Raw genomic sequence first — 70,089 nt, forward strand, 5'->3', positions numbered from 1 at the left:
GCGCGCGCGCATGCGCTCAATGTATGTGTTTCCATGTGTGTTTAGGGATGGCAGACCTGCCCCTCCTTTCGAGGCAGCTTAGCCAGAAACGCCAGCGGCAGAGACAATTGTGCGGGTGGGGATGCTGAGCACAGAGCCTGTGGAGCCCGTGGGCAGGCAGAGAAGCACCACACAAGAAATTGATTCCATTAAAAAGTAATCTTAAATTTAATAAAAGTTATGATTTGATTATAGCCACAGAACCTACAGGCAAGAGGGAAGGGGGGGATGGATTCCAGTGATGGATAAACAGAAAGAAAAAAAAAAAACAAGAAGGCAGGGAGGAGAGGAGGAGAGAGAGATGCTTAGGTTTGGATGGATGAGAGGATGGAAAGACCTGGGGGTGGGGAATGAGACCATTTTCTCTCCCTCAGATGGAAGAAAAAAGCCTGTGGCTGGTTTCCAAAGAGGAAGCAGAGTGAGGAGTAAGTGAAGAGATTCAAAGAGCTCTTGGGAATAGGGCAGTTGGAGGAGGCTGGTGCTTGGAGGCAAGGCCAGGAGATGGGGTTATGCAGGAGGGATGTCTCCAAGACCTGGGGATGTAGGCAAGGAACACAAAGCACCAATTTAGCAGTCAGACAGTCAGTACTGGGTTTAAATTCCAGGTCAGCCTCCTCCTAGCAGCACTACTTAACTTTTCAGACCCTCAGTTTCTTCATCTGCTAAATGGACCTATGGAGATAGTGTCTACCTACACACCTTACAAGGTGGTCGTAAAGATGACTGAAACCGTGCAGACGCGGTATCGGGCATCTCCTCAGTGCCCAGTAACGTATCCTTTGCTTCCTGTCCCTCCCTCTTCAGGGTCATCACCCCCACACTGCCCCCTCCCATTTATTTGCAGGCATTCGTCAAGCCTACTCCTTTAAAAAGAAAAAGTTTATTTATTTATTTATTTAGTAATCTCTACACTCATTGTAGGGCTCGAACTCATGACCCCCAGATCAAGAATTGCATACCGTTTTGACTGAGCCAGCCAGGCACCCTAATCCTATTCCTTTTTAAAAATTCTTTTTGCAGTGGTAGGGCATAAATGGCCCCCATCTCCTATCTCATCATAGGGAGTTTATTCTTTTTTTTTTTATTTTTTTTTAATGTTTATTTATTTTTGAGACAGAGAGAGACAGAGCATGAACAGGGGAGGGTCAGAGAGAGGGAGACACAGAATCTGAAACAGGCCAGGCTCTGAGCTGTCAGCACAGAGCCCGACGCGGGGCTCGAACTCACGGACTGCGAGATCATGACCTGAGCCGAAGTCGGCTGCTTAACCGACTGAGCCACCCAGGCGCCCCATAGGGAGTTTATTCTTATACTTTGTCCTTTGCCCATCTCTCTAGAACATGAATAAGGGCATGGACAAAGCAGGGAAGCCTCATGTTCTAGAACTTACTTCCATTATGGGCTAAGGGATCACCTGGAGGACACATCTCCCTGCCAAATCCCTGATACCCGACCCACTCAGCCCAGAATCATGCTTAGGCATAGCGCTGAAACCCTCTGGGCGCTTGGGTGAAGTGTTCCTTGGGTGAGCCTGTGCAAGCCCAGCCCTCAGCTGCCATAATCAGCTCCTGTTATGCACAACATTCAGCTTTTCATGCAAGCTTCCTGTTAGTTCTTCCAAAGAGCCTGGGCCCTGTCTTCAAGCCAGGCAGAGGGAGCCAGGGGCCTGCAGGGTCAGCATCAGCACCCATGAGTGGGGCCTGGGCAACAAGCCAGGACTTCACTGTGAAATGCTAAGTGAGGAGAGAGCCAGAGATCCCAGGTACCCCAGAATCCAGGAATTGGGAACCAGGAAATACAGTCGTGGTAACAAGAGCCTCCAGGGGACACAAGAAATCATTCTTGGGATAATGTGACCAGTTCTGTTAAGTCATCTTCTCCCCTCCCAAGCTGTTTTTAGCATAGTAGTACCATCTGAATTCTCTCTCACCCTTTGGCATGTTAAAGACACCTGCTGGTTCAAGAGATTGAGGAAGATAGGACTGGTAGTATTAGCTTCTCCATTTTCTGATGAAGAAATTGAGGTCAGAAAGGGCAAGCCATTTCCCCTAAACCACACAGCTTGCAATAGATGGATCTGGAACTGAAACCCAAGGGTTCAGACTCAGATCACAGAGCTTATTCTTACCAGGCCCCCACAGCCTCCCCAACCAAGCCATCACTCATCATGACTACATCTACTGGAGCCCTTGTCACCATTGCTGTCACCAGGCTGCTCAGCTCCACCTCTTTTGCCAAACTCACCCCTTTGGTCCCTATTGTAGGAGTCTCTGGGCTTACACACTCATCTTCTTCCAGGAAGAGCAGCTCAGTCTTGGATTCCATGGCCCATGTAGTCTCCAGAAGGAAGGGTCAATGGCCCTGAAGCTTGGGAGAGGGGGCCTCAAGAGAGCAGAGCACAGCAACCTGTAGCTAAGGGGCCCTAAGATTACTGGCATCTTTCTGGGACAATGGACACAATCTGGCCATTACCCCCAAAGGATGGCCACCCCCACCTGCTTTCCAGACCCTTCACGGAACTACCTTCTCTTAAACAGAGATGGATGGGCCATGTCCTGGGCAAGGGTCTCCAGCAGGGCAGCCCTGCAGGTTTCCTCGAGCATGCACCTTGGCTCCCCAAGACAGAGATCTCACTCTGCTGCCCGACCTCAATCCTGTCTGCTGTATGTATCCTTGGTCTGTTCTCTGTGCACATAGCATTCCATACTCCCTATGATCAAATCCAGGCAGCCCACTTTTTTTCTTGAGGAAGGTTTTCTTCCTACTCCTCTGCAGAGACAGAACTTGGAGGGCAGTGACCAGGGTAAAAGGATCATTTAGTGAAAGTTTCTCCAGCAGATGGCCCCCAGCCTGTGTTCTCAAAAACATATCTTCATGCTTTACTTGGAATGGTTCCTAGCTCCAAGTATTGTCTAGGTGACCTTTAGAAGGAGCCACCATGGAGTCCTGACTTCTGCATGACATTCACTAATCACCTTCCCCAGCCTTTCCCCAGAGCTGGCCACCCAGGATGAATAAAGTTGGGGGTCTATGCAGGGAAAGGGTGCTAACATTACCCAAGAGCTTACTGTGTGCCAGGCCCATACTAGAGGCTTTACCTAGAGATGCCATCTGATCCTTGCAACAGCTTTGTGAAGCAGCTCTTATGGTCCGCCACTTTGCAGTTAAGGAAACAACAACTCAGATAGGTTAAGTGACTTATCCAAGGTCACACAGGAAGAAGATGACAGGGCCAAGATCTGAACCTGAACATGTCTGATTTGGAAGCCCATGCTCTTTCCACCCCAGGTGGCTTGATCCCTGGATCATCCCCAGGGAGGGCTCCTTCACAGGCAAAAGGTCTCCAGTCCTACTTGGCAGTGTCTTTCACAGTGAAAAACTCATACACACTTTGAGCCAACAATCTCTCTCCTAGGAATGAATCCTTAAGAAACGCTCATATATGTGCACAAGATGTGCATAAGATGTCTTAGGTGTCCACTGCACAAAATGTATTAGATATTTAGATTATATGTGCAACAGACAAAAATTAAAACTAGGGGTACCTGGCTGGCTCTGTCTGAGGAGGGCACAGCTCTTGATCTTGGGGTCATGAGTTTAAGCCCTATGTTGGGTGTAGAGATTAAATAAACTTAAAAATAATTTAAAAAATAAAATATTTTTTAAAATATCCAAAACAACCTAAATGTCCATCAGTAAGGGATTAGATAAATAAGCAGAATTACCATGAAGCTGGAAGAAAGGATGAGGCAGACCTTAACTGGACAGGATGGAAATCTCTCTAAAATAGCAAGTTAGGGGAAGGGAAAGACTGCATTTGAATACCGTGTATGTTCATACACATTGTATTTTATGTATGCATATATATTACATACATGTATTTTGTTTGTGTAGATTTTTTTCTTAAGGCATCAATTGTTTCCCAGTAAGGGGAAGTGGGAAATGGTGGGGAAGTATAAAGAGTTGAATAACTTCTGGGGTGCCTGGGTGGCTCAGTTGGTTAAACATCTGACTCTTGGTTTTCACTCAGGTCTTGATCTCACAGCTCGTGGGATCAAGTCCTGCATCAGGCTCTGTGCTGACAGTGCAGAGGCTGCTTGGGTTTCTCTCTGTCTCTCTCTCTCTCTCTCTCAAAATAAATAAACATTAAAAACAAAGAGAGAGTTAAATAACTCCCAGGCACCAGGAATCAACCCTCCACCCTCTCTGTCTTTTTTAAGGCTATGTCCATCCTTTGACCCCAGAGGGTTCCAAGCACAGACATCCGTGTGCCTGTGACAAGGGAAGAGAGTTTCTTATCTTTGCTGGACATGACTTCCTCCTGCCATCCCCATCCCCACCTGGCATCTCCTACTAGCAGTGCAGACAAGGCTCCAGGAGATCCTCTCCTTAGGTTATAATCAATAGGTTTTCCATACATCTTGCCACTCCAGGGTAAGGGGGGAAAGTTGGAGTCATCTGGTGATGTGCTGGAGTTGTGCAACTCCATATCCTGCCCCATGTATGAGCCAAGCTTGTGACTTTGTTCCTCTTGTCTCTTGTTCATCACTAAGTTTAATGTTCTGTAAATGAGGTGAAATCTGGGGACATCTGATAAGGAAGGGGTTGGGAAGATGCTGAGTGCATGTGATCAGCAGGGATTGGTTGAATGTTTTCATTTGTCTTTAAATATCTGTCTTGGAATGAAGTTTACATCATAAGAGCTGTTAGCAGGGACATCCGTTGCACCTGGGTGCTGACCGTCAAGATAAACTCCAACCGACCATGACTTCCTCCCCACACCGTGCAGATCCACACCGCATACACACTGGGGGTCAGATGGACTTCTGTCATTACACAGACAGATACGATAGCTTGTGTACCAGTACAAAAGTTTCCACCCCACCTCAGATTGGCCCACGTGGAGAATCAACTTTGGCTGTGTGTTCTTTCCAATAAATTCTGGTATCCTGCTTCACTGTTGAATGTAGTTTCAGTGATCCTCATGCACTCCCCACCCTCCACACATACACCCCTGCTTTCCCAACAGACTCTGTCCTCATTCCTGCAGGTACTTGTCTCTCCCCCTCTCTCCTTTGTTTCTCTAAGCTGACTTAGAGTCTCTTGGATAAAAATCCAACTCAAACTGGCTTAAGGTTTTTTATGCACATAACTGAAAAGCCCAGCGGTAGACTTCAGGCATAGCTGGATCCAGGCACTTGATCATTTGGCATCTGTCTCTCTCCAATTCTCAGGTCTACTCTCCTTTGTGTTAGATTTACTTTCTGGTAGCTCTTCCCCAAGTGTTTTAAATAGCATCAGGCTTAAACCTACCAGGGTGGCAAACCCCATAGAAAGCACACCTTTTCCAATGGTTCAGTGCTGATCATACTGGATCACCTTTTATTGAATCATGTAGCCCAGGGATGAAAGGCACAGATGGGCCAGCTCCAGTCCTGAGCTGCACCCTGAGATCTCGGCTAGTCGGGGATAAAGTCAGCCCTTCCTAAACCACATGGACAGAGGTGAGGAAGGGATGGTTGCCTAGGGAAAATATGGGTGTGCTTAGCAGCAGAAGGAAGATGGGAAAGTGGGATGGCAAACCAACATGGTGTTGACTTGGAGGAAGGCTTCACTTCACCAGTTCTTAGTTGTCTCTCTTGAAAAACTGGGTGTGGCATCCAGATGGATTCTCTGCTCTTGGACGTCTCACAGCCTGGCTTCCTCTCACAGCCTTGGGCAGGCGACCTGAGTTAGAGCAGCTCCCACATCTTTCAATGTCATTGCCATTCTTACCACTCCTTTCCCCTGTTTCTGCTCCCATTGGAGACTCTGTGGTATAGAGCCAGGCAGGGAGGGAGGTAAGAGAAAGGAAGAGATAGGATGGAAAGGAAGAGAAGGGAAGAGAGGCAGAAGCCCAAGAGCAAACTTACAAAGCTGTGCCAGTGCTGGGCGCCTCGGCCCCCCCTCCTCCTCCCTCCCACATCCCCCAGCCTATGAGTGGTATGTCACAGCTTAGCTGTGCCAGCACCCTGGGTGGGCTGGGCTCCAAGCCCCCACTGCTTTGTCAGGGTATCATTATCCCTATTCTGCAGCTCTTGTCACCTGGAGGTTCTTTCTTCTCCTCTGGCCCACACACGGAACCTGCACACAGGTGCCTCTGTGTTTGTCTCCTGTCTGACACCTCTTAATTGCCACCACCTTTGGGGCCCTCTCCATGGCTGCACAGCCAGTGCCTTTGCCCCGATGTGTGCAATCCCTGTCCCAAACCCTTTTCCCCTCCTCTTGCCTCTTTCTGACTGGCTTCTCTAGGACTAGAGAGACAGCCAAGACCTCTGCTCCAGGGAGCCTCCTTGTCCTCCCTGGGAGGGCATTGGTGGAGAAGCCAGAGCTCAGGGGAGGCACAACCAGGCTCCTGGGCACATCCACTCAACTGACCACCCGGTAAGAACTGAGCAAGCACCCAGTGTCTCATCTGTGATATCCACAGTCTTCTCCACAGCTTCAGATTAGCTGCTCCTTTACTTGTTATCCTATGCAGAAGACCCACTTTCCCTGGGTCCTCTGTCTTTGTCTAGCTGTGCAACTTTTCCTGGGGTTTTGGAGACAGCAAGGGCCCTGAGTGAGATCTGCCTCCAGTTCACTGTGGAAACCTTGGACAAGTCTCTTGCCCTCTGGGCTCCTCAGTTGCTCCACAATGAAGAGGTTGAAACTAGATCAGGGAAGTAAATTCTGGCACACATGCCACCATTTCTAATCCAGTGCCCATGGCAGACATTGCTAATCAATAGTAGCACTCTGTTCTCAGGACACACTCCAGGCAGCTGCTACTCATCATTCAGCATTAACTCGTGACTTGAAACTTCTGTGCCACTCTGGGCTGGTTGATCTCTAAGGGCCCTTCCAACATTGACAGTCAAGGATGCTTTTGGCCTGGTTGAATCAATATCACTCCCCTCACTTCCCATTTCTCCCTCCAGCTCATTCTTTTGATCATCCCCATTCCTCTCCCTCTCTCTTCTTGCCTTATTTCTAAGCTCCTGCTGCTGAGTCCATGTAAACCCTAGATGATGTCTGGGTCTCCAAGGTTCTGTTTACTGTCACTCAACTGCAAGCTTCTTGAAAGTTACATTTTCCAGGCAGTCACACTTACATATGTTGGGTGGTTCCATGGCATTGGCTCTGGGGAGGGAGGCAGTGACAGAGACACCAGAGATAGTCAGAGGAGGAGCAGGAGTGATGTGACCAGAGAGATATTAAGAAAGAGATAAAGGGTGGGCAGACAGAGGGGCTAGAGTTAAATTTATGTATTAAGACCATACTGGTAGAAATCCGGAGGGGCAGTTTGAATGGAATTTATCCTGGACCCCCAAGGTCACAGTGGGAGGGAGGACCAGGTAGGATCTAAAAGAGAAGGTCAAAGGGGGCATGTAAATTAGTTGACAAACATTAAGTGGGCAAAAGGATTCTTTGATTCGAAGGTGCTATTAAGAATTGTGATAGGGGCGACTGGGTTGCTCAGTTGGTTAAGCATGGGTCTTCGGCTCAGGTCATGATCTCATGGTTTGTAAGTCTGAGCCCCGCATTGGGCTCTGTGCTGACAGGGCAGGCAAAGCTTGCTTGGGATTCTGTCTCTCCCCTTCTCTCTCTCTCTCTCTCTCTCTCTCTCTCTCTCTCTCTCTCTCTTTCTCTGCCCCTCCTCCACATGCTCTGTCTTTCTTTCTCTCAAAATAAATAAATAAACTTAAAAAAAAAGAGTTGTGATAATGATAGGGACTTTTGGTGGGAGCTTCCTGCATATAAAAGCATCCAGTAGTTATTGATCAGAAGAGTTTGGTACAAGAAGGTGAGTGCTGGCCAGCAGCCAATTAGAGGCTAAAAGCAAAGCCTCACTGAAATGTCAGGACATGTCTCTTCCATCAGAACTGCTTAGAGTGGTTTCAGAATTTCAGGAAGTCCTGCTCACTTTATCTGAGGAGCATATGAACACGCACAAGGGCCAACCAGCTGGGAGAAGAGTGACCACGAGAAAACCACGTATCTGCGGGCCTGGGTTCAAATCCCATTTCATTTACTTACTAACTGTGAGATTATGACCTCAGATTTCTCATCGTTAAAATAAGGATAAGCAACATCTAACTCATAGGGTTATCATAAATGTTAAATAAGAATGTGTGTTGGGATTGGCCAGCTGGCTCAGTCAGAGTGAGCAACTCTTGATCTCAGGGTCATGAGTTCGAGTCTGTAGAGATTACTTAAATAAAGAAATAAATTTTTAAAAAAAAGAATGTGTGTGAAGTACTCAGCACAGTGTCAGGCTTGTGACTGATAATAAACAGTAGCTGGTAAGTTGGTGATGCTAGCCAGCATTATTGTGGTGGGTGATGACCCATCTAAGGGGTCCCAGGAGTGACCGCCTAATCCACTGACTTTATATATACCAGGTGCTGGCCTGTTTACCTGTGTTACCAACTTTACTGGTGTGATTCTCCCGGGCACACCATCTAATTCCCCTATGACAGATATATCTTGTCTAAACCGAAAAGGTTGCAATTCAAAATGCCTGCTCTTGGGTGGGGATTACAAATGGTGTAGGACGAGCTGGACAGCTCCCCTCGGGCCTGAGAGGAAGGGCTGGTTGTTGCCTACCACGCAAAAGCCAGGTGTGGAGAATAGCACCAGGGTTGGGTGACCGGGCCTGGGAAGGGGCTCCAAGATACTGGCAAGAGGGACTGCTTCTCAAGTTAGCCTTTGTCTCCTTCACAGTTGTGCTGTGGGCTTCCCCGTCCAGGCTGCCAGCCTGCTCAGCAGCCCCTCCTTCGCGAAAGGAAATGGGAAGGCAAACAGAGTTTGTGCTGCTGCCTGTGAGGTTGCCGCAGGAGTCTGCCTGGCTGGGGTTAGCAAGGGCCAGCCAGGCTGTGGGCCAGCGGTGGGGGTGCTGGGGACCGGGATCCCAGGATGAGGCTGATGGGGCAGCTCCCCAGATCCCCCCAAGCTGACCTCTGCCATTTTGCTGAGGCTTGAACTGAGGTGGTACGAATGGAATGAGCCAGGGCCCGTTGAACCCCGTGTGTTCTGTGCATGTGTCTGCCAACATGCAGAAAGGAGGCCCAGGCCAGGTGGGAAGAAAGCCCAGCCTCCCGGCAGGCTTCTACCCGCAGGACGTGAGTGGTGCCCACTTGAGCCTTGACACCACAGTTATTTTGAAGATGCCCCATCAGCAGGGCACTGTGCCCTCAGGCCACGACACAGAGCCAAAGAGGAAAAGCTAGGGAGTCACACAGCCATGGGTTCGGGTCCCAGCTTTGCCATTTACTAGTGTGACCTAAGGCTAGCGCCGGCTCTATGAGCAACCTGTGCCTCAGTTTCCTCGCCTATAAGTCAAGGGTAATAAAAATGGGCTCCTGACAGGATTAAGTGAGAATGATGCATATGTAGTATTTGGCCCAGGTCTGGCACAGAGCAAGTGCTTGAAAAATATTACTATTATTCTTCTAATTATGACCATTGTTCATGAGGTCCCAAGATGTGTTGCTGAGCAGTTACACACATTCCAGCCCAGGAAGTTCATAAGGCCCAGTGTGGGAGTGGATCTTATCAAATCCAGTGTGATTTGGTCCTCGTCCTTCTGCCACTCTGAGGAAGTGGCCGGGACCAGTCATAGAGGAGCTGAAGTATCCCTGCAGGACACTGCAAAACCCTTTCTCCCCGGGCCACCTGATCATACAGCTGGGAAACAAAGAGATCTCAGACGATGCCCCTCCTTGACCCCTTCAGCCTTTGTCCTGGCCAGGGTCCACGGGGAGGCAGAGGGATAAAGAATACATGTCTCTGACCAGTGCTGCCCACGGTGGCTGTCTGCCTACTCCTGGGAAACTGAGCAGGGACTAGGCCCAAACCTGCTGGAATTTCCCTGGGTTTCAGTCCTGACAGGATGTCAGAGCTGGCCATGGCAAGAGACAGCCCGCTAGTTCTCCAAGCAGTGAGAAAGCAGGAGGGGAGCCATCACTTACGATTTCAGACAGAGGAGCCCATGAGGGGCCCCCACACCCTCTCTTTTGGGGCCCATCCTCCTCCTCTTGCCTTCTTTCTCTTTAGGAACAGACTGAGTTCCTGTGTTTACCTGAGAGGCAGGGGGTGGGGGCGTTGCTGCGTCTGGGTATTTCTCCATATGTGGGTCCTTTCTCCACCCCGGCGGATGCCTGGGCTGGACTGTATATTTCCGGAGTTGCCTACTTGAATCCCAAGCTTTTATTTTTAGAAGATTACAAATGCGGGGGCTGGGAGGAGGGGCCTGGGGGCCCAGCGCCAGGGTGGGGGAAGAAGTTCAGGGGTCTGAATATAGTGACTGTGGGACAGAAGTGAAGTTAGGCACTAAGGGGAATAAGTGAGATGGTGGGGAAAATGAGGTGAGGAAGTAGGGAGATCCCACTCTACTAGTGCCCTGGAGTGATGATCAGAGTCTTTTCTGGCTGGGCTGGGTGGGGGGGAGAGGGGAGGGGAGGCTTGTGGAGGGGGATGGGTCAAGGGTCACCTCTTAGGCATGTAGCTGGATCCCCAGGGAGGCTGAGAAGCCTGGGAAAGAGACTGAGAAAGTCTCCCTTCCCCCTCCCTGGGCCTTGGGGACTGGGAGAGCAGCTTCCTGCACTGACTACTCCTACTCCTCAGGCCCCCCAGGCTGGGGACTGGCCGGGGACAGCTTAACCCTTCTGGTGCTGGTATCAGGGAAAGCAGAGAGCGACACAGAGGTGCACACATCATCTCACACGGGTGGCCCACACAGGTGCAAGCTTCCTCTTGCTGTCCTGCTCAATACACTCATCCCTGGGTCCTGACCCCACAGCCCCAGATGGCCTGAAGCGGCCAGGGTTCAGGAGATTCTCTTCTCCCAGAGCACAGATGGAGATGGGGGTGCCAACCCCAGGGATGGTTGGCACAGCATCTGCTCCTTCCCCAGTGGGTGAACCCAAAGCTTACAGGGTTAGTAAGTCCCCATCCTACAATGAAGGGGAGGCCCTGGGCTGAGAGGAAACTTCAGGTCAAGCCAGGAGACCTGGTGTGCCTGCCTGTTTCTGTATAACCTTGGGTAGTCACTTAACCCTCTGGGGTTCAGATGCAGCCTCTGAAAAACATGAGGAAATTAGACCAGAATGGTCTTTCATTCCCTGGAGTTCCAAGACCAAGGCAGCCCTAAGTTCCCAGACACGGAAGTTCAGGTCCTTCCTCTCCACCTGTTCCATGAAGACAGGAAGCCATTTGCTTTCTTCAGCCCTGAGTAAGCGTGCCCAGCGTGGTGCCTTGCACATACTCCTCCAACTAGCCGTGATAAACAAGTAAATAGATGAATGACCCACCCTTGACTTACAGACTTTTTCCACTGTCTCCTCAAGAGCATTAGACTAAGAGTCAGCAAGACCTGGCCTGGGTTCAAATTCTGACTGTTACTCACCAGCTGTGAGGCTTGGGGGCACAAGCCCTTCCAAGCCTCAAGTGTATTTATCTGGAAAATAGGGGCTAGAAGTAAAACACTTACTTTACAGACTTGTCAGGATTAAATCCAAAGAGCTTTTGTAAACTCTAAAGTGATTATACAAAAGCAAGAAGCACACTGTTATCGGTAATATTGTTGTTAATCCTAGACCTGGTTCAGAGGGATGGTTCAAAGGGATGGTGGTTTTAAGCCTGAAGGATCTTGATAGTCAGGTAGGTGTCTAACCTCTCCAGGTCTCACTTTTCCCATCTGCAAAATGGGGATTATGATCGTGCCTACAGCAGAGGGTTGTTGTGAGTGTCAATGAGAGAGTACATATACATGGTTTGCAGAATCTCTGGCACGTGGCAATCTCCACAAATAGTGGCTGCTATTATTTTCACCTCCCCTGTCCATTAATTCTTCCAGCTTCCTCACCCCCAGCCTCCCACCTGGAGGAAGTGGATCTTTCACCCTTACCTTCTGTTCATGACTGCAGATAGTGGATGAAAACATCTAGCAGAAGAAGCTGCCTTCCTCACAGTCCTTAGAGGGGGCAGAGCAGGAGTGAGTGTTGCTGAGGAGAGGCCAGAAGATGAGGGCAGTGTATGTGTGGAAGGGAGGAATGGGGGTCGGAGACCGTCCCAGCACCCTCCCCAGCAACCCAGGATTGAGGCCGCTCCGCCTGCCAGGCTGGGCGGCAGTGATGTTGGGAGCTGCTTATCAGGTTAGAGCGGAGCCGCTGTCTCTGGCTGTCTCTGCACATTACCCAACCCATCCGTCCCACTCTCCTGCGCGCCCTGCCTGCCCCCAGCTCTGCCTGCGCTAACTAGTTAATTGGATCTTAGCTAACCTGGTTATGGGCCAAGTCAGCCCAGCTCCTCTGCCTCCAGAAGCACAGGTGGGGGCAGGGCAGAGCGCTGTGCATGTGTGTATGCAAGCATGTGTGCCTTTGGGTAGCAGCCTGTCTTGGAGCCCTTGTTCTAAGCCTCCCAGGATCCCCTGAGTCCATGGAGACTGGATTTGGGTGCCTGAAGTGAGCCCCGAGCACCCCAATCTGCTGTGAGTGGTTGAGTGGTTGAGGGCACGGGCACTGAATCATACCACCCTATTCCAAAGCCCAGCTCTGTCGCTGCTAACATAATCTGTTTGACTTCGAGGTGGCTGAGCCCCAGCTTCCTCCTTTGTAAGCTGTATTATAAAATAATAAAATGTACCACCGAGGGTGGTTGCGAAGATGAAGAGAAACAGAACATCCACCTCGGTGCCTGGCACTGAGTAGGCACTCCGTGAATGATAACTGCGATCGCCGTCATCCTCACTGCGAGGCACATGAGTGGGCTCCAGCCACGTCCCCCATCCTGGGGTGGGGTGGGAGGCATCTAAGGGTGGAGGCGGGAGAAGTTTTCATTCACTGTAGCTTGCAGGTGTTTCCTCTGAGGCGAGACTCCAATCTCCTCAATTGTTCCTTATGCAAATGTTATGCTAATGACACATCAGCACACCCCTGGGCCCAGTTTGGGGAAGGTGAAGGGTGGGTTGATTCCCCTCGTTTCACTTCTGCCCAGTTTGTCCCCTTCCAGCCCCCAAGGAGGAGCAACTCTTGGTCCTCTGACAAGCCCAGTCCTCAGGGCAGAGAGAGAGAGAGAGAGAGAGAGAGAGAGAAAGGGAGAGAGAAAGACCCCGATGGTGAGAGAAACAAAGAAAGGCCCCAGTCTTGGTAGGAGACGGACAGCATCATCATCGCCATAATCATCAACATCAAAAAGGCCTTTGGAAACGTCAGATTCTTCCCCGCCCTGTGCGGGCTACTCTACAATTACTGAGGCCCAGTTTAGGGCCCTGGGGAGCTGGGAGGAGGGGGGTGGTGAGGAGGAGTTTGGAGGAGGGAGGGGGAGAGCTAGGGTTTGCTAAGAGACAAGTGGCCATTCTCTTATTGTCCTTGAGGGCAGGGGCCGCACTTGGCCCCCCCCACCAACCCAGCGCCCCAGCTTCTGACAGAGGGTAGGCTCACAAATAAAACAGAAAGACGCAAATAAGGAAGTGATCCTGAGTTGGCCACAGCGGGTTCTTGTCCTGCTCTGCTTTCACTTTCTTACCAGCTGCGTAGATTCACCTCTTTGTCTGGTTTCCCAGGCTATAAAATGGGCATCGACATTCCTGCTTCTCCAGGTTCTTGCAAAAATTAAATGAGATCCCATAGGCCTCAATGAAGATGATCCACTCCGGCAAACAGAGTGATAGCCAAGGCAAAGCCAGTGCCCATCCCCGCTCCGTGGCCCCACATGAGGGTGGTCGAACAAAACTGGTCCCACCTTGCACCTGGCAATGTGACGTGTGATCAGTTTTCTGAACCAAGGTAGATAGTAAAATCAAATGGTGTGTGCCCTCCCCAGCTAGGTGGGTTTGAGATTGGAGTCTCCACTGAACATTTAACCTGCCCTCTGAGTTAATGTTGGACAAGATTTACAGTTGAACTGTAGTCTTCTGATGCTGTCCTCTGGATGGTCTAAAAACAGAGATGGGAGGGGATGTACAAGGATGACACTGTAGGCAGCTGCTGCAGCAGCCAGGGGTGCTGACGAAGCCAATGTGGAACCAGCCTCTTCCCTGTGGGGAAGTCCGGCAGACACTGCTGTCGTTGTGCTGACATGTCCAGGCCTGTAGGCACCTCCACCATGACCCCTCCAGTCCCTGTAGAGAGGAACTTCAGCACTTGGAGTCTACTTGAGGGCAGACCCTGCCCTCAAGACATAATAGGTGCTCAATAAATACAAATTGGATGGACGGGGAAGACGGCCACGAGGACACTGCCAAATAAATCCCAAACTGTGCAAGCAGCAGGCCACTGTAATTAGACCAAGGAGGATAGTCAGTTATTAATATCAGACACGAGGCAGGGTTAACAGCCACTGAGGGTGGCTGTAATGAACAGAGAATCACCTCCTGTGCCCTCAGGGCCTTCCCTCCATGATGGCCTCCTGAAGAGGGCCGAAAAGGGCTGGTCGGCACCAAGTGCCCTTGCTGCCTCAAGATCTTCTGCTTTCCTGGTCCCCCAGATGGTGTTTGTCTTGGTGACCCACAATTAGAGTCCCTGCCTCTCCCATTTCTGCCTCCTTCCTGGAGCCCCCACAGCCTTTTATCTCTCCTCTATTATGATGCCTATCAGTACAGAGCCCAGTTAGAGTTCTTTATTCCCAAGACTTATCTCCTCCATGGGATTCTAAACTCCCTGGGGACAGGATTTATCCTGTGCCCATTTCTGTGTCCCAGTGGTGGAAGCCAGCACACTGCTCCTGACCACCACCCTTCTATAAGAAGGAGAAGGAGAGGGGGAGTTACAGAGAGAAGGTAGAGAAGACATGAGGGAGAGGGAGGGCAGGCTAGCTCAATGAGGGAGGGAAAGAGAGGAGAAGCAGGGAGAAGGAAGGAAGAGGGAAATAGCAAGGCAATCATGTCTGTTCTCTGGGTCAGGGGACACAAGCCTAGCCCTGCCTTTGGTGTCCATAGTCTTCTTGGAAAGGTAAGGAGACCCCCTGTCCTCCTGCCCTGTCGCTGGCACTGGTTCACATGTCCCTGGCTTGGACCTGTTCTCTTGGCCCTGCCAGTCCCCGTCCCCTCACTCCCTGGCTCCCCTTGGCAACCTGCCCCTGAGGAGGTGCTCCTGGGTGCCATCCAGCGGGTGGGGGCCGGGCAGGAACCACGCCAAGCCAGGGAGCACGGCCAGGAAGGAGTCGGCAAGGCAGATGCCACCCCTCTCCTGCTGCCTTGATTAGAGAAATTGAGATGTTAATAATATTCCGAGATGCAAGGTGCTAATTAAAGTTAATTACTGTTTCCTTGTGAAGTAACCTCTCCTCGTGTTTACCAGGAGCAAGGCTGCCAGCCGCTCCCCTGGCTCGTGCCAATCACGATGCCCGCTGTTCGGTGTCCCCACACCCTCACAGGTGCCCTCAGCTGCCCCAACCCAGGCCAGGCGGACACCACAACCCGAGGTTGCCAGGTCCTGCCTCTTGGCATAGCACTGAGCAGCCTTGCCGAGGAGCATGGGAGCACGTGAGCATGAGTGTCCTGTGGAGCCCAGGGATGGGACTTGTGGCCTCAGTGGCTGCTACCCTGATCCTCTGTTCCTCCTGCAGACTCCTGCAGAGTCTCTCCCTGTCTCTCTTCCAGCTCCTGGACCAGGCGCAATTTACTTAACCTCTTAGAATCTCAGTTTTCCTATCTGTAAATGGGGCTAATAATTCCTACCTTGTACAGTTGCTGTGAGGATCACATGAGACACTGCCTATAAAATGCTCACCACAGTCACATAGCTGGAATTTAATAAGCTCTCAATTAAGGTTAACTGTGATTATTGTTGTCTTTGTTAATAATCCTCTCCCTCCCAAATCCCTCTTCTGTGTGGTCTGGCTTTGGGACTGGGGATGGGTCAGTTGAGTATACACAAGTCCTCCACACAACTGGGACAGCCCCCCCACCCCCACCCCCAGGCACACTGCACGCAGGATCCTACACCAACACACCTGGGAAGCACACACACCCCTTGTAGGGTGCCTCCCTCTCCCTGGCCCCAGCACATCCTCTTATGGCGCCATCCCTGGTTTCAGCCTCACCCAGGGAAGTAGAGAGAAGAGGGAGGAACCTGACAGGGTTCTCTAAGAAGTAGAGTTCTGCAAAGCCCAAAATGTGTGTGTGTGTGTGTGTGTGTGTGTGTGTGTGTGTGTGTGTACACACGTGCACGTGGACCTCCCTGCCCCCCCCCCAACCCCCCATGTGTCTCTGCTCTTGTGTTCCAGGCTGCACAGGGCTTTGGGGGAGAGTCCACCCTCTTGGGACCCAAGTCAGGTTGCCATGACAACCACTGCGGGTGTACACCTATGATCTCCTCCGCTCCCCCATGACACATAGCCATTCTGGCCAATTCGGTGGTGGGGGGGGGGGGTGGTGGAGACACTAGCTCTCTGATGGGAGTCTCTCCGTCCTCACCCAGGCTATCACCACTGTCCCTTGCCTGCCTTCTAGGCTGGAGAGTGGGCCAAGGGACAAGGCAGAGTCCCGTGAAAGAATTCGTTCTTCATCCCCAGCTTCCTGTGGGGCTTAGAGCTAATGAGTGAATATTGCTGTCACCTTTGGTTCGGCAGGATGGAGGCTTCTGAAGGGGCCTCTCTGGGTATACCATAGGTAATCAAGGGGTTAAGACCTCTCTTCTGTTTGCATGCACCGCCCCTACTCAGGAGTATCTCAGGCTTTTGCTCTGAGGGAAGCACTGGCCAGCCCCTGCTGGGCCATTTCCTGTTTATGGGCCTGGAAGGGTAAGGGAAGGATAACTGAGGCTGGGTATCTGGGCCAGATTTGGGAGTGAGGGTGGGTCAGTGTCTGAGACACACTGATGGCACCTGAAGGCCCTGGGAAACTGCCATGGCTCAGCCCTTCCTACACTCCACCCACTGTAGCCCCAGACCCAAATTCCAAGCCTAGCCTTGGTGAGAGCAGACCCTATCCTTGGCCCCTATCCAAGCTTAACTTCCTCCTGCCCAAAGCCCCTGCCCCTAGCCCCTCTGGGAGCCTGGATGCCTTCCCCTAGATCTCTTGCCCCCAGGCTCTAGCTCCTCCACCTCCACCGCTGCTCTCTCCTCACACCCACTTCTCCAGTCCACCTCTCATCCCCAGGCCACCTCCTCCTCCCACCTTCCACACCTCCTTCCTGCTCTGTGCTCAATCCTTCTGGCCTTTATCCCTACTCAGCTGTGGCCCACCAGCCCTCTCTCTTGCTCCCTTTTCTTGCTGTTCCTACAGAATCCCCAAATAGATTTCCTCTTCATTTATTCATTCCTTCATTCAGTAAACATTTTGAGTGGTGATAAAGAAGTTAAACAAGATTCTTGCCCCCTGCAAGCTTTTATTCTAGTGGGAAGAGACAGAAATTGAACACATAAACAAATAAATGAAATGACGATAGACTGGGATAAGGTCAAGGAAAAGGACAAAGGGGAGCTATGACAGAGACCACAAGGGCACCTTCTAATCCCCTACTTAGTTATGGAGTCAGAAGGGTCACAGAGAGTGGGGAACAGGGGCCACCTGGAGGCAGAGGTTTGGCAAAGGCGGTCCTCCCAGCTCATCTGTAAGCCGTGCACTCTGAGGCCAGAAGACCTTGTTGCTCTCCACCCACTCCCACCTGCTGTAAAGGATACCTTCCTCTTCAGTCAACCTCCTCAGACCTCCCCCCTGCCATCCCCACCCCAGCCCCGCCCCTGCTCCCACCCCACCGGCTCTTTCCAACTACTGGGCTCCCCTGATAAGGCCGAGGAGGTGAGGGGCAAGAGCATCTGTCCTTGGGGATCGAAAGGGGAAATTGAATGAGCAAGAAAAGCGTGCCCATGTCAAAATACAGCTTCAAACCTGAACAAACTACTACAGCTGTAAGAAATAAAATATGCATGTGATGAGGGGTTTTGGAGGGATCGTGGCCAGGAAAGGGTTCATCGGGGCAATTTTCTGTAGGCGCAGCACTTTGAGGGTTGGAGCACGTGCAGAGGGCACTGGGCATGTGGAAGAGCTCCAAGCCACATGGAATTGCAAGCATATTCACAAACACAGCTCGGGGACTTTGCCCTTCCCAGTGCTGCAGCCCCATGAAATATTTAGGTTTCTGGACATTGCTCATCCCTTATTGTCCCCCTCAGCAAGTACACTTCCCCTACATCATTTATGGCTGTCCCCTTTCCTCCCTCGGAGTACTGCAGAAAAGGGAAGATCAGATCCCAAACTGGAGGAGGGTCTGTCCTAACCCTGTGACAAGGGGGCAGGATCCATGCCTAACTTCTCACATAGCCCTCCTGGCACTGCATAGGCAAGGAGGGTGAGTCTAAGAGCTAAGAGGTCATTTTCAGCCTGAAAGACTGAGGAAGCAGAATAAGGAGAGTTTGGAAGATGCAGATGTCCTGGTTCCAGAAAGGAAAGGAAAGGAGTCTGGGAGTGATGAGAAAAGTTGCATTTATTGAGCGCTTACAATTTATTGGACTAAGCTGGTTACATGCACCATCGCCTTAAATCCACACAAAAAATTTAGGATTTATTATCCCCATTTCATAGCTAAGAAACTGATGCTCAGAGAGGTTAAGTGACTTGTTCAAGGCAGTCCAGACAGTCCAGCTCCAGAAGCCAAGCTCCACAGACTCCAGCGAGGTCTCTCCTTAGTTGGGGTTGGGAAGGGGGAGGGGGTCAGGGGAGTCATGCCAGGCAGTGTCTGTCCCCTTCCCTCTTACTCCCAGAAGATGAGGCTGCTTCCAGTATAATCCCCTCTCCCTGCTCTCCCTGCCCCTGCTTCAGCCCCAGCCAGAACTCCTAAATACTTCACCTGTTTATTATTCAAATATTGCTGGCCAGAGATTGGGAGACCCTGAGGAAAGGTGAAGAGGAAGGTGAGGAGATAACAAGGGAGAGCCAGAGAGAGTAAGAGGTAGAGCCAGAGACAGAGAGAGACACAGGGGCCAAGCAGAAAGCAGGGGTGTTTGAGGGAGCATTGGTGACAGAAGGCCAGGATGTACAGTGACCCACAACCTGGACAGTTAGAGCTCAGCCCATCCACTGGCCGGTGATGGAATTGATGGAAGGTGATAGAAGGAACTCCTACTCCCCACCCCCAGCTCTGTCTCCACCCACCCTTCCACCTTCACACCCGAGCTTCTCCTTCCCCTCCCCCACCATCTTCTCAGGAACAATTCTAATTAGACTAAGTGACTAAGAGGAGGTTTCAGCCTGAGCAGCCAATTAGGCCTGGAAGAAGGGAAGGGAGCCCCCCACCAAGTCTCCCACCCCCACCCAACCCCCTCATCTGTCTTTTACCTGGACCAAGTATTCTTAGCCCAGGACTCCAGACTGTCATTCAAGTTTCCCTGATACTCCTCCTCCCTCACTGCCCACTGTGCCCCATTACCTGTTTCCAGACAGCCCCCAGCCCACTACTTAGTCCCCGTCTTGAGCCCCTCCATCCTCAGGCCTTGAGTCCATTCAAGAGTCTCTGGCGGGGGGGGGGAGGGGGGGTGCAAGGAAAGAGTGGGGTCCTCCTTGGGAGGCTGTCTTTCTGAGTCTCTTTATTTCTGATGCTTCTCCTCTGTCTCTCCCTCTCTCTCTTCTCTTCCTCTGGCACTTATTTCTAACATCCGTGGACCAGGCCTACTGGTTGCCATGGAGACGCAGTGTGCAGCTGGATGGTGAGTGTGTGAGAGGAGCTGTGTGTGCTCTGCAGCACGGGGCAGGGTGGGGGTGCCGGTTGCTGCGTGTGAAACGTACTCATGTGCAAGAAATCTTTCTTCGCGGTTTCTTTCCCTGAAGGGAGACCCAGACCAAGGCGGAGACTCCCAAAAGGCCCCAGTGATCCTAAAACACTTGGTGATATTCATCAGGGACACATCCTCCCCCGCAGCCCCTGCAGGGCAGATACTAAATTCTGTTCAGTCCAGACTCTGGACCAGCAGATTCTGGAGGGGCCCCAACCTGCCCCTCCTGTCTGAGGAGAGGATTGGGAACCCTGGGAAAGGAGCAGGAGTGGGCAGAGGACTTTCCTGTACAGAACAGCTGGAGTACAGATTAAGCTGTGCAGATGGACCTACTGATGAGGCCAGCAACCCCCCAACACCACTCCAGGGGCTTCGAGTGGGGAGGACGTTGGCCCAGCAAGCTGGAAAATCCCCTCCATTTCTATGCATCTTACCTTGTATTTGTCCAGCCGGTTGGGAGAGGTAAGAGACCTAGTTTCCTGCCCTCAGGAAGCTTAGCATCTTAGAGGCATCAGGCTAACCCCTTTATTGTCTCCCACCCCAGGGCCTTGGCAGCTGCCCTTTCCTTCGCCTGGAATGCTGTGTTCTGAGCTCTACATCTCCAGGTTTCCTCAGATAAGCTACTCAGGCCACAGTGAGTAAGGCAGCCCCTTCCTTTCCCCCACCTCCAGTTATCCTCCTTCATGTCCTACTGTTTGTTTCCTTCACGGCACTTTAACACAATCTGTAATTATCTCATTTGTTTGTTTGTTTATTGTCTGTCTTCTCTACTGGAATGGAAGTTCCAAGAGACAGTAGGGATCATGCCTGTCTAATTCAGTGCTGTAATGCCAGCACCTGGCACCGGGCCTACCACATAGTAGGTGCTAAATATGTGTTCAGTAAAAGAATGGACAAATTCTTTCACTGAAGTGCCACAAGAATCCTCGGTGATGGTGAGCATTATTATTCCCATTTTACAGATGAAGAAATGAAGGCTCAGTCACCTGCCCAAGGTCATACCACTAGGAAGCAGTACAGCCAGATTTCTAATGTAAGTCTCTGATTCCAGATGTGAGGGAAGGAGGTAGGGACCATCTTTCCTAACCTTCAGTGCACCTGGCTCCTGTTCCTGTTTGTCTGTGGGTGTCTCTACTCCCATCCCAGGCATCCCCACAGAAACCTGTGCAGAAAAGCGAGAAGGACAGTTAAAACCTGTAAAGAATGTGAATTTGGGGCACCCGGGTGACTCAGTGGGTTAAGCGTCTGACTTCGGCTCAGGTCATGATCTCATGGTTCGTGGGTTCGAGCCCCAGACAGACTTTGTGCTGACACCTCAGAGCCTGGAGTCTGTTTTGGATTGTGTGTCTCCCTCTCTCTGCCCTTGCCCTGCTCTCTCTCAAAAATAAACAAACAAACAAACAAACAGAACAAAAGAATGTGAATCTGACCTTTTTTTCCAGGATCTCTCAATGGCTCCTCTTTCCCTCCTTAAGTTGACCAGCAGGGCCTTCTAATTCTGCACCACCACAATCCCCCCTTCCTTTTCAACTTTACCTGCCCTCCTCAGTTACCTTCCCCTCCTCCTACCCCAGGTCCTTTCACACACAACTCCCTCAGCCAGATCTGTCCAGCTGGGACACCACCCCTTCCAGGAAGCCTTCTGGACTCTACTGGAGGAGACACCTCCTTTAGCATTCCAGCCTAAATTTACAGCTCAGGGCAGGGCTGAACACATGCTGTGGTTATTATTTACCTGTTTGCCTTTCCCATAGAGACCGTGTGTCATTCTCGGGGTGTCCCAGTACCCTATGCTGGGCTGGCACAAGGGACAGGGGAAATGTTTACAGAATAAGTGAACAATCAGCAGCAGGATTCTAATATCCATGTCTCTTGACCCCTGACATCTTTTCCAGGGTTAGACCTTAACAGGAGCTCCTTACCCTCAACGTGGGGCTGAGTCAGGGGTGGGGATGTTGTGAGGTCCTCCTGTTGATTCACTGCTTCCTTTGATCAAGTGAAGCCTCAAGGTTAGGGCTGGTCACTCTGGCCAGGTAGAGGGAGGGTTTGTGATTCTGTAACTGGAGGATTGGTGGGGGGCCTGCGGGTTGCTCACTGAGCTGGAGAGCTGACCTGATCCCTTGTGAATTCAGAGGCTGCCAAAGGGGCCTCAGCCCTTCCAGGCCTCCTCCCACCCCAGGCTCTGGAGCCCCTGGTCCAAGCCTGATCTTGATGGTGTCTTCTTCATCCCCCCACTCCAGCCCGTCCCGTCCCTCACAGAAGATCCAGCCACTGGTCACTGAATGTAGTAAGGGGACCTGGGGTGGGCGCCAGGCCCTGCGAAGCCTGCGTATGGGAACGGATGCAGGGGCGCCTGCGACCTCCGCTGTACCCGCAGTCGATCCGGGTTTACACGGAGGCTCATCCAGGATTAGTCCCTGCGCTCGGCTAATCCCAGCCTCCCAGCCGCTGAACCGACCCCGGGGTCGAGGAGCCAGGCCCATTCTGCGCGGGCGGGAGGATGGGGCTCGCAGGCGGAGCGGAAGCGCAGGCGGGCGGGGGTGGGGGGGGGAGGGGGAAGAAGGGAGGATCACCCCGGGAGGCGGGGCCGGGAAACCGGCTGATCCGGTCTCTGTTCTTCGACCTCTCCGGAGCCAGTGTTTACCCGGGAGCCGGACGGAGGAGGCCGGGGCCGCTCGGGCCCGGAAGCGGGGGGAGGGGAGCGCAGTCGGAGACTGGGGTGAGACTTTTTCAGGTCCCCTAAATCGACCTCCAACCCTGGTTCCTGAGTGTGGGACGCAGCGACAGACAGATATCTCTCACCCCTTCTTCCATTCAGATCTGTAATTCATACTTGTTGCCAAATGAAAGGGGAATGGAAAAGGATACATGCCCCGTGGAAGAAGGCAGCACAGCGTGACCTTCCCCAGCGCCCCCCCACCCCCCCCATCCCTAGCCCGCACCTTAGCTCGCGGCGGGGCTGGGATTGCCTGGAGCGGGTTGGGCCAGCGGATTGGTTGGGGGAGGGGCCACTTTGACAAGCACAGAGTAGATGTCTGTCCTCAATCTGCGTCCTTTTGGCCCCCATTCCAGAGTGGCACCGATTGATCTCAATGGGTCTCCGTCCCTCCTTTCGGCCGCGTCTCCTGGCCCCCTCAAAGGCCTCTAACCCAGTCTTAGCCCCCAGTCTTCCCGGGACGCGGGCCTGAGGGCCCGGAAGAAGCGAGGTGGGGTCCGGTTTTCACACTTTTATTGTAAAGCTCGGGAATAATTACACGGGTCTTCCATTGACAGCTCAGCAAACAAACCGGAAACGAACCGAACCGGAGAGGGTAGGGGCGGTGCCTGCGCATGCTCGCGGCGGGGGAGGGGGGGGTCAGAGAAAGAGAAAGACAGAAAGAGACAGAAATCATTACAAATCAACGGGATTGTGCTCGCAGCGCCAGGGATGGGAGGCGAGTGAGGGCGGGGCGGGGGCCCTTCCCGGGAGGAGCGAGGCGGTGGGAAGTGGCACGAACCAAGAGAAACACGACCCCAGTGTGGGCACCCGATGAGCCCAAAACCCCCCTCCCCGAACCCCACCCCCCAACACACGAGAGAGACACGGCCCCCCTCCCCACTCAGATAACCCGAGGAGACACAGTCTCCCTCTCCCCACGGGCAGACACACCCGCCCGGGAACCCCATGGGCGAGACACAGTCCCCCCTCCCAGAGAAGTCCCGCATGGAGACGCCCCCTAAGAGACTTTCTCATGGCCAACAAAAGCCCTCCAACACCAGGAGACAGCCCACACCCAGGGAAGAAATGGCTCCAGAGGCCGGGTCCTCAGGAGAGAGAGGTATCCCAGAGCCTCCAGGAGAAAAGACAGCTCAGAGCTGCCCAGTCTCTTCCCAAAGTGCTGCAGGTCAGAGACACCCCCCAGAGGAGAGATACAGGGAGGGCCGGAAACATCCCTTCCCAGACATGCTGCAGAGATAGCCCCCTTCCCTGGGAAGAGAGATGGCCCAAGACTGACATGCCTTAAGTACTCCCAGGAACCCTGGGAGGAAAACAGGCTCCCCAGAGAGCCTGGGTAGGGGGGAGACATGCTCCCATGGTCCCCAGAGGGAATACATGTCCCTCCAGAGACTCCCAAAGGGAGAGATAGGGCCTAGGGAGCCCCCAGAGGTGAGAGATGCCCCAGAGACCCTCCCCCAGGGATGTGAGACACGCTTCAGGGACCCCAGGAGAGGTCCCATATACCCTCCCCCTACCAAGAGACATGCTCTGAAGTAGGGGGTTGGGGACCAACTAGGTCCCCTCTAGGAAGACACTGACTGGGTCAGGCTGGGTTTGAGGGGGTCTCCTCTGGCCAAATGTCGCCTATTTGTACATAAAACTGTACGCGACACAAGGCATTGGGGAAGGGTTTCACAGACCTAGGACCAATGGGGGTGATCCCCAGTGCTGTCACCCATCCCCTGCCCACCTTTGGTTTCACCTCTCGAGTGCCCAGGCGGTGAAAGACTCAGCACCCTGACCCCAACCAGGGGGCCAGGACTCTGCCTTGGCCTGTGGGAAGGGCTCCCCCTCTGTGCTTCTCAGCCCTCCCAGCCATCTGGGCTACCCCCTTCCTTCTGGCTTTTCCATTGTGCAAAATGCTCCTCTGCCCTTCCACTCAGTGCTCAGGGGTCTCCAAGACCAGGGCAAGGTGCCCAGGCCACCAGGGGCTTCCAGGGGAGTCCACTGACTCCAGGAATGCCTCCTGTCTGGACCACCCTCTCCACCAAGCAAATGGGCCTCATACAATCTTCTTGCCAGAATCCTGACCTCCAGGACCCAGGACAGCCCTTGAGGCTACTGCCCCACCAGCTGGGCACCTCATGTTACCAACTCCACCACTATTGCACCTGCCCTGTTTGTGCAGGGGAAGGGAGCTGTCTCTTTAATAAGCCCCCAGCCCACTTCTGGGCCTCCCCCAGGGAAAGGAGCCTTTGGCCAACCCCCAGACCTGGTTGCTGCCACCCCAGCCCACTCTACCCTCTTCCCTCAATAGAAGGGCTGTGTATGCTGAGGCCACCAGCCTAACAATGCTCTCCTTCCCAGCACTGTTACCCCAAGCCAAGTTAGGGGCAAGGAGCAGAGAATAGGGTGATTCTTCAGGCCCCTGGCTTTTCTAAGGTGGAGATGGGGTCTCTGGGGTTACAGGAGTCAAGACCCCAGCAGCACAGCTCCCAAAGGCACCAGACGACCCAGCAGCCTGTAACCACCCCCTCCCACCCTTGGGCTGCCCCCCAAGCTTAGACTAAGTCAAGCAAAGGCCATACCCTGAGTCTCCAGCCTCCCAGCCTGGGCCCCTGGGGAGCTGGAGAGGTATGGGCCAAGGCAGTGGGGGTTTCTGGAAGGGAGAGGGACTGAGGCTTTGAGATGGCCACAGTGGGAGATGGGGGCTCTGCAGGATGCCCCTCACACCCTGGCCCCCTGAGGTGCAGAAAGGAATCCCACCTCATCATGGCTGACTGGGCTTCTCTGCCCCCCAATCTCCCCACCCCCTCCCCCATGGGACCCCTGACCCTGGCAAAGGGAAGCCCAACTGGAAGAAGGGGGCCTGGAGCCCAGGGTGCCCTGAGGCAGCCCTTCCCACCCCCTGAGATCAAGGCAATGGTGGTTTTACAGGCTGACGGGTCAGTCATGGCAGGGGCTGGGGGTTGGGGGGGCAGGGAGGGGGCAGGGTGCAGGTTCCCCCTGCTGGGGGCAGCGACCAGCCACCCCTTGAGCAAACCTTCCTGCTCCCAACTCACCCAACCAGGCCAGAGGCACAGTCATCCCACCCCTGTCCAGCTGCCCCCCACAGCCTCAGGGCCCCTCTGTGATGCTCATCTGGATGTGGGGGGGCCAGCCTGAGCAGGGATCCCCCCCCCCCCAGGGCACAGCGCAACAGTTCCAAAAAAATAGAGATTTGTATTTTTAAAAAAAATTAAATAAAAGCCCAGCTCTGCTGATAGGCGAATGTTACCCCCATTCCCACCCCCACCCACCCACTGTTTCCCTGGCCTGCATCCCCATCCCACTACGGCCCCAGGGGTATTTACAACATGGAACAGTAGAGGCCTGGGGTGGGGGGCACTGCGGCAGGGAGGAGGGGGCACAGGGCAGCCCCCCCTCCGAGGGGTCCCCCAAGACAACACAACATCAACAAGAAAAGTTGCAAATCAGGCAGAAATGGGGACATCATTCCAAGGTCCTTATATACAGACGCTGCATGACCAGTAGGGAAGGGGGGTGCCCAGATGGGATCAGGCATGGGCATGTGGCAGGCAGGTGGGCCAGCCCAGGAGCAGTATAGGAAGACAAGGCCTCCGCCCCACTCCCCCCCCCCTCCCCACCCCACCTTTGGTAACAAAAGCCCTTCAGGGAGCCCCTGGGGGTCAAGAGTTTCCTCTGGGAGTTCCCAGGGAGAGGGGCTCCCCAGTTCAGCCCTGAAGCAGGGCCGGAATGGGGACATCCTGTCTCCACCCTAGTCGGCCATGCGAGAAACAATGAGTTAAAAGTGTGTTGCCCACCCTTGACTCCACCATCTGCCCGAAGTGAGGGGGTGCTCCCTGGAAGTTGAGAGAAGGGAGCCTAGACATTGTAGAGGAGCCCTCTTGGGCACCAGCTGGGGGGAGCCCCATAAAGGGGAAGAAGGGCTCCCAGGGGCTGGGGGATGAAGTGAGGAGAAAGGACCTGGACCCTGCATGGGGGAAGGGCCTGCGTGGTCATGAGACCAGTACTCACCCCCAAGTAGGGCCCTGGCCAGGAAGTCCACGCTGGAGGGGTCAGGAGCAGGGCCCTGGAATGGGCCCATCTGGGAGCTGGCCGGTGGCTGGGGGAGGGGCATGGCCACAGGCCAGAAGGGGGCTCACAGGTAGATCTCACGCTTGGCTGTCTGGGCAGATGCCGGTGTGGCTGCAGGTGGGAAGTCCGAGGTCTGGGTCAGGGGGATTTCCTCCAAGGTGGCCGAGTCCTTGCAGGAATCATGGCTACTGTGGGAGAAGGCACTGTAGGAGGGCAGGAGGCGCACGGGGGCCGTTTTGGTGTTCCGGTCTTCCGGGGGGCTGGGGCTGCCGGCGCCCACAGGCTCCTGCCCTCCTCGGTCCTGGTAAGGCACGAAGGTGGAGAGTTTGAGGGCGCTGCTCTTGGTCCGGCGGCTGGGAGACGACTGGCCAGGCATCCAGCACGTGTCGGAGTGGCCAAACTCGCTGCACTCCTGGGTACATGTGCCTGTCATGGCGACATCAGGCAAAGGGCGCAGGTCTGCAGGAGACAGTGGGGAGGACAGTCTTCAGGCAAAGAAACCTCACAAAGCTCCACTCCGTGGCTTCCCACAGGTGCCCACACCCTGCCTCAGAACAGGGTGCGCGCCCTCTTTGCCCACTGAGTTCACAGGTACACACACCTGCAAATAGACACACACCCTCCCACCATCCACCGCATGCTCTTCTCTCTCTCTTTCTCATACAATCTATCCTTAAATAGATGCGTTCCTCCATCCTCAGCCACCCCCCAGCTCTCCTATCAACACGCCCACCAAATCTGCCCTCAGACAGGTGCATAAACACAGAACCCATCTACACACCCCATCATCTGTCTATCTCCAGACCGGCTTAAACGAGCAAATCTACCCTTAGGAGTGTGAAACCCCCATCCTCATTTAAAGGCACAATATCTCTGTCTGTCTGTCTGTCTGTCTGTCTCTCTCTCTCTCTCTCTCTCACACACACACACACACACACACACACACACACACCCCTATCCTCAGATAGGCATGGACACACAGATCTACACTGGGCATCTGAATCCTCAGACGAAGGTGGGCACATACCTTCTGAACCCCCTCAAACTCACCATGCTCCCAGCTGTCCTGGAACCCCCCCCCCCCCTTCCACAGCATAGCAAGGCCCTTCTTTAAAACCAGGGAGAGGGGATGAGCTTCTGTGTGGACAGTTCACATAGAAGCACACACCCAGGTACTCACAAGCACACTCATGCAACCCCTCCCCACCTCACTCCAGCCCCCTATGCCAACCACCACCCCTGGCCTAGCTCCGGCTCCCTGCCCAGAACACCCACGGGAACAGGAGTTGGCCGCCTGACATCAGTAGCCGGTGTGGTTGCTGGGCAGCAGGGTCTCCATGGGAACGGCTGGGCCATGAGCACTTCCTGTCACAGTTGCCCCTGTCCCGCCCTTGCTCAGGGACGGTACCAGGCGGTGACCCTCCCTCAGGGACATGACTGAGCAGCACTGCCTGGGGCAGGGGCTCCCTTGGTACCACCCACCCTGGCTTGGCCTCCTGCCAGTGCAAGGTGAGGAGGGGACAGCTCTGTTGTTAACCCTCAAAGCACCAAGGCTCTTCCTCTCAGGGCAGAGTTGGGAGACCCAACTTGGCACAGAGCAGAGCATGGGCACTGGGTGGGCGGAGCTGGGTGCTGGGCCAAGTCCCACAGACCCCAGACCCCAGAGCAGCTCCCACATACCTGGCACTCCGCCTCAGGGCCTGCTCCGGCCAGCCGGCTCTGCGCGGGCACAAAAAGGACGAGATGGGCATGAGATAGAGCATGGAGGGGCATAGTGGGATGGAGGGCCCTCTGAGACCTAGGGCCTGGGATGTCAGACAAGTGCCCTGTTCCTGAGAGCTGGGGAGTGGAACTTTTCATCGTTTTTGGGGGGGGTAGTTTGGACGGAGGGAGGGGGCAAGACCCAAAGACAGCTATAAGGTGGAGAGTCTTTCATTCCTAAGGGGAAGCTTATTCAGTCTCCCCCTCCACAAGCTACCATGGATGCCTTCAGACACACACACATGCAATACGCACTACACAGACACACGCATTTTGACAGCACACCCAACATCTATCCCCACACTGACCTCTGCTCTGGCCCAGACATCCCTTCTGCCATCACCCTTCAAACCCCTCCCAGACAAGCCTTTCCCCTCCCCACACCTCCCCGCTCCCTTTCCTCAGCTAAACCCTCTCCGGCTCCTCCTCTCAGGGGATCATCATACCCTTTTCTGAGCTCCTCATAGCATCCAGGGTCCCCTCCCCTTTCTCAAGGCCCTCTGACCCCATTAATGGACCCTCATTACCTCGAGGTTCCCCCAAGTTTCCCTCACCACCACCTGAGCCCTCTGGCCACCGTTCTCCTGGTCCCTGTTCCCAGGAAGTCAGTATAATGTGGTACTGAATGCAAGGTCTTAGGAGTCAGAGAAGCCTGGGTTTGAATCCCTCCCAGCTCTGTCACTTCCTGCGTATTACTTTGGGCAAGTGACTCAACCTCTCTGAGCTCACCGTTACTCCATTATAAAGAGAACAATAAAGTTCTCAGATCAGAGAGAAGTTGTGAAGATTAAATGGGTATATGGCTGAAAGCACTCAGCACCGCGATTACTGCTGAACACACAGCAGGAGCTCAATAAATGGAAGGTATGTTTAAACTCCGGTCACCATTCTCAGCTCCTGCCCACTCCCGGGGCGCCCTGACCATGCTGGTGCTCCTCACCGTTCTCAGGGTGCTCCATCTCTCCTATGCTGCCATCGGGCGTCGTGCGCTCGTAGTGGTCCTCGGGCAGGGCCAGGGGGCCGAGTCGGGGTCCCGAGGACGACTTGCTGGACGGCGTCTCAGACTCCTCCAGGCCACTGTCATAGTAACTGTGCTGGGACGGGTCCTGCAGCTCCTGGGCCTGACTGGTGGCGGAGAATGTGACGCGGCGGTGAGGTAACTGCGGGGACAAGGAGTGTCACTAGTGGCAGGCAGGCTGGCCCCAGGGGGCCCACCACCACCACGAACCCCAGCCCCTGCCAGGCCTGCCCCAGAGCTTCCGGTCCCCCAGGCCTCAGCAGCACCCGAGAGGAGGCCCAGCCCCCCTAGCAACAGCAGAGCCCCCAAGAAAGCACAGATGCCAGTCAAGGACTTCCCCTTAATTGTAGGACAGCTCCCAGGATAGCCAAGGCCACACTGAAAGTCCCAACACAGCATAGGCCCCGGTGTTGTTAGAGCCCCCAGGCCACCACAATAAGCCTAATCCAGTACAACCACTCACCACCGCACAGCTTCCCAGTATTGCCACAGCCGTTAATTCTAGAACAGCCCACACCAGAATAGCACAATACCAGCCAACTCCCCTAATTCCAGCATAGCCTTCAAACATGAGCAAGCTTCCGATTTCTAGAACAGCTTCCTTAAAGCAGTATGAACTCTTTGTTCCAAAACAGCTCACCGATACCAGAACAGTTCCCTAATTTCCAAATAGCATCCCCGAACTTCAGCTCCTCACCTGTCTCATTGCTCTGTAACTTCCCATTGCCTCCATCCAAATGAGATCGCAAGGTCTTTCTGATCCTCTGTTCCTACCCCTGCTGTGTGATGCTGCCGGCTGCCTCAGGATTCCCTCCTGCGTCCCCTCCCACTCAAGCCCCTTGTCCCCACTTCATCCCCCTCTAGAGAGGCCTGGGAATGGAAAAAGGTGGGAGGGAAGAAGGAAGGGGAGCCTGATAACAAACCAGGGCCCCTTGGGGGTGGGGAAGCAGAACAATGGAAACTCCTCCATCCTCCAGATCAGGAAAACAGTATTAACTGTAGAGGGTAGGGCCCAGGAGGACCTGGGCATAGGGGGATGGGCCTGGCATCCATCAGGAATTAGGAAGGCGGGCCTCAGATGGATTCTCCTTCTAGGAAATGGGAAGGAGCTTCTGGGAGGGGTTGTGGCTTGGTGGAGCCTGGACTTAGAAGCTTGGACTGGGGGTTGGGATAGGGGCAGTGGAACCGTGACAGGTGGCTCCAGGCAGCCCTGTCTGCCTGCCACAGGTTAATGATCATCCCAGGAACCTGGCAACGTCAGCTTGGCACTTGGCACCACCAACCAGTCACCCAAACACCCACCTGGGACTGCCACTGATTTTCCTGCCAACTAGAAATCAGGAGTTGTGGAGGGTGTAGACCCAGGGTCCCTGGAAGCCAGGGGTGGGAGTAGCTCAGGCCAGGGCTCTCCTTGGGCTGAGTCTCCAGGCTCCCTCCAATCCTCTAAGATTTCGCTGGTGCTTTGTCTTTATTCTAAAGCCCTCAATAGGAACTTATCAACAAGGCCAGAGGAAGGGGTCCTGAGTTTGCAGACCCACCCTCCTGATACCATAACAATCTCCATCCCATCCAAGGCAGTTGGGGTGGTGACGGGAGCTGTCAGGACAAGGAGCCCTGAAGCTTTTGGGAAGGCAGCCCAGAACTACCTTCCCATCTTGGCTCCCACCTCGTCTTCAGGAATAGGCAACCCTTCTTGGGATCCATGTTGTTATCCAAAACACCGAATGGTCTGGGTGATGACAGACGAGGTCCCCAAAATGGACCTGGACATTTGGGGCTGGGATGTTGTAAAGGAGCATCGTCCACCTGGTGTTGAAGTGAACAGTCTCCAGGAGGGGGTCTGTGAGGCACAGGGACATCTGGTTGTCAGGTGCTTCTCCTTCCAGTTTTCTCCAAGATGACAGCCAGTAACTCTCCCTCCCCAAAGAACCTATACATTTGGTAATCCAAAGCTTCAGACTTGCCTACTAGGCATGCCCCTTGGTCTCTTTTGCCTTGGATTTTTTTTCTGTAAAATGAAGGGTTGGATCATACTCAACCCTAAACATTCCCTGTAATTCTTATCACTATCAAATCTTAAAAAGCCTAGATCCCAAATCTCTCTGACTCCAGTCCTGAAGTTCTAGACATTTGCTGGGTATTTCCCATTGGCCGTCCCTACTGGTCCTTCAGATTCAACAAATCTGAAACCAAATTCTTCTTTTTCTTTCACCAGCTTATGCATGGGCAACAACTTCATCACTGTCCTATCACCCAGACACAGAAGGAAAATGTTTACCTGGGAATCCTGGTAGGTGTCCTACTCATTCCCCCTCCCTACCCTATATCCAGTCATCCTGTGAGCCCTACAGGTTGTTTCTCCCTAAGTTTAGCCAAATCCATCCATTCATTGTCCCCACTGCCACCATTTTAGTCCAGACCTTAGAGTTTCAGTCTTGTACCTTCACCTTTACCCCCTTTATATCCACCATACGTTCCACTGGACTTTCTAAAACTCAGTTCATCCAAAACTCATGAGCTTTTTCAGGGGCTCCCATTTCCTGTTCAGGAACTTCTGGCATGGCATCTGTGTCACCTACAACCTACAGTTCTTCCCATCTCCTCTCTCAGCTCTCTTCTATAGCCTTCATGCCAACCAGAATATTCCCCTTCCTGCCCTCTCCCTGTCCCCAAGTTGGCCATGCTCACTGCTGCCTCAGGAGCTGGTTCCCTTGGTTGAACCTCCTGCCCAGCTCCTGCTCATCACTGAAGAGCTGGCTCAAGTTTGACATTTTCCTTCCAGGAGCCCACTCCCTTGTCCTCTGCAGGTGTTATACTGCGTTCCTCAAAGAAAGGGAGGGGGCACTATGGTCAAATAAATTGGGAAAACCCAGAGTTATACAAAGTGTAACAGGCTCCCCCCAATTCTCACAGGATTGGCAGAGCCTTTAATAGGTTAATGTGATAGTGCATCTCTTACTCCCCAAACGAACTTAATCACAGGACCCCTTTTGTATAGTATTATGGATAAGAGCAGACTCTGGAAGTCAGATTTCCTGATGCTTTCCGTTTGAATTCTGACTCCATCGCTAACTAGTTTTCACTTCTGGAAAATGAGCATCATAATGACTTATGTCACAAAGACTTATGAGCACTGAATGAGCTAATTCACATAAAGTGCTGAGTAGGGTACATTGTACCTAGTATAAGGTAAAAAAAAAAAAAAAAAAAGGAAAAAAAGGAAGCATCTAGTTGCAGAAGTTATAGTGGAACAACTTGGAAAAAGCTTTACTATGTCCCACTCGACATTTAAGATTCTCAGTTGCCTTATCTTTTCCCTTGCATGTGTCATACAAATACGACCATTTCCCTTCAGGGTCTAGTACTATGCTGACCACACAGTAGGAACTTGGCCTAGGTGTTTCAGTGGCAACCATGGTGTTGTGGTTTGGTTGTGTCTGAATGTTGGGAGATGTGCAATGTGGCTCCATGGATGTGTTGGGTTGCAGCTGAGTAAGGGATAATCCCTCAGCTGTTGGGAAATAAAAAGAGATGAAGAAGCTAAAGGGAAAAGAGAAAGATGCACCTGGCAGCAGCAAGCATGGGAACAAAAGAGAAAGAATGGTTGGTCAGGAGTTGCTGGAGGTCCCCCTAGAGATGCTTATTTGTCCAAGTGAAATGACATGAAACTAGATTTCACTTGCCCATGCCCCACTCCTCCAAAGCCCCCAGGAGTTTTTACTTTGGGGGTACGCCCAGGGCATTGGGGAGTTTGTGGACAGAATCAGGGTAGAGAGCTGGCGCCTTGAACCTCCTGGGAGTGTCTCAAGGCTCTTCAGTCACCATGGAGACGCGTCGCCTCTGGCCTCAGAGACTCTCCCAGGACCTGAGGCCCCTCACCCAGGCTTTAGCCCCTGTTCCCCTTGGGCACAGCCAGAGACAGGGCAGACCCAGGAGAGCAAGAAGTGAGAGATGGAGAGAGAGAGAGTGAGTGAGAGCCAGCAGCCCAGGGGTGGCCAGAGCAAGGAGCTGAAGGAAGGGAAGGGAGGAGAGGTAGGATTAGGATACCTCAGCCTCAGTCAGAAGGGAGCACCCTAAGAGTGGGGATACAGAGCAGGCCAAATCCAAAGAACCTCAGGATTCCCTCCCGTCTCCCTGGGCCCTCCCTCCCAGTAGCCCAGGCTGGCGATCGTGGTGAGAACATGCAGGGCAGGGCCCAGTAATTGTTGGGAATTGAGTGCTGTTGGGATGAAACAGCTGGGAAAGGGACTTGGGGAGACCGTGCCCTGGAGGAAGGTGGCTGGTATAATCAAGGGCAGGCAGTACTCCTCGCTGTACTCCTCCCTCACCCGGTGCTCTGGCCTGAGCTCTGTCAGGGACTGCTCAATGTGAGCAGATTGGAAGGGTCAACTCTCAGCCAATGGACAAAGGGCAGGACTTGGGTGCATTTCACTTGGGTGCAGCTGCCCTTTCTTGGCGCAGGACGTCATTCCTAGGGAGAAGGCTTCACAAACATGGGATGAGGGGACACGCTGTCAGACGTGGGGGTAGATGGGATGACAGTAAATTAAGATAGGGTTGGGGTTGAACACAGGTCTAGGAAGTGGGAAGGGGCAAAGAGAAGGGATGGGGAAATTGGGGAAACCTAAGGACAAAGGGCTGTTTCCAGTCTCTCTCACTCCTTCTCTCAGTTCCGGGAAAATAAGAAACCAAAACTCCAAAAATAGAGAACTTTATTGTCAGAGGTAAGTGTTTGGGTCTGGGGAAGGGGAGCTGGGGCCCAGCCACAGGAGCCTGGGGTGGGGAGGAGGCTGACACAGCACACCTAGAAGGCACAAATAGGGAGGCCCCCTTCCCTGACAGAGTCCCTACTCAGTTACCCCCTAGGACCCCTGGTCTCCCTGTTTCCCTTCTAGAGAAGCACCAATGGCAGGTCTCAGCTAGAGACCCAGGTTTGGAATAAACTTCTTCACTTCCCTCCCACACCTTCTGCCCTCAAACCCCTCTGCTCACCCACCCATCAGCCCCCACCAGCTAGACCAGGTGGGGTCTAGTGTCTCGGGATTTGACAATCACAGGCTTCTCCCAGTGGGGCGGGGGCAAGGAGGAGGATGCCACAGAGCACACCCTCCCTCAATTTTCACTAAGCCTAATGCTCTGAGCCTGGGTGAGGCAGCAGTGTCATCACCAAGGCCCCAGCATCCCCAGATCTTTGGTCCCACCTCCCACCACTGGCTCGGGTCGGCCCCTACGGGCTGGTGAGCACACAGGTCTGATACACCTGCTCTGTCACTCCCATACCTCAGTCCAGATGGCCCCATGATAGGGGTGGGGTAGGGGCCGGGGTGTGCTGAGCCGCAAGGGCTGGCCTACCTGCTTGCTGGGGTATTTGGGGGGGTTGGTGCGGTAGCTGTAGTCGGAGTACTGCTCAGAGCCTGTGGACGTGGTGTCACCTGTGCCCACGAATGTGTTTGCGGGTGGCAGGTCCTGCACCACCTGGTGCTTCTTGGAGGCCGAGGGTGACTGGGGCTGCAGCTGGATGGAAGGCAGTGGGGAGTTAGAGCGGTAGTGGCGGCCCAGGTCAGGGCTGCCCGGTGGATAGTTGAGGGGCAGGTGGATGCGGGGGCTGTCCCCAGGGGCGTCGCTCATCAGGTTGAACTTGAGGGATTTCTGCAGCCCGGCCTCGTCCTCATCTTCCACTGGCTTCACAGGCTTTGGGGACTTGCTCTTCTTGCCCTTGCTTTTGTTTCCCTTGGAGGCTTTGCTGCTGGGCTTGGGGGCATACAGGTCCTTGGTCTCCTTCTTTCCGGCCTGGTAGCCACTCTTGGCTTCCCGCTGCCGGCAGTAGCGCACAAGCACTGCCAGGGCAATGAGCAAGGCCACAGCCACAACACCAGCCACCACACCAAAGAGGATGTTGCCACGCTGCTTGGAGCGCTCGTATTCCGGATCCCCAGCAATGTCGATGTCCAGTGGCGTGTCCAGGCTGTGGCCCAGCAGGGTCTCTAGCAGGGTGCGGTTGGCCAGGGTCTCGTTGACATAAAGGTGGACCAAGGCTGTGCCATAGCGTGGGGGCTTGCCACGGTCACTGACCTTTACCACTAGGCGGTGCAGCCCGTGGTGGCGCCGCTCAATCTCCTTCTCGAGGGTGATGGCACCTGAATGTGACCCGATCTGGAAGAGTCCGTAAGGGTTGCCACCAGCAATGCTATAGGTCAACTCAGCATTGACACCAGAGTCAATGTCCTCAGCTGTCACCTGGCTGACCGTCTCACCAAGACGTGTCTGGGGGGTCAACAGCCGGTGGGAGGTGTTGGAAGGGGCAGTGATAAAAGGCGCATTGTCATTCTCGTCCAGCACGTTGATGGTGACACCAACATAAGCTGAGCGAGGTGGGACACCGCCATCCACCGCCTTCAGCTGGAATGTATAGGTGCTTTGCTGTTCCCGATCAAAGCTCAGGCTGGAGAGAATGGTGCCCGTGCCATTCTGAATAACAAAGTCACCATTGTCCTGCTCCACTGTGAGCTGTACCCGGGCATTCTCCCCCTTATCCCCATCAATGACGGTCACCATGCCCACTGGACTCAGTGCCGGCATGTTCTCCATCACTGAGAAGTTGTAGCCACTCAGCATAAACTTGGGGTCATTGTCATTGCAGTCCAGCACGTTGACGAGGACGGTGGCTGTGCCCTGCAGGCTCGGGCTGCCCCGGTCGGCTGCCACCACCTTTAACTCATAACTGTCCCGCTGTTCCCGATCAAGGGATGTCTTCACCCGTATCTCTCCAGTCTCAGGTGAGATGGTGAAGAGGCCCTTGGCGGCTGGCTCAGGCTCCAGAGAGTAAACCAGCTCAGCATTAGAACCCGAGTCAGCATCACTGGCAGTGACTTCGGTGACCACTTCACCTGGCTTGTTGTTTTCTGGGAAGGCAACCTCAGTGACGCTCTGGGTGAAGACAGGTGCATTGTCATTGACATCTACCACCTGTACCTTGAGGGAGTTGGTACTAGAGAGTGGGGGATTGCCAGAGTCCACGGCCACAATCTCTATGGTGTAGTCCTTGACCTTCTCGTAGTCGAGCGGGGTGGTGGTCTGCAGGAAGTACTTCTTTTTGCTGTCACTTCCAGTCTCACTGGCCTGGCGTAGCTGGAAGGGCACGTCACCTGCCACCACACAGGTGACAGCTGCATTCTCTCCCTCATCTCGGTCAGATACCTGTACCAGGGCTACAGCTGTCTCCTCTGCCACATCTTCTGAGATGTTCGCCATCCCGTCTTGATGGGTCACCAACCCTATGCCCCGGATCTCAATGGTGGGGGCATTGTCGTTCATGTCCTTCACAGTCACCACCACTTGGGCGCGGGCACTCTTGGGGTTGGTGCCTCGGTCCTTGGCGAGCACTGAGAAGCGCAGGGTACTTACATCTTCACGATCCACGGGGCCCTGCACAGTAATAAGTCCAGTGTTCCTGTCCAGTCGCAGAAGACGCTTCACCACTTCAGGCGCCTGGTGGAATGTGTAGTCAATCTCCGCATTGGCACCTTGGTCCGAGTCATTGGCTTTCACCTTCAGGGCAGGGGAGAAGAGGAAAACAGGAATGAGTTAGTCTGGGGATAGCAAAGTCAGGGACACGTGTGCTGCCTTTCCAATGAGCACAGCAGATAGAATTCATTGAACGTGGCACCATTTCCAAAAGCAGCACCTATACTGCCCTTTTCCCAACCCTGACATTGTGGCAGGTATCACTGATCTATTTCCCAGAGGAGCACAGACGCAGCCTGCAAATCCTCAGCAGCGCTACAAGCAACTAGTAGAGATGGGATGGGGCATAATTCAACTCTGCTTACCATTCCTGTTCCAGTGTGCCCAAATATGGGGATGAGGATCCAGCTAGCAACTGGGGCAGCCCTTCCAGCCAGTTAAACTGGCCTTCAATCCTTCTAGAGAGCTGGAAAGGTGTGAGTAGTGGAAATGGCATGTATGCATGACATATGTGTATAACATGCACGCATGCACACACATGTGTTACAAGACTGGGGTTATTTGTTATCGTGTGAGAAGGTACGTGTTTGTGCGCTTGTGTATTTGCACACGAGTAGAGCCCCACATGCCCCACCTGGAGGCCACAGGTGAGGGGATTTCTTTTGAAAGGAGCCAGGTGGGGATATGGGTCAGAGTGAGCCTGCCAGGCCACTGCTCTCTCAAACCGGGGAAACCTGTTTCAGCAGCTTCTTCCCTCCTGCCTGGCCCTGGCTAGGCACCAACTTGAGGAATCTGGGCGGCCGAGCTGCTGCGGCCGACAGGGAGGGGTTGGTGCAGGCCACAGAGCTTGCTGGCAGCGGGCTGGGATCCCAGCACCAAACAATGAACTGTCTGTCCCTTTGCAGTGGGCACGCCCTCCCACGCCAATGCCGACGCATACTTGGCCCAACTCTACAAATATGGGTGGTGATGGGGCAACAGGAACCTGGTGGGAATGGCTATGAGGTACCACTGGTCAGGGAGAAACAGAGGGTTCGAATTACGTCACAGACAGACAGAATGTGATGGCAGTAGGATGTGGGTGTTGGGGATAAACAGACAGGTATAACTTGGCAGAGTCTCTGAGAAGCACAGCGGACGAGGCCTGGGTTCAAATCCCAGCTCCACCACTTTCCAACTAACTATGTGACCTTGGGCCAATTACTCAACCTCCTCAAGCCTCAGTCTACAAAATGTATAAAATGGGGATAATAATAGAACCTATCTCACGGGGTTGTGGTGAGAATTAAGTGAGATAATACTTCTAAAACTGCCTAACACTGCCTGGCACGTGGCAAAAGCTCCCTAAATAGCATCTATCCCTCTTTTTTGTTTTGTTTTGCTTTGTTTTAGAGAGAGAGAGCATGAACTGGGGAGAGGGACAGAAGAAGAGAAAGAAAAAGAGAAAAAGAGAGAGAGAGAGTTGTAAGCAGGCTCCATGCCCAATGCAAAGTCCAACGCAGGGCTCAATCCCATGACCCTGGGATTATGACCTGAGCCGAATTCAAGAGTCAAATGCTTAACCGACTGAGCCACCCACGCACCCCAACATTCATCCCTCTTTTTGTCCATCCACCTGTCCATCTCAGAAAATTTGTGCTAACACAGTGCTGGACACCACATCTGATGGGCCCTCAAACCACTGCTAGTCTCCTCTCCTTCTGGCTGGGAACCAGCACTCTTTCAACAGTGGAGACACCTGGGCAGGGCTTCCTAGCTACCCTGGTATTTGCTAACCCCTGTGAGAGCCAACCTGTTTCTTCTCGCCAACCGCCCTGTCCCCGGTCTATCTGTCCCCTACCTTTTCATTATGATTTCCACCTCTCCCTGTCTCCAGACTGGTCACCCTGCTTCTTATCTACCTGTCTTGCCATCTTACCTCCCTTTGTCTGGATGACTCTTCACTCCTGTCTCTGTTTCCCTCCCCGCCTTTTTGAGTTCTTCCTGCCTCTTTCCCACTGCTTGTCCTTTCCCATCCTCTCTTTTCTGCCCTTCCTCTAGCCCCATCTCTGCCCTGCTCTCTTGCTTCAGCCCACTGGAAGGGGATCTAAGCTGTTACATGCATAGGCTTTGAAGCCAGACTGCTGGATGGGGTCAGGGTGGGATGTGAACACATCAGCTGGGTGAGATCAGGTGAGTTTCCAAATCTCTATGGGCTCGGTTTCCCATCAGTGAAATGGGGATAATGCTTACCTTGTACTGTAAGGATTAAATGACATAATACACATAATGTGTTCGGAACACTGCCTGGCACCCAGGCTGTTATTATTCACCATCTCTGATGGTCTGTCTCCCTATTCTTCCTCAGTCTCTCTTCTACACGTTCAAGTCCACCAGCCTCTTAAAAAAAAAAGGACAGGACTGAAACTCCTTCCCATGCTCTGCTTCAGTTTAAGGATACAGAATGAAGGGTTTCCCAGGATGGTAACGGTATACAGGGCAGGCTGTGCCCTCCTCAGCTCCCTCACTTCAAAGACAGACAGCTTCAGCCCAGGGGGAAGGAGAAAGGAGCTGGGGCTGGCAGGAGGCCAGGGCTGAGATGACAGCAGGAGATACGCCCACCTGTCTGCAGGGACGCTTTCTTTGCTCCCTCCCAGGCCCTGGCTCCACCAAGCTGCCCAAGCCCCTGGGGCAGTTCCCATGGAGAGGGGTGCTGAGAACTTCAGTAGAAGCAACCGACCCCCCATTGTACCAAGCATCCCATACTCAAGAGCACCCTGTACCAGGGAAGGAAGCTGGTGTACAGACAGACATCTGACTGCAGTTTTCTAGAACTGTGAGGACTCACTTGGCTAAAATAATCTCATTCGACTGTCAGGGAGAGGCAAAGTAAGGCTCTGTCCTCTAGTTTCAGGAGAATCTCATGTGGCTAAAGGGCCATTGGTTGGGAAGATATTCTCATCTCTGGAGAGACTGTTCTTGTTCCAACTTGGCTCACTCAGCTGGGGAGGAGAATATCTTTTGACTTGGGAGGGGATTTCACTTCTCAGAGGTTTCTCCAACTTGAGTCGGCCTTGGGAATGGGTGGGGGGGGATTGCTGTTCATATGCTATCTGTGCTATGCTATGTCACTCTAAGTAGTTTGATAGAGGAAAACCATATCACCTGCTGGGGTAGGGTGGGGCTTATAGGAAGATCTCACTGGGGCTGGGGAAAAAAGCTCTTACCACAGTACCCTGGCAGTTTCCCCTTAAGTAAAGGGAACATTCATCAGGCTGGGTTGGGCTCCCATTTCTAAAGGTGGGAACCCTAACAGTTAGATGGAGGGGCCTCTCACCTGGATGACTGAGTGGCCTATGGGGCTGTTCTCAGACAGCTCAGCCTCATAGGAGGGCCGCTCGAACTTGGGGGCGTTGTCATTGGTGTCAAGCACAGTGACTCGAAGCAGGGCACTGCTGGCACGTGGGGGGCTGCCACCATCCTGCACCTTGATGGTGAGGTCATAGGAATCCCAGCGCTCCCGGTCCAGGTTGCCCATCACGATGAGCTGTGGCTGCTTCCCCTCCTGGTCCTCTGCCACCTGAAGCCCAAATAGCTCCTGGGCCTCGGGCCCGGCCTGCAGCTCATAGGACGCCACACCGTTGGGGCCAGCATCACGGTCAGAAGCCACCGGGATGGGGAAGAGTGAGCCGATGTTGGTGTTCTCAGGGATGGGTAACGTGATGACTGGCGAGGCGAAGTTGGGCGTGTTGTCATTGATGTCCTGTACCTCTATCTGGCCCTCTAACAGCCGGGGACTGCCATTCTGCACGAGGTCTGTAATAGACACCTCAAACTCCAGGATGCAGGGCTCACCAGGGAGCTGGTTCTGGCATTCACGGAGCCCCTCGCGGTCGATAGAGGTCTCCGTGGTGAAGATGTCTCCCGTCTTGCCATCCACCCGCAGGTACGGGGCGCCTACCTCTAGTTTGTACAGGTGGCCCATATCTGGAAAACCGTAGTCAGCTGCGAGGCTCCCAATGAGGGTGTTGGGTGGCTGTTCCTCCAGCACCTTGTATACCACCCGAGTGGCATGGCCTGGGGACGCGGCCAGCAGAAGCAGCAGTGTCAGTAACAAGGGAGGCAGCAGCAACCGTTGCCCCCCAGGGCCTGGGCTAGGCCTCAGAGGCCCCATCCTGGCAGGCTCTAGAATCAGGAGGGCTGCAAGGGGAAGAGGCAAAACAGGAGGTCAGCTGGGAGGAGGAACCCAAGCCAGCCCCTGACTCTCCCTCTGCCACCTATACACTAGCCCATGAGGAGAGCTCAGCTCCAGCCCAGAACCCTGATTCCAAAACCCGGAACCCTGAGTTTCACCCACAGCTGGGTGTAGCAGCAGTGTCTGCCCCAGCTGGAGGAGCAGGTAAGGGGCCTGGAACAAGTCTAGAGCAGCTCCCGCCCATGGAACGCCCTGACCCTCCTGACACTCCCTCCTCACTGCTCTCTATTCTGTGCTTTGCCCAACACCTCCTTCTCACCAGCATCCTGCCTTAGTCACCCATGGTAATTACTCCCATCACCCTGATACTGAGATACAGAGAGACAGCAAGTGGAAGGGGAAGGCCTTAAGCAACCCCCCACATACATGGTAGGAAAGAGACATGGGCACCCCTTACATTCCCCAGACCCCACAAGGAGGGCCACTCAGGATGGCTGGAGAGAGTGGGAAGGACCTCTCATTTCTCTCCCTTCTGAGATGCCAGTCAATATATGTGTATGAGATGTGACATGTCAAATGCCTTTTTTTTTTAATGTTTATTTACTTACTGAGAGAGAGAGAGAGAGCGAGCGCAAGCAGGGTAGGGGCAGAGGGGGAGACACGGAATCCGAAGCAGGCTCCACACTGTCAGCAAAGCCCCACTCCAGTCTTGATCCCACAAACCGTGAGATCATGACCTGAGCCAGAGTCGGACGCTCAACTGACTGAGCCACCAAGGCACCCTCAAATGATTCATTTCTGACAATAATCACCTACAGTGCCCAATGCTTTCACCCGCATGGGGGGGGGGCAGTTGAAACTAGGTACCTATCAAGGCTTGGAGATGGCTGGAGTTGAAGAGAAGGAGTTAGCCACCCACCTCCCCTCAGACACATGCTGCGCTGGCCAGTTCCCAGGACTCCAGCTCCTCCCTCCCTCCCCTGCTTCCACTGCGGGCAGACTAGACACCGACAGGTGTGTGGAAGAACAGTGTAGAGGTTAACACTGGGGTCAGGACTGTGGTCAGGGCTGACTAGCCCTGGAAGTGGCATCGGGAGCTGCCCTGGCCTGTCTTTAGCAACTGCGAGCCCAGCAGGTCTAACTGGGACAGAACTGCCAACCACACCACCAGCCTCTCCCTGACCACTCCCCTCCAGGCCCTATGTAGAGTCTCTCAGTAAACATCTGGCTCCTATTTGACCCCTCTCCTCACAGACATCTGGCCCCTATTTCATACCTTGCCCCTCCCCCCTTAACTGGTCCAGTCGCATCTCAGACATGCTTCTCCATGCCAGCCCCCAGGTCCTTCCAATTGGAGCCCTGTGTGTCACAGCCAACCACAAGCTGCACTCCCATCACCCCAATAACTCACTTCTGCCCATCTCTTCCAGCTTTGAGGCTATGCGTTTGCAGACCCCAGCCAGACCTACTACTGTCCCAGTCTTGACCCCTTCTTCCTCTAGGAGGCCATGGCCATGGCCAGCTCCTCTATTAATAAATCCAAAGTCAAGCATTTCCTGCAGAGGGCTCAGGGTCACTCTCCTTTTCCCACCTCCCCATTTGCACCTGAAGTACCTGCCTCCCACCTGGAAATCCTACCCAGCCTTGTCTTAGATGGCACCTATCCCACCAAAGGCAGACTCTGGTCCCCCAAGAAGCCTTCCCAGGCCTCTCCAGCCCATGGTGACCTCTCCTTTCTCCAACTCAGAGCCATTATTGTCTGCTCCAATCCTGTGGCAATGAATCACTGAGCTCTCTGGGACACCGCCCTCCTGCCTGTGTTGTTCAACCCCAGTACTGTGCACCTATTCCTGCGTTCTCTGGCTCTCCAGGCAAACGCCAAACTTCCTGAAGGTAGGGCCAGGCTCCCTACATTCATCTCCCTGCCCCAACCCACGCACCTTCACAATGCTGGGCACCATGCATTCAACAAATGTTTATTGTGACTTAAAATGTGCCAGGCTCTGTCCCAGGCACTGGAACACAACAGCATACAAGATAGACTCAGTCTGCTACCGTGGAGCTCACAACAGTTCTACCTCAATGACTATTTGTCAATCTTGTTTGGTTGTAATCATTTGGCACATGTAAGGCTGCGGGATGAAGAAGACATCAGACAGTCTGAGGTGAACCCTAACTGCCCATTTCCTGGCTGCTGAGCAGGAGGAAATGATTTAGAGCTTCAGTTTCCTTATCTGTAAAATGGGAATAATACTACCTATTATCTAGGGAGTTTGAAATTTTGTGGGCTAAATGCCTAGCACACAGTAAATAGTCAACAAATGCTCCCTCAAAGCACCTACAATTGTAGTTATGTGGCTCTTTGGGAAGTAATTTGTCAAATGTCTTTCCTACAAGACTGAGCATACAGCAGGAGAGGCTCTGCTTTGTTTGCTCCTACATCTTCAGGATGCTGCTCTGGACCCAGGACACAGCAGGCACTCAGAAAGAGGCCTAGGGTGACTATTTTAGCTCCCAGGCTTAGCCTATCCTGGCACTTTCTGGGTGGTTACTGCTTATTTCCTTACCCAATTCCCTTACTCCATTGAGAACCTACCAGGGTCAAATTTAATCCCTCTCTGTTTAGGTCCACAGTAGACTCTTAGCAAATGTTCACTGAACGCAGATTCCCTACACAAGTCAAACACTTGACTTCCTTCACATAGCCTTCCCGAACCACACCAGCTCCCACCGTCACTCCTTGGCAGTAAGGTGCTCAGAGTGTGTGAGGCTGCTATCAGATTAGTGTGTGTGCTTGTTCTGAGTTGCAATCTTAATCTCTGTAAAGGAAGGAGGAATTTATCTAATGCCCCATGTGGAACCATCCTCCCATCACTTCCCCTCTACCTGAATGGACCTAGCACAAGGCTCATCTTACTTTCAAGCTCCAACCCAATCACACCTCCAATGGACTCTCACCAAAGAACCTCACTCCCTGCTGGGTATCTGACCCTCTGTCCCCCCATGGGGGTGGGAGGGGAACAGCACACACACACACACACACACACACACACACACACACATGATGGAATCCTCTTGCACACCAATTCTATGCATAAATCTTGGGAGGGTGGGGGTTATATGGGAATTACCCAAAACCTGACACAGAGGAGAAATAAGGCAGTGACTGCTTGCCTCCACTCACTCTCTTCAGAACAGGGATTCTTAACCTTTTTAGATCATAGCCCCCTTTATGAATTTTATGAAACCACGGTGCATATTTTTCCAAGAAAAAGTGAATGCTCACACATTTTGGCTATAAATTCAGAGGTCTGTGGTCTGACAGAGTCAGGGTGATTTTGATTTGTAGCGGCTCCAATAGCTACAGGCTAAGCCCTTCCTTCCCCCTCTCAGGGTCACAATACACAGTTCTAACCCCTCAGGCGTCCCAGGCAGCTCAAACACAGTAACCACCCCCTACCCCGCCACACACACACACATTTTTTTCTCTCTCACTCATTCACACTGTCACCCTTAGGAGATCCCTTACCTCCATCCAGCAGAAGAGTCAGGAAAGGACTGTGGTATACAACTTCTGAGTTGGAAAGAGAGCCACAGAGGAATATCCAAGGCCAGGAAGGTATGGGGAAGAAGGTGTTTTTAGGAAGTAGGAATTTAGGGGAACATAGGTTTGGGGGTGTGTCTACACACAGTGAGGGCCAGAGTTGAAGAAGCTTTAAGGCCCATGAAGTGCCTGGAAAGTTGCTTTAAAATGATGCCCCCACCCCAGGAATTCTGATTCTAGGGGGAGGGACCTAGAGAACCCCCCACCCCAGACAGCAGGGTACAATATCAGGAAACACTAGGTCCCTGGAGTTAAGAAAGAAGTGCAAATTCTACAGTCGCCTTTACCATCATCATCACTGTCATCACTATCATTATCATCCCAGTTAACACTCCCTGAGATTTTACTCCATTTGCATACATTATCTCATCTGATCCTCCCCACCCTCTGAAACGGGTACTTTATTATTACCCAGCTCCCCATGGTACAGATGATAAAATTGAGGCTCAGAAAGAATAAGGAACTGTCTCAGGTCACAAAAGTAGTAAGTGAAGAGTCAGGACGTGGGAAATAAGAATGTCTCTTCAAGGCCCAGAGTCTGGGGGGGGAAAGAAAATCAACAAAGGTCACAGAGGCTAGAATGTGTTTGCTATGTAGCATCTCCTCCCTCCCTCCCTCTCCCCACTCCGGGCTACCAACTTGCCTGGAAAGAAAGAGAGGGCTTGGGGTTCAAGGACTGAACCCCAAGCCTCCCAGGCCTCCCCCCCCACCCGACCACAGGGCACATGCCATCCTAGGGATGCAGGAGTCAGAGGAACCAGGACCAGCAGTGAGGCAGCCCTAACCCTGGCCCCCAGCATCCCTGAACTTTGCTCAGGTGGTTGGTTATTGGGAGTCATTAGTCCCAGGCGGCAGCTTTTGAAGTGATTAGCATCTTATCTGCCCTTGCCCAGGCACTGGCTGCCTTCCTGGCAAGGGTGTCCCCACCTCTGCCCCGTGACATAGGCACCCTGAGAAGCAGAGTTGCAGCATACACAGTGATTCATTCTTCTCAGGCCTGAGGAGTGCAATAAGGTATGAGGGGGCAGAGTCCAGGGAAGGCCAAGGAAAACGCCATCTGTGTCAACATCTGGGGAGGGAGGAGAATAGCAGTGAAGGTTCACCTGGAACCTTCAGTTTCAGTCCACCTCAGGGACCATGGTCCACTTTCTGATGAATGCTAAAACACTTAGAGGCAGCCGTCACTGGGACCAGGTCAGCTCTGACCCCCACCCTTCTTACCCCTGCACTGTTACACAACAGCCACTACCACCGGGGGCAAAAAAAAAAAAAAAAAAAAACAACAACAAACAAACAAAAACCACAAAGGACAAAGCCAACCTCTGGGAGAGTAGGGTAAACAAGCAGGGCTGTGTGGGGTGGAGCTGTTCAGAGACTTCCCACAGTGAACAAGTGCACAGCCCTCAGCTCCTCTCCCTTCTCTTTCACAACCCTCTATTAGCCTCTGCAGGGCTTCCAGGCACCTGCATTCTTGAGTCAGATTGTTGGGCTCAAACCCTTGCTCCACCACTTACTTCCTAGCTATATGACCTTGGCCAGGTGACTTCACCTTTCTGAACCTACTCCATATTGTGGAATGGAAATAATAAATTCTGCCCCTTGGAAGGTATCTGGGAGAATTAAATGAGATCTGTGGCATTGAGATCTATTACGTTGTAAAGGACAGATATATATACATACATATAGCATTTTATTTCCAGCATCAGGCACACAGTAGGTGCTCACTGGTTCAGTAAATAAATGCACCCATCCCCTGCCAGTTGAGCAGACCTATGAAGACAAGGTTGATGTGTATCTTACCACTGTATTGCATCCTCACCACCCACCATGGGCCCTGGTGGATAGCAGGTGCTCAATACATCGTTGAAAGAATCTCACTCTGCAGCACCAGCTATCCTTGCTCAAGGTAGGGGTAGCCCTCACCCCATATCAGAAGAGCCTTCTCCATCTCCTCCCCATCCCCCTCCCGACCCCCCACCCCCACCCCCCGCCCCCGCAGGCCTTCTCCTGGTGCTTCCACCCCTCTCCTCCCAGCAGTAAGCTCACTATTTCTATCTAGCCCAGATCCCCTGACCGAGTAGCCACAGCAGCATCAGCCCCTCTGCTAGGAAGATACCAGACCAGCAAGACACCCTCTTCCAGATGAAGTCACTTACTGAATTGGGTCGGAGGAGAGAGGGGAAACACGCTGCTAGAACTGCAACCAGATCTGCTCCTCTACTACACTACCCCTAGGCCATCCCTGGAGGCCCTTCTCATCCCTCTCCCCCATTCCACCCCACGCCCTGGGCTACTTGTAATTACAGATTTCAATCCTCCTAGACCTCTACGTCAAGAAACTAGCCCCCACCTCTAGGATGTCACAAACACCTTCGGGGCGACCTCTTTCCTGGCAGCTACGGGAGGTTGGCCCAGAGCAGGTAATGGAAGGCCCCTAGCGTCTTCCGGCAAGGTGTCCTGGACTCCATCGCCGGGGCAACCCCCTGTCTACACCTCCGTGGTCAGCGGGCGCTCCCCGCACACACCCAGAGCGTGGGCATCTCCTCCCAGAGGACGCAGTCGTGTGGTGGTGGGGAACGGCTGTTCCTCCACCATCCTCGGACTCAGGCGGCCCCACCCCCATCCCAGCGACGCAGGGCCTCCGGGAGCTCAAGGCGAGGCGGGGGAGGGGGGAGCGGTGAGAACGTGCCTCGGCTAGCGGGCCCCTTGCGCCCCCGGCCCCAGCGGCCGCCGCGGGGAATCCCTCCTCCTCCGCGTCTCGGCCCTCTGCCTAGGGTCCCCAGCAAGCGGGCGCCGGCGGGAGCCGAGCAGCGGGCGCCGGGAGGGGGCGGGGAGCGAGCCGGCGCCGGAATCACAAAGCGTGGCGAGCCAAGCCGGGTGGGGACATTCTCCAGAAAAGGACCCTCTCAAGGCTAGCAGAAAGGGGTCTTTGCCCCGCACTCAATCCTCACAGACCTCAACGCCTCACCGAATACTTCCAGCTAGAAGAAACAGTCGTCAGTCACTGCTGGGGAAACTGAGGCCAGAAGTCTGGCTCCCGAGGGTAGCTGAGTCCGTCTCGCCTACCAGTTTTGCTCCAGCGCGTGCAGCGATCTCCCTTCGGGCCGCAGGGCCTTGCCCGCTCACACGACTCTGGCCTGTAGCCGGCACCCGGCGGAGGGGGCGTCCAGGTGTGAGAGGGACACAGGTGTGCGGGACCCAGGTGTGCTCGGTACCCAGGTGGCTCGCAGAACGCAGCTAAAAGGCCCGAAGAGGGTCGCAAATACCGCCGCAGGCTTGCACCCTCTGCAAAGGGACCTGGGGCCCTGAAGCCCAAGGGAGCCGGGGTGGCGCGGCCTGCCAGTCCAGCCTGTTCCGGGAATACCCGGCCAGGGCTGGCCGCGGAGTGGGGGTGGGGGAGACGCAGGCAGGGAAGCCGGTCCAGCCAGCCCCCAGGGTTCCCGCTGTGCTGATATTTACAATAACAATGTCGTGATTAAGATGAAGGGGCGCTGGGGGCTCGCCGGACCGCCCAGCGGCTTCCCAGGACGGAATCTGGCCTCGGAGGGAGAGGGACTGAGTGTGTATTTGTGTGTATGGGCTGCAGGTGTAATGTGACACTGTTGGTGTAAGGTGTGTGTGACACCCAGTGTTAAGATGTGTGAAGCAGTAGATTCTGTGTTTGTGCCCGTGAGGCGCCGCTGTAGGTTCTACTTTCTGTGTTAGGGTGTGTGCCGTCAAGGCGTGTGCTGAGACACTAGGCTTGTGTGTTTATGTGGGTGCAGTGGAGGGGGGCAAGCGAGACGTGTGTTGTGTTATCTATGTTCTGGCCAAGGAGTGCGTAACATATTTTATGGTAGGGTGTGTTCCTTAAAGGAATATGTATGTGAGAGGCTAGGTTTTGAGTGTTCATTTGGCGAACTGTGGCTGTGACACTCGTACATGAGGGCACGGGATTGTGTTTGTGTGTCCATGTCGCCGAATGTCACACCCGGTTATGTTCTGTCGCTCTGTTGTGGCCAAGGGTTGTGTGTCCGTGCTGCCGAGCGTGCAGACGCTGAAGCGGATTATGTGCTAGTGACGGTGCCCCAGTGGGCGCTGGTGTGCGGGAGGTATGTCTGTGTGCACATATGTACGGATGTATGTATGCGTGTACATATGTCCGTGGTCTGGCCCTCTGGTTGCCCGCGGGGAGCTTGAAGCACCTAAGTGATCCGAGCTGGTCGCCCAACAAGTGTGTGTGTGCGTTGTGTATTAGGGTCCTTGGTTGCTTCGTCCTCGGGGAGCCCCCCCCTCAAACTGGGGGCTGCGCGCTTCCCCCAACCACCTCCGTTCGGCGCGCTCCTAGAGTCGCCTTATTCCCCGCGGGTCCAAACGCGCAGGGGTGCGGGACGCCGAGGCAAAGGTCCGGTTCAGCACCCCCTCTTCTCGCTCCGCTCCTCGCCGCGGACTTTGGAGGCCAGGGTGCCCCGGCCGTAACCCCCAGCCCAAGCTCCCAGCCGCCCCCACCTCAGCCCCAGCGCGCTGAGCACAGCCTGGGCCCCCGTGGCCTCGCTCCGCTGAGCGCCCCTCCCTCAGCTCCCGCCGGCTATGGCCGCTCCTGGCCGGGAGCCGCCGCTGCCTCCACCGCCACCGGATCCTTACCCGCCTCGGGGCACCGCCGGCCGCCGGCCCTGCTGTCCATGAGCCGCCACCGGCCCCGGCCCGGGCTGCGGCTCGGCACGGCTCGGGCTGGCGCTGCGGTTCAGGCTCCGGCTCCGGCTGGCTCTGGGCACAGCAGCCCCGGCGGCTTCGTGTCCGCGCCGCGCTCCCGCTCCCCGAGTGTGTGAGGCGGCGGCGGCGGCGGCGGCGGCGGCGGAGCCAGCAGCGAGCGGAGCGCACAGCCCGGCCCGCCCCCTCCCTCCCCCTCCCTCCTGGCCCGCCCGCCCGCCTCCCGCCCGCCTCCCCGCCCTCAGCCCCCCCCCCCCGGCCGGGAGGTGGAGCTCGGGACCGCTCTGGTCCCTCCGGGAGGGGACCCCGAGCACTGCTCCCCAAAGCCACGACTCCCCTTCGCTATCTCCCCACTACCCCGGTCCCGGATACACAGGCAGTACCCCTCCCTGGCTCTTCACCTTGCACTTATCCCACTAGAGCCCCCATCTGGGACCCCTCCTGAATTCCCTTCCTAACCTCACTCAAACACCTGTCCCCTACCCTGCCTCTTGGGAAGTTGGGGCAGGGGAAATGTCTCCCCCAGTGCCTTCTTCCCTGGAGGGCATCCGTTCCTCCAGATCCACCTTCTTCCCGACCAGACCCCCAGATCACCCCGCGTGGCCCTCCCTTCCCATTGCGCTCCGGGGAAGTCCACCCCTCCCCCTCTGGCCGAAGCCGCAGAGCGGTCAGCCTCTAAGGCCGCAGCAAGCCGTGGGGGTGGGGCTATGGAGGGGACCTTAGGAGGGGGAGGGTAATGTGACCCGGGGGCTCCTCTAGAATGAGGATGGGGGATATATACAAGAGTGAGAATGAGGTGAAGCGCCAGAGCTTGGGCTCTTCGAGGGTCCCCCTATCACCTGCCCTCAGGGCGGGATGGAATTGTGGCCCCACATATTTACCAGTGACATACACACATTCACAGACTCACACGGGTCTCTGCCCCACAAGGCCGCTCAGTGTCACGGCCTGTGTTACACGCCCTCGCAGTGCCACACGCTCCCTGTCACACTCACACTCACCGAGTCACACACGGTGTCACACGCCGTGTCTTACACACTCCTATTCTGGTTTCTCCCTCTCAGCTCTGGCTCTCTGGCGCCATCTAGAGGTCTCTGAGAGCTTGGGAACTCCCTTTCCTGTGCTCAGGGTTTGGTATCCCAGGATCCAAAATGCTCCACTTCAATATGACGTCCTGCCTTTTGCCACTTATAGGCCTAGGCAGGGTGTTCTAGGTCAAAAGAATGAGGAAGACTATCCCTGGCGAGGCCTGGCACTGGGTGTGGAAAAGCCTATTATGGGATGACTGGTTGTTTGGCCTCTATTTGCCATGGCCTCTGTCCCCTTCCTGTCCCCCATTTTCCCATCCCTACCACTTTTATTCCCTTTTTCTTCTTCTTGCTCCCCCTCCCCCTCCCTTCTGTCTCCCCACGTTTCTGTGGAACACTATTCTGGGTAAGGTGGGATCTCAGGCCAGCTAAGAGGGCACTCGAGGACTGCCAAAGATCTCATGCAGAGCAGCCTCCCTCACTCAGCCTCCCTTTCTGACCTGGGCCCTCTTCTAGTGCCTACTCCCAGCCCTCAACCCCAGGAGCCCACGTGGGAGGCTCTGGGTGGGATGAGCTAGTGAAAGGAGGATCTGTCCTGTAACAGGCTTCTCTACCTCTGCCCCCGCCAAACTCACACTCTCCTCATCATTGAGCACATCTCCAAGGAAGGAATTAGTGGCCCAGAGAGAAGAAATCTTCCGCAGAGGAGCTGCCCCAGGCTCCCTGCCCCCAGCATGTGCCCACTGCCCACTGCAGCAAACCCTCCCCAGTTGGTTTGCTGGGAGCCATTCAAAGGCTCCTCTGTTCTCATCCCTTGCTCAGGGCTGAACAAGATAGGCAGCCGCGGAGCTGGGCAGGAAATGCTAATTTCCCAGATGTTCTCCTCCATCCTCCCTGCTCCACCACCATCAAACCCAAATCCTGCACCAAGTGGTAAGGAGCAGAACTGGGCCAGAGCAACACAGGGTGTGCCTACTCTTCTCCCTGCTCCCCATCCCCTCCTACCCCAGCTGCCAGGCTGGGCTCTGAGGGGTGGGGGAATCTGAGCCTGGGGCAGTGTAGACATGGGGATGATACTGTCTCCCCTAGAAAGGAGGCCAGCAAACAGTAGGGACTAGGAGGTGGCATCTGAAGAGGAGAGAAGCCAAGGCTCCTGGCCTCCTACCAAACTGGGACCTGGCAGTAGAGCAAGTAGAGCACTGGGGGGCTCCTGAAACTAATGGTGCCTGAGATTCCACTTGAGACCTTGCCAGGGGTTGGAGCCTGGGGGATGCTAGGTGTGGAAGTGGTTGGTATTCTTGTCGCCTAAGGCTCCTGCTGTGATATGAATGTACCTGGGATGGGCTGTGGCCAAGAGGACTAGGGTGCTGTAAGGCCTGGCACTATAACAGAAAGGTTGCTGTTTTTTTGTTTTTTAATGTTTATTTATTTTTGAGAGAGGGGGGGAGTGAGGGAGAGAGAGAGAGAGAGAGAGAGAGAGCGAGCGGTGGGGGGGGGGGGGGAGAGAGAGAGAGAGGGAGACAGAGGATCTGAAGCAGGCTCTGCTCTGACAGCAGAGAGCCCACTGCAGGACTTGAACTCACGAACCGGTGCAATCATGACCTGAGCCAAAGTCGAACACTTAGCCGACTAAGCCACCCAGGCATCCCAGGTGCTGTTTCTGACTGCAGCTCAAATACTGTTGCAATGCTGTGATGCTGGTGTACATAGGCTATAGCCAGAACAACACAGAGTACCTACCAGTCTGTTGCCAAGCTCTGTGTGTGTGTGCGTGTGTGTGTGTGTGTGTGTGTGTGTGTGTGTGTTCATGTGTGCATTTTGAGGGAAGAGCTGTAACTGAAATGCCATTGGGCCTGAAGCTATAGGTGTGAGGCTGGCACACCTGAGAATGGCTATAGCAAAGAAGCAGTTCTCTGATAATATGACGTAGGTAGAGCTGTAGCTGGATCCATTGCCTAGGTCCTAGGAGATGAGAGGCTGTTGCTAGGAGCCTGTACCTGGGAGGAAGTCTGTTACCTGGGATAAGAGCAGAGCTACTGTTGTGTATAGGACTGTAGCTGGGATGCTATTGGTCCCGAAGCTATAGCTGTGATGACAGCATACCAGGGATTGGCTATAGCTAAGATGCTGTTGCCCAGGCTTGTGGCTGTGCTGTTACTGTGTGCGGGATTCTAGCTGGGATGCTGTTATGCCTGCAGCCATAGCTCTGAAGCTCAAGTGTAGCTGGGAGGCCATTTCCTAGTAATGTAGCTGGACCACTGTTGTGTGGGGGCCATAGCCCAGACTCTGTTGCCTAGGAGATGAGAAGCTGTTCCCTAGGATGCTGTTCTGGGAGGCAGCATGCAACCTGAGCTGGGACCGATCTGCTGTTGGAGCTGATCTACTGTTTTACTTGGGATGGTTCTGTGTGTCTGTTGCTGCGCCTGTGGCTGGCCGGGTGGGGGAAGGCGAGTGAGTTCTGCCTTGAGGTCTGGGAGATGCCAGGAGCCTGAGGCTGGGCGGGGGCTGCCGCTCTGGGGAGGCTCCAGCAGCTGCTCTGCTGTGGAGCTGGGAAGCCTGTTTTCATTACTGTTTTAACTCTTTTTTTAACCTTGTTTTTCTCTCGGCTGCACTTTCGCTCACTCATTAATTTTGGTATTTTTCTCACGGTGCCTCAGCCCCTGTCACGGCTGCCATGGCAACAGGAGGCAGTGTGCACAGCGCCAAAATATCTGATCAAAAAATAACCAAAATAAGCAAACACCAAAATGGCTGTGCTGGGGGCTATAGCCAAGAGAGAGCCCATGGCTCAGATCCAGGAAACCCAGGCTCCCAAGGGACCCCTTTCACTCCCTCCTCTTCTCCAGGGAAGCTTTGCTGAAAGCCCTGATAACCTGGGAGGCCCCTTCCCAAAAGCCCCCCACAACACATTCTCCCAGGACTCTGAGGCTTCCAATGGCCCTCACCCAATAGGCAGCTTTGCCTGAAGTGGGAGCATGGGGAGGATGTGAGGGCTGGGGATTACTTCCCAGCAGCTGACAGTTAAGCCTCTCAGAAGCTCCCTACTTGTCCTAGCCACACACATCTATACCCACCCAGCCACCTTCTCCTGGCCCCTCCTTCCTTAAGCTTCTTCCACCTTCTCTGCTCCCAACTGCTAATTGGCCGCCTCTATTTTCTTCTTTTCATACCCCAGCATCCTGATGGGACAGAAGATGGGAGGGAGCTGCAGCCTGCAGGCCCATTGCCCAACTCCTCAGTGGAGGTGCTAGGGAGAGATGCCACAAAAGTATTTGACACCCTGAGGCCTCTGGCCACCTCTAGGTCCAGCTGCCCAGGGACAATTCCTGAATAGTCCTGAATACCCACACTCACTCCAGTTTCCACTCCTACTTCCTGGGAGCCTGCTCATTTCCCGAGGGCCTCCTTCTCTCAAGTGAATATGTTCCCAGGAGAGGTAAACTGATAGAGCCTCATGTGAAATAGGAAGGGGCAGAGGTCTTGGTATTACTGTCTCCCTTCCTTCTTCACCCACTCATTTCCCTTCTGAAGGGGACTTTTGGATGTCTGGAGCATTGAGAACTGGAGGAACAGGGATCCCCTCGATTCTGCCTCAAATCACATCACCCAGTTATATCCCTGGCTGCTTTTCTTAATGTCTCTCCCCCAACAGTAAAAGTCTGGTTCCCGATAGGTTTCTGTTGCCACCTGTGAATAGCTAGAACTCACCTCCTGCTTCGTACTCTCAATCCCTATCCCCTGCCACCCCCACCCCCCAAACCCAACCAACAGTAGTGGCCTTGGCCTCCTGGAAGAGCCATCCTGGGCTTGTTTCCATAGAAACTGGGTAGTCTGTGCAGTGCAGGAAGGGATGGGGAGACAGGAGCAGAGAGGAGGGACCAGACTCTGGGGCCTGCCCCAGAAGAAGGGAGAACGGCACTAAGAGAAAGGGAAAAACAACCTGTCCAATGGGAGGGTGGGATCTGGATTTGGGGAGAAGAGAAAGGAAGTAGCAAAAGTTTGGTAGGTTCTGTATTCATGCAGCTTGCTCTAATGCCTTCTGAGGAGGTGCTCTGATGCCTCCTGAGGAGGGGACACCCAAGTGCGACGTTTCCTGGTAAGGGGAGGGAGATTTCTCTCTACCCAAGCCCCTAAAATCCTTCTTTAGCAAGAACTGCCTGATCCACGATGAAACTCTTTCCTAGAGCCACTACTCTCTCAGACAGGGACCATAGGATACCTTGCTTCCCTTAAGAGCTAGCTCCAGCCTAGTGGCTCCGAGCGCTGGAGGCTGGGCAGCCCCGGGACTGGTGGCCGCTGCTGACCCCGTGGCGTGCCGCTCTCAAAGGCCCCATTCATCTCTGGGGGCTGAAGGCGCCATTGTCCTGGTCGGGGTGTGGGGGGGGAGGGTTGGTGGGGGCAGTGGGGGGTCTCGACTCAGAAGGAAGGAATGCGTCTGGAGAAGTTGCCTCCAGGGCTCCAGTCTCCAGATCGCCACCAGATCTCCATCGGGACCCCTTCACGACCCCGAGCCCTTTCCCCCATTAGCTCTGAGCAGCCTTCAGGCTTATCCTCAGAGTGGGAACGGCGGAGTGCGAGGGAAGCCTCGCCTCACCCACCCTGCCTGCTGTCTTCTAGAGAACGTTTTCTGGCTCTGGGAGCTGTCCAGCACCTCGGGTCCTGACGGACCTTAGACTTGCTTAGGTGCCATCAGGCAAGAGGGTGCTAAGGGTCGTGGGGACCCCGGAGCTGTTCTCCACTCAGACCGTGACCACAAATCACAACTTGCCTGGGTGGGCTTTGGTGCAGCTTTGGGCATGGGGATCTATCAGTGCTGAAAAATGACCCCAGGAGCAACTTCACCGAGGCCCTGTCTTAGCAGAATTGAAGGGTTAATCGCCACCAGGCCACTCCCCTGGAATTACGTCTTCAACTCAGCAGAAGAAAAAACCACGAGAGGTCAAGCCCTGCCTCTCCCTGCCCCCAGTCTCTCCCCATGCCTCTATTTCAGTTTTCCTCCAGCTCTCTCCCTCCTCCTCTCTTTCCCTCCCTGCTGGGTTGGGGGCTGCTGAATTATCATTTCTCAGCTCTGCTAATGTGCTTCCTGCTGCGGGGAGGGATCATAATTCTGGGAGATGATTAAGTTTCAAATTGTTTTTCTTTGTGTTGCTGTAGATGAGGCTTTAATATGGTCCCTTCCCAGACAGGGGGCCTGGCCTGGCCCCAGCTGCCTGCCCCCATCCCTCCTTTGCTAGCCCTCTTCTCTTTTATAGGCCAGGTTTGGGACCATGTCCTTTGGGGTCCTCTCTAAACTTTGGGGGGAGGGCAGGAACCAGTCTTGATTCAAAGGGGAATACATATGATGTAGTGGTGAGGAACCCTGGGTTTGAAGTCAGACAAGTTAGAATTCAAACCCTAATTCTGCCACTTACTACCTGTTTGACCTTGGATGAGGTACTTAAACTACCTGAGCCTCAGTTTCTTCATCTATTAATTGGGGGTAATTTAATAATTGCCTCATAGAGTGCTTGTGTGGATTTAAAGTGATAATGCATAAGTGCTTAGCAGAGTGCCTGGCTCATGGTAAAACTTGGTAAATGTTAGTGGTCATTTAAAAAAATTTTTTAATTAATTTTTTTAATGTTTATTCATTTTTTTAACGTTTATTTTTTGAGACAGACAGAGACAGAGCCTGAACGGGGGAGGGTCAGAGAGAGGGAGACACAGAATCCGAAACAGGCTCCAGGCTCTGAGCTGTCAGCACAGAGCCCAACGCGGGGCTCGAACTCACGGGCTGTGAGATCATGACCTGAGCCGAAGTCGGCTGCTTAACCGACTGAGCTACCCAGGCGCCCCCGTTTATTCATTTTTTGAGAGACAGAGCAAGCGAACATGAATGAGGGAGGGGCAGAGAGAGAGGGAGACACAGAATTCGAAACAGGTTCCAGACTCTGAGCAGTGAGCACAGAACCTGAGGCGGGGCTGGAACTCATGAACCATGAGATCACGACCTGAGCTGGTCAGACGCTCTGCTGACTGAGCCACCCAGGCTTCCCCTAAAAAAATTTTTTTAATGTTTTTTTTTATTTTTGAGAGAGAGAGATAGAGCACCACCACAAGAGGGTAAGAGAGAGAAAGAGACATAGAATCTGAAGCAGTCTCCAGGCTCTGAGCTGTCAGCACAGAGCGCAATGCGGGGCTTGAACTCATGAACCATGAAATCATGACCTGAGCCAAAGTTGGACTCTTAACTAATCGAGCCACCCAGGCACCCTAATGTTAGTGGTTATTAATACACACATACCCTGTTTGATCCTGCCTCCCCTATCCTCCTTGATTTTATTCTTCAGTAAATGTATATCTAATGCCTAGTATTTTCTAGGCACTTTGCAATAGAAATTAAGTTATCCAGGAGTTAGGAGGTTGGTTTGCTTGCTTATCTTCCCTAAAACACCCCTTCATTCACCTTCACCCCCTTCCCTCCTTTCAATTGGAGTTCACTCTCAGTATATCCTCCCACCTACGTCTAGATCTTCCTTCATTATTCCTACTCCATTCTTGTTTCTTTCACTGCAGTCTTATCACTTCACCTTGATTCTTATCCTCCTAACACAATGCATCTTTTACCTTTTACATCATTCTTAATCCCATTTGGGGCCATCAGAGGGAATAAAGGGGTTGAATTTTCAAACAAGGAGAGAGAATCCTGAGTTATAGTCTGTGTGTGTGTGTGTGTGTGTGTGTGTGTCTAAGGGTCAGACACAAGTTCACATTCAGTGGTGGGTCTTTAGCAGACTTCTAAACTGTCATATTTGAACTGTGTGCTTATTTGCTTCTCTATCTCCTATGTATAAGCCATACAACCCTTGAAATAAAAGTCTGTTTCTTTGCCTACCTACCTTCCTGCTCTGCCCCTGCCTCTTTGTTATACTCTGAATGGGAAAGTCTGCTGGGTGTCAGTAAGAGAAGCTGATTTATGATAATGTATTTTTGTGTCTCTGTTCAACTGGCTTCCTACCCTTCACCATACTGGCTTTTTTGCCCAGTTTCTCCAAGATGTCATTTCATAACTCTTTGAGGACTTGGTTCAGTGCAAAAACAGAAGCTACTCTATGTATTTTATTTTATTTTATTTTATTTTATTTTATTTTATTTTTCAGAGAGAGAGAGAGAGAGAGAGAGAGCGCACAAGTTGGGGAGGGGCAGAGAGAGGGAGATAGAGGATCTGAAGTGGCTCGATGCAGGGCTCGAACTCAAAACCATGAGATCATGACCTGAGCCAAAGTTGGACACCCAATGGACTGAACCACCCAGGTGCCCCAACTCTATGTATTTTAAACTGAAGGGAATTTAATATAGGGCATTAAGTTTACAGAAACAATGAAAAGACTTGTGGAATAGACTCCTAGTAAATGTACCAAGAGAGCTAATATGAAGAGAGCTATGTATGTATGTCATGATCACAATGATGGGGACTCAAAATGTCATCACTGAAACTACTGAATTAAAGAGCACGTTCCAGAGATTTGCCATCTAGGAATTAGAAGAGACAGAAGTTGGAGTGGCTGTTACAGGAGAACCCCATGTCTACAGGATCCTGCCTGCCAGCAGAAAGCCCAAAATAGCAGAAAGAAGGCCCCTTCCTCCTTTTTGTCTTCCAGTCACACAAGTGCACCTAAGTGTAAGGGAGTCAGGGAAATGTAGTTTTCTGGTCTCTGTAATATAGTAGTAATAGAAGGAGTACAGGATGCATGCCAGTTGACCATTTTCAAACTAATTTGGATTCTGCCCTTTAAGAGGTCACAACTAGAGGAGAGAACACCAGGATCAATGCAAATTTACAGGAACCAGGAGCCAGAAAGTGTCTGTGACTGTTAAAACATCAGCCACATGAGGTCTGAGACCTTGGCAGTCTTAAATTGATTCCGGACCTAATTTGGAGCTATGGAGCTTCGGCTCTGCTAATCACTAGAGGAACTAGGCTAAAGACAGTGTACTAAGGAGAGGGGGAAAGGAGAGACCATGATCCAGTGTCAAGACAGTTCTCACTTCCAGCAAGGACCTGTACATGGTAATCTAGGGCCCTGAGTGCAGTCCCAAGGAAAGAGGGCCCATGTTCAGTGGCAGCTTCTCCCACACCCTACTTTTGGTTTATGCGGCCCTATGTGACTCACTTGTTACGTCTTCAAGACCACTGGACGAAGAAAAGTGTGGAGGAAAAAGACTAAAGTGGGTCCATCTGGAGTAGGTGTGCCTGAGCCCAGGAGTGTTTTGCTGGGGAACACTGAGGAACTGGCACCTTCCAGCTGTCTGTATCTGCTTCCTCCTATAATTCCAGATATTTTGGCATCTCTCCTCTTTTATGACTCCAGGTATCTGGAATCAGGTCCGGGTACTAGGACAAGGAAATAGTGACAGCTTCCAAGATCCCAAATAAATTTCAGGTCCGTAAATGCCTTCAGTTGATAACTACTGAGTGAGTAGGAAGGTCTAGGGATAAGGAGTAGACTGGCATCCCTATGGGCTAAAAGTGGAAGGTAGTACATGCTGGTTGGTGGGTAAAACTGTGACCTCAAGAGTCCTGTCCTGGATTAGCTGCTTCCTAGTTGTGTGACCTTGGGCCAATGATTTAATGTCTCTGAGCTTGTTCAGCTTCTGTAAAGTGGGAATGATATGTACTTATCTCACAAGATGATTGGATAATTAATTGAATTAATAATACATAAATATGTATAAAGTGCTTAGCCCAGTGCCTGGCATATAGTAAGCTTCGAATAAACGGTAGCTATTAATATTATCGTTGTTAGTGTTAATATGTTCTCAGCAACAAACATCTTCAATCTTAATTATCAGGAAACATATGTAAAAGACGTTGCTGGGGTGCCTAGTTGGTTTGGTCAGAGGAGCATGCGGCCCTTGGTCTCAGGGTCACGACTTTGAGCCCCACATTTGGTGTAGAGATTACTTAAATAAATAAAAACTTTTTAAAAAGAAGCAGAGTTTCCTTATACAAAACTTGCTCCAGAAATATGAACTCTCAGTCACATTCTGGAAAAGTGGGGAGTCCGATAGGCCAAGACGCCCATCAAGCCTGTTGCCCTCAGCTGAACAGTCTCTGTCCCCTTCAATCCCAGTGCTATCCCTGTGTGATTCCATTGGGCATCTTAACATGGCCCAGGAGGAGGGGGGCATGGTGTCGCTCTGGCAGGTGAGGAAGGGAAAGACTGGTGATATTCAGAGGCCCAAGATCAAAACAGTTTGGAACATCTGCTCCAACCTTTTGTGCCCCTTTCCCTACTCTGCTCTCCTTTCTCCAAACCCTCCAGCTTCATTTCAATTTTATTGAACATCTGCTGTGTACCAGGCACTATGCCAGGCACGGGTGGTGCAGTAAAGAACAGAGAGAAAGGCAGTCCCTAACCAATTGGAACTCTCAGTTGAATGGGGTCACAAACTATGCAAATACAATCACACAAATAATCAGTTAATTATAGTTGCAATAGGTGCATCCAAGGAAAATGCCAGAGAGTAGTGAGAGTGGATAATGAGGGAACTTAACTTCCCTTGTTAGTCTAGGGGAAAAGGGAGCCAGCAGAGAAAGCCAGGTGAGAGGAATAAGAATCAGCTTGGGCTAAAGGAGGGGGAAGTGCCCTGGGCAGAGTGACTTCCTGCCAAAATGTTACATGATAACCTTATGGTGTGTTGTCTTGACCAGAGGTATTTGATTTTTAACTGGGGATTCCCATAGGGATAAATATTTAATGGTGGGATTTTTGAGAGGCATGTGACCACCTGATAGGGTCAGGAGGCCTTCTCAGCAGCATTCAGACCAAACCATGTGGCCAGGAGGGCTAGCTCCGGGTATGTAGCGTGCATGAGTGTGAGTGTGAGTTTGTGTGTGTGTGTGTGTGTGTGTGTGTGTGTGTGTAGGAGTATAATTGCATGCTTGTGATTGTGAATGCTGGTGCAGGTATGTATGGATAAATGCAAAGCTGTAACTAATAATTTTGACATCGGGGCCAAGTAGCAGAAATGTATCTTTAAATCCAGTGATACTCCAGCTCTTGATGGAATTGGGGGAGAGCCGTGAAGGAAGACTGTTCCCCCATGTGCACACAGGTGCCCCAACAGTTAGGTTCCTTGCCCATGACTTGGGACATCACAGATCACCCATCTCTGCCAGTGTCTGGGACAAAATAGGCAGCCTTGCTAGGGAAGCATTGGTGTTGACGGTGAGGGAGGAGGAGAGGGTTTTAATTTGCCTAGGCTTTTGAAAGTCACTATTTAAAATGTTGGCACCCTATGTATTCTTGTTCCTGGGTTCCTGGCGAGCATACCTTTATTGAGACTTTGAATGTATATGTGCATGAATATGTGTGTGAATGTTGATTGTATGTGCTTATGTGTGTATATGTATATAATGTGTGTGTATATGAATAGGTGTTTGGGGACTACAGTATAAATTGTGATAACTAAAAGCCCCTGTGTGGTTGGGGCCAGCAGACATGTTCCTGTGCACCTTCCTTCCCACTATGCCTGTCTCCACAGGGGCTAGGATTATCTGCTGGTCAGGGCTGAGTACCTTCATATTAACAACAGTCTGAAGATGTACTCACCACAACAAGGCAAACAGAAATAATATGCTCACATTCACCTCCATTCCGTAAAGTAAGTGGAACCTGGGCCCACTGCAGTGAATGAGCTTCAATAATTCATCCCAGCTGCCAATGTGATATTGATATAAAGCTAATTTAACACTGGGGGAGCCAGGGGAGGTAAGGAGCAATTATGCCTTCACCTGCAGCATAGTCGCTGCTAACTCTCTGGTGCCACAGTGAAAAGCAGAATCCCAGAGTAGGAAATGGGCTGGAGAGGTCACTTGCCCTTTTCTTTCTTTGCAGGCAGTTGACCTTCTGAGGCTGTTAGGATGATGTTCTATTTTCTTCTTGATGATATTCTTTTCTTTTTAAAGATTTTAAGCAATCTCTACACCCAACATGGGGCTTAAATGTACAACCCCGAGGTCAAGAGTCACACGTTCTTCCAACTGAGTGAGCCAGCCAAGCGCAATGATATTCTTGAAAAGAGACTTTCTCATTCCCATCTCAGCATTCAAACCTGCCATTGGGGAAGGAGATGCTTCTTAGATCAGACTAAGGTCTCTTCTGTATTTCCTTCCAAGGAATTAAAACCTCTGGCACTTTCTATGGGGTATAAGATTTTTTTCCAGAGAGAGAAGGAATCTATAGTTAATATCTTAAATGACATTTCACAACCCACTTGATTTTCTTTCTCAAAATAAAAATAACTCATTTAATGTCCCCAAAATATTTGAGTTCCTATCTTTCCTTATTTATTCAATAAATGCTTTGTAAGCACCTGTTGGTACTAGGTGAACTGAGTAGTTTGGAATCTTGCCTACATGGGTTGACAGTTTAGTGGCAGAGAGAGAGATTTAACAAATACACAAAGGCAGCTGGGTGGCCCAGTCAGTTAAGTGCCCTACTCTTGATTTTGGTTCAGGCCATGACCCCAGGGTCATGGGATTGAGCTCCAAGTTGGGCTCCATGCTAGGCATGGAGCCTGCTTGGAATTCACTCTCTCCCTCTTTCTCTTCTCCTCCCTTGTTCTCTGTCTCTCTCTCTCAAAATAAATAAATCAATTAAAAAAATACACAAATAAGTATATAATTGCAAATTGTTCTCATTGCTACTTATTTTTATTTATTCATTAATTCAACCATCAATTCAACGGGAGAGAATAACAATAAGGAACAACTTTAGAATGGGAAGACCTCTCTGGGCCCTAAAGAATGAATAGCCTGGGAAGAATGTGGAAAGACTGGACCAGGGGCTGGAAAAGGCACATGTTTGATGTTTTACTTCTTTTTTTGTGTGTGTATGCTTATTTTTGAGAGAGAGAGAGCGTGACTGGGGGGAGAGGCAGGGAGAGAGAGGAATACCGAGGACCCAAAGCAGGCTCTGTGCTGACAGCAGAAAGCCCAATACAGGGTTCAAACTCAGGAAGGAACCATGAGATCATGACCTGAGCCAAACAAAGTCAGATGCTCAACCGACTGAGCCACCCAGGTGCCCCTGATGTTTTGCTTTTTGTTGCAAAGAAATGATTAAAGTTTACCGGGGCCGGGGGGGGGGGGGGGGGGGGCGGGACGAAAGAAATTGGAAAAGAAAGATCTGAGTTCAAATTCTGCCTTTGCCACCTGATAGATGGATTGCCTTGGGCAAGTTACATCTCTCCTTCAAGTCTCAGTTACCTCATCTATAAAATGGAAATGATAATGTTTCCCACTTTATAGGACTGTTGTGAAAAATTAGTTAAATAATGTTCTAAAATGCTTACCAGTGCTTGGCATATGGTGTCAATAAATTACTATTATTGCTATTTCAACAAGACTGACAAGACCACCCAATGGGAAAAGAATAGTTTCTTCAACAAATAGTGCTGGACAACTGGGTATCCACATGCCAAAACAAACAAAACAAAGCAAAAAAACAAAAAACAAAAAACAAAAAAAATGAAGTTGGATCCCTACCTCACACTATATACAAAAATTAATTCCATAACTCCATGTGGATTGAAGACCTAAATGTAAGAGCTAAACTATAAAACTCTTAGAATAAAATGTGAAAGCAAATCTTTATAACCTTGGGTTTGGCAATGGCTTCTTAAAAGTGACACCAAAAGCACAAGCAACAGAAGAAAAAATGGATAAATTGGACTTCACCAAATTCAAAAACTTTTGTGCATCAAAGGACGCCATCAAAAAAGTGAAAAGACATTTTTCTCTCCCTTCTTTTCTTTCTTTCTTTCTTCCCAAATCATATACCCAATAAGATTCTCATATACAGAATATATGAAGAACTCTTACAACTCAATGACAAAAAGATAATACAATTTAAAAATGGGCAAAGGACTTGAATAGACATTTCTCCAAAGAAAATATACAAATGGCCAATAAGTACATGAAAAGGTGCTAAGTGTCATTAGTCATTAAAGAAATGCAAATTAGAAATGCAGTGAGATACTAATTCACACCCACTAGAATGGATATCTATAATAAAAAATAATAGAGGTGTCTGGGGCTGGCTTAGTTGGTAGGGCATGTGACTCTTGATCTCAAGGTTGTGAGTTCAAGCCCCACATTGGGTGTAGAGATTACTTAAAAATAAAATCTTAATAATAAGGGACACCTGGGTGGCGTCCAACTCTTGGTTTTGACTCAGGTCACGATCTCACAATTCATGGGTTTGAGCCCAGAGTTGGGCTCTGCCTGCAGTGTGGGGCCTGCCTGGGATTCTCTCTCTCTCTCTCTCTCTCTCTCTCTCTCTCTCTCTCTCTCTCCCTCTCTCTCTGCCCCTCCCCTGATCACACACACACTCTCTCTCAAAATAAATAAATAAACTCAAAAAAATAATAATAAAAGGGAAATAACAAGTACTGGCAAGGATGTAGCAATATTGGAGCCCTCATACAATCCTAGTCAGCATGTAAAATAGTATAGTCGCTGTGGAAAACAGTTTGGCAGTTCCTTAAAAAATTAGACATAGGGAGGCACCTGGGCGGGTGTTAAACCTCTGACTCTTGATTTTAGCTCAGGTTATGACCTCAAGGTTCATGGGATCAAGCTTTGCAGTGGGCTCTCTGCACTGACAGTGCAGAGCCTGCTTGGGATTCTCTCTCTCCCTCTCTCTCTGCCCCTCCCCTTCTCGTGTTCTCTCTCTCAAAATAAATAAAAATAAACTTAAGAAAAAGTTAAAGATTGAATTACCATATGATCCAGCAATTCCACTCCTAGATATATACCCAAGAGAATTGATAACAGGTACTCAAACAAATGCTTGTACAAGAATGTTCACAGTAGCAATATTCACAGTAGCCAAAGGTAGAAACAACACAAATCTCCACTGATGGATAAGTGGATAAACAAAATGTGGTATATCCATATATGGGAATATTATTCATCAATAAGAAGAAATGAAGTACTGATGTATGCTACATGAATGAACCTCAACAACATTATGCTAAGGGAAAGAAGGAAGACACAAAAGGTCATGTAGTATGATTTCATTCATATGAAATGTCCAGGATAGGTAAATCCATAGAGATAGAAAGCAGATTAGTGGCTGCCAGATGTTGGGAGGGGGAATGAGGTGTGGCTACTTGATGGGTATGGGGTTTCTTTGGGGGATGATGAAAATGTTTTGGAACTAGATAGAGGCAATGACAGCACAATGTTGTGATTGTACTAAGTGCCAGTGAAGTATATACTCTTAAATGGCTAGTTGTATCTTAGTTAATTTTACTCCAAAAAATAAAAATAAAAGGCAGATTCCTGGCCCCACCTTCAGAGCTTTTGACTTAGTACAACTGGCATGAGGGCTAAGAATCTGAATGTTGTACAAGTACCTCAGATGCCTTTGATGTAGGTGGCCCAGGTACCATATGTTGAGAAACTTCACTAAGCTATGTTAAACTTCCTTTGATCCTATCCCGTAGATCCCCGAGCCTCTCCTTTTGTAAGCCACCTGTAATTGTAATTATCCTGAACCTCTTTCCCCCTAAACTGTAAACTCCCTGAAGGCAGGGCCCATGTCTTCCTCATTCACCATAAGATCCTCAGCATTTGAAAAGCATCTGGGCATTGCACGTCCTCAGCAGATATAGGATGAATTGAATTACTGAATTGGATTAGCTGGAAGGGTAATCCAGGGTAAAATGGAAGGGTAAAAGGGAAAAATCCCAAGGTGTCTCTAGCCCAGGAACCCATAGTCTGTGTAGTGAGTTCAGCATTTGAACACCCCTTTCTCTAGGACTTCTATCATATGACAAAGTATATCAGTCCCTGGTGTGGAAATCAGCACACTCTGGTTTGGAAAGGCCTTCCCCAGTACCCCCTACTGGGCTCTTCGTGGGAGGTACATCTAAGGAGCTCATGGCCAAGCTTGGGCACAAGTCTCTGTTCTAAGACCTGTGGACATGGCATTCAGAGGTGCACACCCCTGTAGGCATTTCTTGGCTGGAAGACCCTGGCCAGGTTTTCTTGGCCTCCTGGCTAATCCCAGTGCCTTTTGGCTGGGTGACAGCTCTTATTCTTGGCTGCTTCCACGGTGCCTTAGAGCATACAGTCAGCAGAATGGCTTCCCTCACTGTCGCTGAACTGGGCCTGGGCCATCCTACTGTGTCCTGTGTTGACTTCCGAGGCTAAATCCACACTGCGGGAAGCGTGATGTAGCCAAGAGGGTGTCAGTGAGGCATCTCAGGGACTGGCTGGAGCCTCATGCCTGGGCCTCCCACAGGGGGCCTGCACAAATGCGATTCTCTCCTCACTGCTCTTACCTCTCTCGTCCAGGTCCCCAGATTCCCCCTCCCCTCTGTGTCTTCTCTGACTCTGCACTAAATTTATGATTGTCAATCATATCTGCTTATCACACACGGGAGTTCCAGAAGACAGCCTGCATGGATGAGAGTTAAGGGCACGTGCATTTACAGGGTGAGCTAAGAACCAAATCACAAAGTCCTAGATATACAGCCATACCCTGCCCTGCAAGGAGACTCCCATGTAGCATGTGCAGAGAAGCTTGGACTGGACGGGATATACATCAGGAAGGAATGTGTATTCAGTATGTGCTTCACAAAGGATGATGCTGTACAATAATCTCACACTGTGAGTAATCTCTCCATTCCACTTGGGACTGGAGATACAGTCTCGGGTCTTAGCAACAATAGGTTTTATGGGGCTTGCTCTGTGGCAACCATGGTTTCTTACGTTCAAGTGGTCCCATTCATTGGTCTGTGGGTCTCCTAATACCTAGAGGACAAGGTTGTCCTGTAAGGGGGTGAATTCTCTGCACCTGTCAGGGAAGCCTGCAGGGATGAGGTAGGGGACAGGATGAGATGACCTTGTGGTCCTTTCCACATCTGGCCCTATGTTCTAAGTTTAAATGGATACTGTTCTAAGGTGTCAGACATTGTGAATCACTAATTTTTAGTCTTTGTGTGTCATGGAAAAGAAAGTACCCTCTCTCTGCCAGGCAGATGGCCTATCCTGGGAAACCTGAAGGAGCAGCTGGGCAAGGGGTGGAGGTGGGATGGGATGAGGAAGACAAAGGCCGAGAAGTGTGTACTGGGTTTTTTGTTTGTTTGTTTGTTTGTTTGTTTGTTTTTGTTGTAGAGAAAGAGCAAGTGAGCAGGGGAGAGGGGCAGAGGGAGAGAGATAATTTTTTTTTAATTTTTTTAAACATTTATTTTTAAAAGACAGAGAGAAAGTGGGAGAGGGGTAGAGAGGGAAGGAGACACAGAATCCAAAGCAGGCTCCAGACTCTGAGCTGTCAGCACAGAGCCTGATGTGGGGCTTGAACCCATGAACAACCTGAACCGAACAACCTGAGCCGGTCAGACGCTTAACTGACTGAGCCACCCAGGTGCCCTGAGAGAGAGAATCTTAGAAGCAGGCTCCACGCTCAGCACCGTGCTGCATCCCAGGAAGCTGGCATCATGACCTGAGCCAAAATCAAGAGTCAGGCACTTAACCAACTGAACCACTCATGTGCTCCGGGTCCTGGTTCTGTTGTACTCGAGCAAACCTCTTAACTACTCTCAGCCTCAGTTTCCTCATTTGTAAAATGTATTGGAAAAAGAAGTCATAATCATCCCCATTTTATAGATGAGGAATCTGACACTCAGAGAAGCTATCTGGCTCAAGAATTCATAGACTCGAGATTCAAACTTAGGTGGTCTGACTCTAAAATAGAAGCTCTTCATTACTAGGAATTACTACAGGGGTGGGGGTGTGCAGGATGAGCCCGGGGAGGAGGAGATAGTGTAAATTTTATGCGGACATCCACTGTTAAATGTTTCCTGGTTTCCAAATTGTTGAACCGAGAGTGTTTTAGCTTGAAGGGAACGCGGTATTGTGGGTGGGCAGGAAGCAAAAGGAAGGGAGACTCATTGTGACTGTCTCATGCTGTTTCTTTCTCGGGTTTACAGCCTCAGGCAGGCCCCAAGCACGGGAACAGTCACGTTAGCACGTGCCTAGGGCTCCTGTCCCCCAAGATGAGAACATGAAGCAGGGTGCCACTGCCTCTCCCTTCCCCCCAGCAAGCCAATGTTTGGAGGCGGGAGGGTGGGGTGCAGCGGTTGCCACAGTTTACGCTCCTCCAGAGCTTCGGAGCAAGATTTCCCCAAAAAGCCATATGAAATAAATAAGAGGAAATTCAGCAGATGGGAACATGAATCAATGAAAACTCCCATATGAGTGCAAAGATTTATGTCAAAAAACAAAACATCAACATCTGGGAGCTGCCGCGTCTCCTCTTGGCTGCTCGTTTGGAATGGATTCTCAGTGTCGCTTTCCGCCTCTTTCTGGCCCTGGGAGAGGACAGAAAGGAATAAAGAATGAAGCTCATTTAAAAAATAGTCATTTTTAATCAGAAATGAACGCTGTTTTCCCCCTCAAGGCTGGAGGGAACGTGATCCGGGCGGCGGGGTTGAGGCGCTCGGCCCCGGGATCACGGGGAGACGGAGCCCCCTGCCGGACGCGGAGGGGCGCCCGCCCCCCGCTCCTCTCTGGGGTCCATTACCTCCAGATTTCACAGCTGCCAGGCAGCGCTAGCGCGCACCCGCCAGCGCCCTCCGCACTGCGGCCGCGCTTGGCGGTTCCGCGGCGCCCGCGCCCCAGCCAGCCCCTCGCCTCCGTGGGGGCCGGGCGGGGGGCGAATCCGCGGCGCGGCCCGCTTCTCCTTTGGCCAAAACAAACCTCTGCCTGGGTTTCTGGGCAGAAGGATCGGGCACATCCGTGCGGCGATAGAGGAACCTAGGTCTGAGGAAGATGGAACTGAGCTCAAAGGCCACCCTTAGCTCTCAGCTCTCAGCCGAGGGCCGTGCAGACATTAAGAGGGCAGCCTTTGGATCCTGATATCCGGGTTCAAATCCCAGCTCTGCCGTGCCAACTGTGTGATCTTGAGCAATTTAACTTCCCGGAGCCATGGTTTCATTATCTGTAAAATGGGAATAATAGCACCAGCCTCCTAGGGGACTTATGAAAAGCAAATGAGAAAACGCACCTAAAGTACTTAGTAGAGCACTCGTATACATGAAATTGAATGCTCATTATCATCATTAGGATAAAGGCTCAAATTCTCATCATAGTCTGCAAAGCTCTGCATAGCCCATGCTGGTAGCTCTGCGGCCTTCAAGAGGCCACTGTCTGCCTTCATTACTGAGCTTCGGCTGGCTGCATTAACCACCCAAAATCCTAGTTCCCTTCTGCCTCAGGACCTTTGCATGCACCGTTTCATCTGCTTGGAAGGCTCTTTTCCACCCTCCACCTCAAACCAGCCTGTCCTTTCTTTGAGCCTGAATTTTACTTGTCACATCATCCAGGAAAGTCTCCCTGATTTTCCCCTCCCCAAATGTAATCTCTGCCCTCTGTTCTCATAGCAGCTGGGCTTCTCCTTGCTAGCAGTGCTCCTAGATGGAATGTATCATCAGTTTTGTTATGTTTAATGTCCACCACCCCCTGAACAGTTTGCCCCATGGGGCCAGGAGCCTCTCCTATTGCAAGCCCAAGCCCTGGAACAGTGACTGGCCTAGGACCTCTATTTGTTGTGAATCACCCAGCATGGCTGGTGGGACCCTGAGGCCTGAGGGAATCTTGAGTCTTTTATACTGTTTCACCAGTTCCTTCCAACAGGGGCCTTCAAATAGAGACACATTCTGCTTTAGGGTCAGAGCTCTTACCTCTTTGGCCACTCTGGCTCAGAGCAAACAGCTCTGAGGATACCGTCCCCTGCCCACGAATGCAGTAGGAATGCTGCCACCCAGAAGCAGAGAGGCAGGTAGGAGCAAGGGGCTGAAGGGCGGGTGAAAGCTGTACACCCTGCTCCCCACGCTGAGCTTAATGAGAAATGTTCACAAGGGTGGCAAAGGAGATCTGCAAAAGCTCAGCTAAAAACAGGAGTGCCTCTGGCTTCTGAGCTGCCAAATCCCAGGCAGTGGAGGGAGGCCCCTGCCTAAGCCAGTCTCAGCGCCCTGAGGGTGCTGTTCTCACCTTTCACACCCACCTCAAAGCTCCACTGATCCCGCTACATCTCCTCTCACCACCCCCAGGGCTTTTTTTTTTTTTAAAGGTTGGATTCACAGCCTTCATTTGCTCTCTTAATGGCAGCCCTGCCTGCTCTCCTAGATTCCAAGAGTCAGCTGGCAAAGGGTCTGAAGGCTTACAGGGAAACTGTTCAGAGTCTTCTCTGCTGAGGCCTGACTGAAGTTAGGTGGGGGTTCCTTCAAAGACTCGATGAGACCACCTTTCTTTGTTCAGGTCCCCTCCACCCTACAGCTCTCAGAAATCTGCATCTTCCAGCAGTATCCAGAGAATTCTGACAGGTGGATCTGAGGTCACAGCAGGACATCTAATGGAAAAGTCTAGCAGATGATGTCAGGCTAGAACTCAGGAAAAAGAACAAGGCTAAGGCTAAGCCTAATAATTGTTGCCATTTATTGAGTTCTTTCTGTGTGCCAGGTGCTATGCTAACTAAGTACTTTACATGTGATGGCTCAGTGAATCCTCACATCAACCCTGTCAGGAAGGTACCGGTACTATCCCCGTATCCCCATTTCACAGATGAGGAATTTAGGCTCAAAAAATTCAAGTCACTTTCCCAAGTTCACACAGCTAGAAAATGGTGGGAGATTCAAACGCAGGCCACTAGGACTCTGGAATCCAAACTCTTAACCACTCTCTTCTCCTTTTTTTTTTTAAATATAAAGTTTATTTATTTATTTTGA

The 70,089-nt window shown here is 52.3% G+C and overlaps 1 protein-coding gene across 1 annotated transcript; it reads right to left on the reverse strand.

The window, feature by feature from the left end:
- Positions 1–23,469: 23,469 nt before the first annotated feature.
- PCDH1 (protocadherin 1) lies at positions 23,470–49,413 on the reverse strand. Its single transcript, XM_049648485.1, has 5 exons — positions 49,214–49,413; positions 40,129–40,991; positions 34,701–36,896; positions 29,271–29,490; positions 23,470–27,028 (listed from the first exon to the last, which is right to left on the reverse strand). Exons 1-5 carry the CDS (start codon positions 49,251–49,253, stop codon positions 26,634–26,636), a joined length of 3,714 nt encoding a protein of 1,237 aa, XP_049504442.1. The 5' UTR covers positions 49,254–49,413; the 3' UTR covers positions 23,470–26,633.
- Between the last annotated feature and the right edge of the window lie 20,676 nt (positions 49,414–70,089).

This window comes from Panthera uncia (assembly GCF_023721935.1).
Source record: "Panthera uncia isolate 11264 chromosome A1 unlocalized genomic scaffold, Puncia_PCG_1.0 HiC_scaffold_17, whole genome shotgun sequence".
Taxonomy (NCBI): domain Eukaryota; kingdom Metazoa; phylum Chordata; class Mammalia; order Carnivora; family Felidae; genus Panthera; species Panthera uncia.

Bases quoted from the DNA above. Each gene is read 5' to 3' on its own strand.
- PCDH1 (XM_049648485.1), bottom strand. From the start codon at position 49,253: ATGGACAGCAGGGCCGGCGGCCGGCGGTGCCCCGAGGCGG. The intron at 36,897-40,128 runs GTGAGAGGCCCC...CCTGCCCTGAAG, and splicing joins TAGGCCACTCAGTCATCCAG to GTGAAAGCCAATGACTCGGA. The intron at 29,491-34,700 runs GTAGGCCAGCCC...TTGTCCCCGCAG, and splicing joins CCAAATACCCCAGCAAGCAG to TTACCTCACCGCCGCGTCAC.